Here is a 72,089-nt window from a genome sequence, read left to right as displayed (position 1 = left end):
CTGAGAAAGTTTTTGAGTTCCCTTAAATATATTTTTCAGTTGAGAAACAGTGATAGAAATAATGACAGCAGCACATAGAGTATGTACACTATGTGTATAATGTTTACTTAAATATATGATCTAGGAGTTGATGACTGTTGTGCATCCTTCCTTCTTGCTTCACTTCAATTTTCTTGGTTAGTTCCTTGGGGGTACCTAGTCTGAATGCATTTACCCAATTCATCTTTCCCTACCATTATAATGAAATAGAATAATTCTGATATGTATATATTAGTTCCCTACATTCTTTGAGGGTCTGGGACTGGAAGGCAACCCTGGAATGCTCTACCTTCCTCAGGTGCATAACTTAGTACCCAGAGAGATGATGGACTGCAAGAGGGTTATGAAGAGACTGAACAGGACCGAGAATTGCCAAACAATCTTTATCATTTTGGTTACTATTGGATAGAAATATATGAGTTTGACACAGTGATATGTGATCTAATTTTTATAATTTTTTCATGTGACTGATGGATGCAAATTATAAGTGTGTATATATTTATGTCTATACCTAGATATATGAGATGTGCTGTGCTATGCTTAGCTGCTCAGTCATGTCCAATTCTTCGTGATTGTAACCTGCCAGGCTCCTCTGTCCATGGGAACTCTCCAAGCAAGAATATCAGAGTGGGTTGCCATGCCCTCCACCAGGGGATCTTCCCAACCCAAGGACTGAACTCAGGTCTCCCACATTGCAGGTGGATTCTTTACCATCTGAGCTACCAGGGAAGCCCAAAAATACTGAAGTGGGTAGCCTATCTCTTCTCCAAGGTATCTTCCCGACCCAGGAATCCAACCAGGGTCTCCTGCATTGCAGGCAGATTCTTTATCAGCTGAGCTACCAGGGAAGCCCCAGATATATTAGATTTTATATATATTGGAGAAGGAGATATATATATATATATATATATATATATATATATATATATATATATAAAATCAGCTCCCCAAGTATCACCAACACAACTTGAAAAACAAAGCTTGAGTATATTACTTATCACAGCAAGGGAGAACATCTATTCCATAAAGATTTGGCAGTGTCTCAGAGGGAAAAAGGTAAGGATAGAATTGATTAAAATAGGGTGTTTGTTTTAAAAGTAGAGATTTCAGTGTGGAGACTTGACTAGGATTGAGTACATGATACATGTACTCATGATACAACAGTCCAAGAGTGGTGGAAGCAGCAAGGCAAGAATTGAGGTAAGAAATTTAGAGAATCTTAGGGTGCAAACATTGTCCATGCTTTCCATTGAAGAGTTCGTGGGTCTTTTGAGAAATTCTTATGAAGGGTATTCAGTATGTGCTCAGTCACTCAGTTGTGTCCAACTTTTGCAATGCTTTGGACTGTAGCCCACCAGGCTCCACTGCCCACGCAATTTTTCAGGCAAGAATACTGGAGTGGGTTGCCATTTCCTCCTTGAGGGGATCTTCCCAACTCAGGGATCGAACCCATGTCTCCTGCATTGCAGATTGATTCTTTACCACTGAGCCATCAGAGAAGCCCTATTGGGTCTGTGTCTACATTAATTTTTTTGCATGTGGATGACCAGTTGTTCCAGCACCATTTGTTGAAAAGATATCTTTTTTTTTTTTTTGAAAAGATATCTTTTCTCCTTTGTCAAAGATTATTTTTTGTTGGTCTGTACTAGGACTCTGTTATTCCACTGATCTATTTGTCTCTTCTTGTGCCAATACCACACTGTTTTGACTACTGTAGCTTTTATAGTAGGTTTTCAAGTTGGGTAGTGTCAGTCTTCTGACTTTGTTCTTCAAGATGTGTTGGCTATTCTGGGTCTTTTGACTTTCCATATAAACTTAGCATAAGTCCATCGATATCCACAAAATAATGTGTTGGGATTATGATTGGGATTGCACTGAATCTATAGAACATTGGGAGTGCTAATGTAAATAGTACTGTGTTTTTCATTTCAAACACCACTTGATCGTTGCAGGTATATAGGAAAGTGACACTTTTGAATATTAACCTTGTTTCCTGGGTAAGTTCTTGGGATGAGCAATCAACCTGTTTGCCTGGGCAGGATAGTCCTGAAAATAAAGAGATGCTCATGAAGACAGAGCAACAGCAAAGTTATACTAATATAGACAGTAAACATAGTTTTGTTTCTCAGAGTCCGGGCTGAGTGTGGGGATAGGCAGCTTGGGCTTTCAGCTTTTCCTTAAATACACTATTAATATCTAAGGTGTGACCATTCTGGATTTTCACTGTTGTTTGGGGTATCACAATCACATGTCAAGTTTCTGTCTATAGTTGTTCTGGTCCCCAAGTTTCCCACAGTGGTTGTTTATATCTCTGTATCAGGCTTTTCTGCTCTTCCTGCTATATAGCCATTTGCTAGATTGTCATAATAACAGCTGTGATAGAGATCATAGATCTGAAACTGAAAAATAATACTAAAAGAAGTATTATGATCAGAGTTTATATGTTTGATTATGATCAGAATTCGTGGTCCACTTCTCAGCTAGGAGCCATGAGTGCCTACATTAAACCAAGGGAATATATCCCATCCCTAATCTGAAGAGCCTGCCAAACCAGCTATGGGGTTGTTCTCCAAATTGCCCAAATTCAGATTTCTTGGTTTACTTCCTGGAGTTTTAGTAGTATCAAAGATCTCAGAGGACTTCCCTCATAGTCCATTGGTTAAGAATCCACCTGCCAATGCAGGGGACAGGGGTTCAATCCCTGGTCCAGGAAGATTCCTCATGCCACAGTGCAACTAAGCCCATGTGCCCTGAACTCTAGAGCCTGCAAGCCACAACTAGAGAAAGCCTACATGTGACAATCAAGACCCAATGCAGCCAAAAATAAATAAATAAATCTTGGAGAGGACTGTAGGGATGTAGGCACAATATCCTGCTGTTAAATTAGCTCATGTTCTCCCTCAAGAAGCCAGTCCTATATTTAAGGCAGTTCAATTCTGAACCATGGCCCATTCAATTGCATGAACTTCTGGGGCAATAAGTTTTAAGTGATTGTATTAGTTTCATAAGGCTGCTATGACAAATTGCCACAAACTTGGTGGCTTTATTCTTGCACAGTTCTGAAGCCTAGAAATCTGAAATGTAGCAGGACCACACTCACTCCAGAGGCCCTAGAGGAGAAGTGGTCCCTTGTTTTTTTCAGCTTCTTGTAGCTGTCCTTGCATTCATGGACTTGTAGACTCATTTCTTCAACATCTGCCTTCATCACACTGCCTCCTTTGGGTGTCTCTCAAATCTTCCTCTGCATCACTTTTTAAAAAATATTTATTTATTTATTTGGCTGTGCTGGGTCTTAGTTTCAGTATGCAGGATATTTAGTCGTGACATGTGGGATCTAGTTCCCTGACTAGAGATCTAACCCAGGCTCCCTGCATTGGGAGCTCGGAATCTTAGCTGCTGGATGACCAGGGAAGTCCCTGTCTCACTTTTTTAAGAACACTTTTCTTCGGACTTAGGGCCTACCCAGATAATCCAGGATAAGTTCTCCTCTCAAAATCTTTATGAATATTTTGGGCTTAATATATACTGCAATATTCACAGATTTCCGAGATTAGAAGGTGGAAATATCTTTCAGGGTCTACCATTCAGCCCACTGCAGTGGCATTGTCTAAATCGCTTGATATTCTCTGAACCACAGCATGTACAGTTTGCTCTACCTTCTGTGCCTTTAATAAAGCATGAAATGAAGAGGCCTGAGAAAAGGAAAAAGAAATCCAGAATTCCCAAAAAGCAGTTAGGGTTTCAGTCCTCTAATTGGAGACACCTCTTTTTTCTTTTTTGAATTATCTGTTTACCCCTTTTCCTAGAAGACAAACTAATGGGGCAGAATGTATATCAGAGCCAATTCTGATAATGCCAATTACCAAAGTTTTAGACAAAATATCTATAACAACTGAGTCTACTTTCATCAAAAACAGTAAATGTTACATCTGATTTACAAAAAAATAGAGACAATTTTTATAGAGGAAAAAACTGAAAGATAAATAATAATAGAGATATGACATACATTCTATACCATGAATATACTAAACATACAGGAAGAACATATATTTACAGAATATCAAGAATACCAACTAGTTCCTGATCTTAGAGGAAATGCTTTTAGGTTTTCACTGTTGAGAATGATATTACTTGAGTCAGTTGGAGTAAGGTTGATGAACCTAGATTCTGTTATACAAAGTGAAGAAGTCAGAAAGAGAAAAACAAATACCATATATTAATGCATGCATATGTAATCCAGAAAAATAGTACTGTTGAAACTATTTACAGAGAAGAAATGGAGACACAGACGTAGATAACATACTTGTGGGCACAGCGGGGGAAAGGGAGGTTAGGACAAATTGAGAAAGTAGCACTGACATATATACACTACCATGTGTAAAATACATAAGTAGTGGGAAGCTGCTGCATAACACAAGGAGCCAAGCCTGGTGCTCTGTGACAACCTAGAAGAGTAGAATTGGGGGGGGCGGGGTGGCGCTCAAGTGGGAAGGGATATATATCCTATATATATATATGACTGATTCACATTGTTGTATGGCAGAGACCAACACAACATTGTACAGAAATTATCCTCCAATAAAAAAATGAATACCAACTAAAGAAATTCAGTAAGTCTGGAGCAGGTACAACAAAACCTATATTTTAATGGAACTCCATAGGTTAAGTCTGAAACACATCCTCACTTAAAAGCCACAGGCTTTGAAGATGCTAGATTCAAATTAATAAGAAGTAAGGCTGTGGCCAAGAAAAGGTTTACAATAATAACTAAAATTATAACCAATAATGCTAAACTGCTTTTGCCTAATATTCTCAGGCAAAGTACCACCAGAACTCTGATAAATAGAAATATCATGGAGACCAAAAGCCTTGAGATATCTCTAGATACTTTCCATTTAGGATACAATTTCTGACATTTTTATGTTAGAAATATTTCGCCCATACAAATGTGACTTAGGGGAAACTGAGCATCTCTTCTAATTAGACAACTCTTCCTATACATCTCATCAATAGTAATACTACTGCTGCTGCTGCTGCTGCTGCTGCTAAGTTGCTTCAGTTGTGTCCGATTCTGTGCGACCCCACAGACGGCAGCCCACCAGGCTCCTCCATCCCTGGGATTCTCCAGGCAAGAACACTGGAGTGGGTTGCCATTTCCTTCTCCAATGCATGAAAGTGAAAAGTGAAAGTGAAGTTGCTCAGTGGTGTCCAACTTTTAGTGACCCCATGGACTGCAGCCCACCAGGCTCTTCCGTCCATGGGATCTTCCAGGCAAGAGTACTGGAGTGGGGTGCCATTGCCTTCTCCAAATAGTAACACTAAATAAACATAATAGTTTCTAGCACCTTTTTTCTAAGGTAAAAGAAAAAACAAATCTTTGACTGATTGAGGGCCTTTTGGAAAATATCAAATATACCTTTAGGTGCAAAATATATCCTGAAAGTTATTTTATTTCATTTTACATTTAGGATTCAACCTTAGGAAGAAAACAAAATCAAAAGTCAAGAAATTTGAATACTTAAAATAGGATAGTTGGTGAAAAGAAACAGTATTTGGCTATTCATATGAAGGGAACAATAAAGCATTTAAAAATAAACACAGAAGGTAACATGACTCTCAAGAACCTCAGCTCCTTCATAAGTGAGGAAGCTTTGTTTTCTTAAATAATCAAGGACATGATTAAAGTCAACACAAAGCACAGAAATTATTCTGGTAAAACATGAAATCTTTTTTATTTGGAAGATTACATAAAATAACCCTTCACATTGTAGGTGAAGAAAATAAACAATAAATAGTGTCATGTACTATGCTGCTACTGCTGCTGCTAAGTCGCTTCAGTCATGTCCGACTCTGTGCAACCCCATAGACGGCAGCCCACCAGGCTCCTCCGTCCCTGGGATTCTCCAGGCAAGAACACTGGAGTGGGTTGCCATTTCCTTCTCCAATGCATAAAAGTGAAAAGTGAAAGTGAAGTCGCTCAGTCGTGTCCGAGTCTAGCAACGCCATGGACTGCAGCCTACCAGGCTCCTCTGTCCATGGGATTTTCTTTTTTCTTTTTTTTTGTCCATGGGATTTTCTAGGCAAAAGTACTGGAGTGGGGTGCCATTGCTTTCTCCGAATGTACTATGCTAGGCCCTTGAAATACAAAATAAATGTGACATACTCTAAATCATCCAAGATTTTACAGCCTAGGTAAGGAAACAGGTTATGATTTTTTTTTAAGTGAAAGAATGTGACAGAGATTGCTAGTTGTTTATCCCTTTCTCCCCATTATTTCTAAGTGATAACACCTGATTTTCTTGGGTGGGGGGTGTGGCTATGTACCCAAAATGTGGCTTTGTAGGAAAAAATGTAATTTCTCACCCTTTCTTTCAAATAGGGGTGCTCATGTGACTAAACATAGGTCAATGGTATGTAGGTGGAAGTTGTTGGGTGGGGCCTCCTACAAAGTTTCAAAATTTTGTCTGTGTGTATGTGTATGTGCACATACATGCACTTGGGTGGGGGAGGAGGGGTGAGGTTGCTTATGAAGTTGTTAAGCTGGGAGGCCATTTTGCATTACCTTTTTACTCATTCTTGCCTAGGACATGGGTGTGATGGCTGGAGCTACAGCAACTATATTGTTACACCGAGGAAACTGAGCTAGGAAGGCAGAGCTTGAGCTTGAAAAATAAAGCATAAAGATGAAAGGAGAAGCTGTAACAATATTGAACTGCCTACTTTTGGATTTTTATATAATAGAAAAATAATGGGTTTCTTAATGACATGCAAAAACAATTGTTAACTTATGCAACATATAATTATAATACCATGAGATGCAAGGTCTAAAAGAGGTATGTATAAAGACCTATGAGTGCACATTTAAGAAAAGGATGAATTCTGCCTAGGAAAAAGGAGACTGGGAAGGTCTTCACAGAGGGAATGACATTTGGCTTGGGATTTTAGAATATGCATATCTGTCAACTAGGCCAGAAAAGATGGGCATTGTGTATCAACAGTGACACTGAAATTCCATATCATTTCTATGGTGAAACTGGTAAATGATGAAAGATAGATGAAGGACTTAGAAAATGTTTTTATTAGAAATGGATAATGTGATAATTAATCATTTACAATCTTAGAAACATTTAAGGGTTGATAGGCAGAAAATTTTTGAGAAATACCAACAGAGGGTACTGTTATAATAAACTTTACATATCTACCCTCATACAATTTTCTTATTATTTCTGAAAATAAGTTATATAATTCTCCTGTATAATTCTATCCATTCCAGTGCTTTAGTACTTCAAAAATTTTAATGAGTAATTCATCATTCTTTAATTGTTCTTACCAATACTTCACTTAACAATGATTACAGATAAGTTAGGAAAGTCATTTCTTCTCTTCAGTATACCTGTGTTAAGCAAGTTAACAGAGTATTCTTTCCTATGCTATACTGAAAATCTTGTACAGAACTAAAATATTGAATAAGCTCTATAAATACTGAATAAGCTCTATAAATACTGAGATTTATTTGAGTAATGTAGAAAGGACTTTTCAGAAACAACCAATAGTTTTCAGATCAGTATAAATTTTAAAATAATGATATTTTCCTCTTATGAAATAGGAAATGTTTATTTCAGTTACAAAATCAAAAACCACCACTTAAAAGACTTTCCAGAATCTGATTTTTTTCAAGGGAGGATAAAATCAATATATTTAGCAAAATAACAAGTACAAAGGAATTGAAAGGGATCGAACCCAGGTCTCCTGCATTGCAGGTGGATTCTTTACCAGCTGAGCCACAGGGAAACCCTAAATAATAAATAATAACATAAAATATACAAATAAATACATGTAAATAATAAATGAAAGGGAATTAATGATCAGAGGTCACACTAAAAGCAATATATTAAAATACACAGATAAATAAGTTTTCAGATATGTTTGGGTCTTAATTTAGATGGAAGTTAATTGAGGGGATAATCCCAGTGGAAAAAATCACCTTGGCTCTTTTAAGCCAGAAGAGTGGATTTAGCCAGCCTTTTGGTATGGTGGTTTTACAAAGGCTCTATAATAGGATTTATGTGTTGGAGGAAGAAACTGAATGTGATGCCAGAAGTTAAGGATTTTGTATGTCTGCAAATGTAAATTAAAAAATCTGATCATTTTTAATCTGAACAATTTTTCAACCTGAACCTTATTCAACCAATACCTACATGCTTCTACAATATTATGATCAAGGTTTATAATAATGATCCCAATATGTCTTCTGAATTATACCAGAATTATTTTAGGATATATTTTTATTATTTGCAAATTGGTAGTCTTGTCTGTTTTTTTTAACATTTCTAGATTAATCAGAGTATCCTTATCAGATACATAACCTTGGGCTTGTTCTTGGCCATCTTCAGTAACAGCTTACAGTCAACAGAAATGAAATAGCCAACAACTGATCAATTTAAGATTCATGCTATTACAGCAGGAATATCTATCACAAAATAATTATAATCTAACCAAAATTATAACAAGTCTCAAATAGCTTTTTCTAAAAATTATAAGTTTTTCCCCCATAATCTGTAGTGAAAAAGAACTACAATGAAGCATGAATGAATTTACTTTTTAATTTGAGAGAATGTGGTCTGTTGATATCAGCAAGACAAGAGAAGTTAGGAATAGGCTAGGCCTCATTTTCATTTGTTAGGTTGCAGGGGTGTGTGGGGAGCATGAATCTTATACCAGTACTGAAGCTTTTATTCTACAGAGTGCAATTATCCAGAAAAGGAAGCAGCTGTAGTTAGCTGCTAACACCCACAGCTGCTGGGGGAATCGGTCCATCTGTCTTGTAAAGGGAGCCTGAACTGGTCACCAGCAGTGTGTGTACCCTACAGTATAGGAATACTGTCATATGTGTATTAGGACCCCAGATGAGCCCTTAAAAACACATAACTGAAAAATACCACAGAAAGCACAGCAGAACTTGAACACAAACTACATATGACAGTTTCGAAAATTACGTTATGAGAACATCTGGGATGAGATACTGGGAACACATCTCCCTTTCTAAAATTGGGGTTAGGAATAAGGAATATCCTCTCCCCATACCTACTATTTTTGCAAAGCAATAGCAGCTGGTGGTGGCTTCTGTGATCAGGGCAAGTTGCCCAGAAGTCAAAAGAACCAAATTGGTACGAATTTGAGGCAGATGAAATCTCTGGAATGGGAATATGGGGTTTAGGATGAAAGGAGCTATAAGTGTAGGGTCTCTTGTTTATGTCTGAGATCTGCACCCAACCTCTCTGCTTTATTTCTACTGGCCCTAGAGACACCTCTGTCTGCTTGTTTTCCTCTGTTGACACTTATGCTTTGCGCCAGGGAAGATTTCCTGACTTCTGGAACTGGACTTCTCTCAGCTTTACCCCTATGCTGACAGTTTCTAATAGTCTGACACTAGAAATAATGGGGGAAATTAAGATAAAAGCTTTCTCATCCTCTCTTTCTCTTCTTTATCTTTTTAAACTTAGCCACTGGAAAAATTCCATGGACAGAGGAACCTGAAGGGCTACAGTCCATGGGGTCACATGACTGACTAACACACACACACACACACACACACACAAACTTTAAAAAAAAAAAATTATAGGAGCATATGCGGCGTGCTCAGTTGCTTAGTTGTGTCCAACTCTTTTCAACCACAAGGACTCTAGCCCACCAGGCTCCTCTGTCCATGGGATTTCCCAGGCAAGAATACTGGCATAGTTGACCCACAATGTTTTGTCAGCGTGATGGCCTATATGGGAGAAGAATCTAAACTTAGCCATTTTGAGTAGAAGACCAAGCCCAGGGACTTACCTGGCAGTCCAGTGGTTAAGACATTATCTTCCAATGCAGAGGGTGCAAGTTCGATTTCCAGTGGGGAGCTGAGATCCCACATGCCTCATGACCAAAAAAAAACAAAACTGAAGCAGGGACTTCCCTGGTGGTCCAATTGCTAAGGCTCCAGGCTCCCAATGCAGGGGGCCTGGGTTCAATTCCTGGTCAGGGAACTAGATCCTACATGCCATAGCTAAAAAAATCCTGTATGCCCAAGATTAAAGATTCTATGTGCCGAAACTAAGACTCAATACAGCCAAATAAATACATATTTCAAAGAAACCTGAAGCAATGCTGTAACAGAGTCAATAAAAACTTCTTAAAAATGGTCCACATTAAACACACACACACACACACACACACACACACACACACACAAGACTAGCCATCTGTGCTATTGTTGGGGGTTGTGAAGAAAAAAAAGACAAGTTGATTCTTTGGCAATTCAAGCCCAAAGGCTTTCCTGGGTGTGCAGGGTAATGAGTTCTGAAGTGCCAAAAGGGAGTAAAGAAGGTCAGGGAGCTACAAAATGGGTACAGGGGTAGGGACAAAGCAGTACTTGGGGACTTAATTCTTTTTCCTTACCAGTCTCTTTACCATCAGCAGCTTTTCTCCTGGAAAAAAAAAACACTGTGAACTGCCTGGGCATCAGTTGGGAAGTGGGAGTAGGTACGTGTGGAGCGAGAATAACAAAACCCTGGTACTGTTGGATCTGAGGGAAAAGAGGGGATTCCTTTTTTGTTTTTAACTAGGAAAGAGGAGAATTCCCTGTGCTATTGGGCTGAGATAGAAATACCTGATTCTACCTGCTGCTAATGTGGAAATTACTACCACTTTGGCTGGAGTCAGAATAGTATATTAAAGAGTCTCTTGGTGCCATCCTAAAACAAGCAAAATCTTTTATAATATCCAAGCTTTAGAGAATGATGAGGTGAGGTGGGGATCCTGGACCTTTTATCTGCAGTGGTCTTAGGCAGTATGGGCAGTAATAGGGCCTGTGTGGCACAGTGGGGTACAATAATTGAGTTCATTATGACTTGCTATTTTAGTCATCTTTGCAGCCAACCTTCAGGGGAGAGACCCTTGCTTTATTGTCTGCTGTCCTTCTGCCTCTGAAGAGAACTTAGCCTTCCTGACCTGCACGGATATTGAGGGAACTCTTATGGAAAAGAAGAGCACTCACAAAGAATTTATGGCAGTTTTCTCAGTGATACTTGAGAAGGGTCAAGTCATATCTAAAGTGCCTTCCCTGGTAGCTCAGATGGTAAAGAATCTGCCTGCAACGCAAGAGACCTGGGTTTGATCCTTGGGTAGGGAAGATCCCCTGGAGTAGGGGATGGCAACCCACTCCAGTATTCTTGCCTGGAGAATTCCATGGACAGAGGAGCCTTGTGGGCTATGGTCCACAGAATCAGAAAGAGTCAGACACGACTGAGCAACTAACGCACACAAGACAAATCAGAGTTTTAAGTCTAGGCTCTATTTGTTAGTAGCTCTGAGTTATCTGCAATCTCACAGTTCTGAATTTTCTTAGTTGCTTAGAAAAACAAAGGAGGGGAGAGAAGAATAATACAACTACTACCAATGATCATGAGGATTAAACAACAGAAATGGATGTAAAGCACTTAATATAGTACCTAGTTCACAGATAATCAAATGTTAACCATGATTATCATTTACTATTTATCAGCTAGAAGGTCTTAACTGAGAAAACATATCCACAAACGTCAATAATTGTAATTTCTATTCCAATATACCACTTAACTCTTTGCTAGGCAATGTTCTAGGTGCTTCTTGCATATAACTTTTAAAATTCTCACTACAACTCTAGAGGTAGATCTTAGTATTATACCCATTTTACAGATGAGGAAGTCAAGGAATAGCGTGCTTAAATCCTTTAACCAAGATTCCATGGTTGGATAAATGGTAGAGTGGAGATTCAAACCCAAAAAGCCTGGTTTACAAAATCGGTACCCTTAACCATTGAGGCATGCGGTTAAATAGTCAGACAAGAACTAAAAGGAGATGGGAAATGGAGGGTAGAAAAGGCACAGGATCAAGGTGAACAGTCAAAAACAGCAAATTTAGAGTGTCAGTTGGTTCAGAAACTTAAAAGGCATCATTGTGAACTGTTCATGTTGTCAACTTAACAAGTATATTAAGGTCTTATTTATAAATGAGTAGGTAAGCTTACAAGCCAATTTACAAGCAAGTTGCAAAAATGAGATAACTATAACTGAGGGACCTGCTTGCGTGCTAAATCGGGTCGGACTCTGTGCAACCCTATAGATTACAGCACGCCAGATTATGGGAGTGGGTTGCCATTCCTAGGGATCGAACCTGCGTTTCTTATGTTCCTGCATTAGCCGGCAGATTCTCTACCACTAGTGCCACCAGGGAAGCCTGTAACTAGAGGTCCCACCTTTCACGTCTTTTACCACGTAAGTGTCGGGGATCTCCCCATGATGCAATCTGCCTGCCAGGGGTTGTCCAACAAACATGGACGTGAAGGGGTTAATGCCGGGGTTCGGGGGTGGAACAAGCGGAAGCGAATAGGATTGTGGGAGCTCCTTTGTACGTCGCCCCAGGGCATCTGGGAAATATGCAGTGCTCTTCTCTATTATGACCGATCCTAAGTAAGGGCCACCGGCTAACTGAGTCTGGCCGCTCCGGCGCAGCTTCTCTCCGAGGCTGGAAAGCAGGGGCTGTCAGCCGGCACCAGGAGAGCAGAGGAGGCGGAAGTTTGTAACACTTGTTTTGGGCGGAAGGTGTAGGCACGTCCTGGCCTCCAGTCGCGCTGGAACAGGGGAACCGCAGTGAAAGGGGGTGAGGAGTCGGGGGAACTGACAGCCTGACGGACCCGGCGGCGAGAAGTGATGACAAGGGTGTCGGAAGAGGGTATGTAATTGTGTAGGTGATGAGTGTGTGAATCTTCTTTGTAGTGTTTGGGGATAGGGGAGGTGGCGAACAGATGAATGGAAGGTAAAATCAGCAGAGTGAAAAAACATTTTGTTGGCGGGGCACCGGCACATGCGAATTGTACCTATATGGGATGATTTTATTGGAGTGATTTTATTGAGCCCCTGGTTTCAGATTCTACTTTGGACGAGTTGACTCCCTTTTAACAAATTACCAAGCACTTGCGCTGTTTTGGGTACTGCACTGGAAGCTCTGTGTGAGGAAAGGAATTAACCTTTTTCCTCGACCATTACAGCCTGTCAGTTACAGTATGCATTTGGAGACAGGCAGTTACAATACAAGGAGATAAAGTGTTTTGAAAACCTGTCGGGGGCCACAAACGCTCCAGAGGGTGCCATCTGGGATGGTCTTTGATGTGATGATTTGACATATATTTTAAAGATAAAATACACAGGGGGGAACTATGTGCAGTTTTCTCCAAGCACATTCCCTTCCTGGTTAGCTCAGCTATCTGGAGTGTGACTGAGTATCACTTAAGGCCCAAACTCGTTTATACCTGGTGAGAGCATTTATCCATCACAGTGGTACTTCCAGGACCCCTGCTGGAGAGTCAGTCTTACCAGAGAGCAAGACCTCCCTTTACATGCATAGTCTGCAAGCTCTGCTGCTGCTGCTGCCAAGTCGCTTCAGTCGTGTCTGATTCTGTGCGATCCCATAGAGGGAAGCCAACCAGGTTCCCCTGTCCCTGGGATTCTCCAGGCAAGAACACTGGAGTGGGTTTCCATTTCCTGCTCTAATGCATGAAAGTGAAAAGTGAAAGGGAAGTCGCTCAGTCGTGTCCAACTCTTAGCGACCCCATGGACTGCATCCTACCAGGCTCCTCCGTCCATGGGATTTTCCAGGCAAGAGTACTGGAGTGGGTTGCCATTGCTTTCTCCGAGCTCTGGGTAGTACTAAAGTGGCAGAACTCAAGGGCTGTCTGGTCTAATCATTTGAAACGCTTCTGTGCCAGCTGTTTGGTTTTCTAGAAAACTCAGTTCACAGCTGGGAATTGTGGATTTACTTGAAATTCTAAGCAATTCTTTTAAAACTTTTGAATCATCATACCTGCTGCTTTGTTTGCCAGAGAAACAGCAGTATAGCAGGCAGTCCAAGTCAGTGGTTCTCAAACTTTCCTGTGCATCAGAATCAGCTGGAGGACTTGCTAGAGCTCAGATTGCTGAATTCCACCAAAGAGTTGCTAATTCAGTGGGTCTGGCATTTGCCCCCAAATTTATGTTTCCTACAAGTTCCCAGGAGATGCTGATACTGCTCATTCTGGGCGTTCTCGGAACACACTTAGAGAAGTACTAGTCTAAACAGAACTGAGATTAGTAACCAGAAAGGACATCTCTAGGGGAGAGTAAGCATATTCCTAAAGGTTAAACAAGTCTGAATTAAGCCATGTTAGATATGAAATAAAACAGATGTGTTTTGGTTGTTCATTTGTATGTTTTAAATGGATGAGCAAAGATGAATCTTCTTGAACTAAACAAAGTAAAATTTGCATCAGTTTTTTTTCACTCATGGGGATCAGAGTTTCTTAAATCATTTAAAAAACACAATAGTTGTTTTCTTTTCAGATCCCTTTCTGAGTTATATTCAAATAGGTAGTTATTTGTGCTCCTCAGATGGCTCTAGTGATAAAGAACTCGCCTGCCAATGCAGGAGACATAAGAGATATGGGTTCAAACACTGGGTCGGGAAGATTCTCTGGATGAGGGCGTGGCAATCCATTCCAGTATTCTTGCCTGGAGAATCCCATGGACAGAGGAGCCTGGTGGGCTACAGTCCATGGAGTCACAAAGAGGCAGACATTGACTGAAGCTACTTAGCACACGGGCACACACACAGCTAGTTATTTATAGAACTCACACTTGTGTCATCACCAAAAAAAAAATGATGTGTTCTAACTTCTGGTAATTATGTTTGAAGTTAAAAAGTGAAAGGACAGTTGGGACAATCTAATCAACACAGAAATAGTTGTATAAGGAGCCAGAACTGAGATAGTGTGATAAGTAGTTTATTTTTGATTTTTTCACCCTCAATGAAATCCCTCCCTCTTCAGAAGAAATAGTCAGTTTATTCACTCTAGAGCACAAAGGGAACAAGAAACCTTACTGTGCCAGAGATTAACATGAAACCTTATTTTATAGATTGACCTAAACAGCCTACTGGAGGGTTGCTGTTGTTGTTAGGCACTAAGTCATGTCCAATTCTTTTGTGACCCCATGGGCTGTAGCCCACCAGGCTCCTCTGTCCATGGGATTCCTCAGGCAAGAATACTGGAGTGGGTTGCCATTTCCTTCTCCAGGGGATCTTCCTCATTAGGGATGGAACGCAGGTCTCCTGCATTGGCAGGTAGATGCTTTACTACTGTGTCACCAGGGAATGGCAGTCCGTAGTTCTGCCTACCCTCCAAACTCTTCCATGGGCCTGAAAAAGATCAGGACACATTTTTCAGAAATGTCACTCATTCTAGACCTGTTAGTGTTGGCTCCCAAATCTCTCCCCAGGCCAGTTATGAAGCAAAACAAAACCTCAAGACCAATCATGAAGACATACATAAAATGCACATAAAAAAGTCCAAATAAACTGGCTTAGGTCTACTGTGAGCTTTTTCAGTGACCAGCAAGATGCTAGGATGACGAGTGACCTGGATGTTTCAGAAGTCTGAAGGTCTTCCAGTACAAGGGAATCAGCAGGACACTGTAAGGGTAGGAAAAAGTTTTCTTCTACTGTCTCAAGGTCCCTGGCTGGGTCTGAAAATTAAGCTGACAAAGACAGATTAACAATAGAGAAGCATACAAATGTATTTAATGTAAGTTTTACATGACATTGGAGCTGTCACAGGCAAATAAAGACCCAGAGAAACTGAGTTCAGTATTTTATGCTGACTTCCCAGGTGGCATGACTTAGTGGCTAAACAAACAACAAAATTTTATGCTAGGTTTGACAAAGAGTGGGAAATCATGGGGAAATAAGACAAATTAAGGAGTACAAGGGAAGTATAGTAAACTGGGGGAGACTTAGCAAGTCCTGTTTGTTAGGATTTTCTCTGCATCCTTTTGTATTTGGAGAGAAAAATTATCCTCTCCTCTGGATATAAGGAGGGAACCTCTCACATGAGGATTTTATGACTTGTTTCAGGAGAGAAGAGGGGCAAAGAGGTCAAGTGACCTTGTTTCTACTATTTACTCAAACTCCTTCAGCTTTAAAATATTCAGTATGCCATGGCACCATATTTTGGGGTAGCATGTTCTGAACCCTATCAGTAATCACACACATGACTCTTGAATATCAAATAAATTTCACATATGGTTGATGAGTTGTACACTGATTCCTCCCCTCCTCACCAGTCCTCATCTCTGCCTAATTTGCACTTAGTCTTATAGACAGTATAGTTTTCAATGGAATGTGAGGGGATAAAAAGAAATAAAAGAAACCTGTGTTAGTTTGAACTATGCATCACTGTGTCCTAAGTGATTCCTAAGTAGGAATGATTGAATTTTGTTGCTCAAGCACTCAGTAGCTTATGGATCCTGAGAGCAGACCGATGGATGCTAAAGGGAATTTGCGGCCAGGTGTGTCAGAGCAGCTGAATTCAGATTCAGACAAGATTTCTTCTAATCCAGACTTCCTGCTTGTTACGGCTGATTCCCTAAACAACTTTATTTTTTATTTTTGGCTGCGTTGGTTCTTCGTTGTGACACGTGGGCTTCTGTAGTTGCAGCAGGCAGGCTTAGTTGCCTTATGGCATGTGGGATCTTAGTTCCCCGACCAAGGATAAAACCCATGTCCCCTGCATTGGAAGGCAGATTCTTAACCACTGGACTGCCAGGAAGTCCCTAACTGTAAATCAGTATGTGTCTCTAACCTGAAGTGGAGTGAGGTTTTCAATCTGGCACTTAACCACAAGGTATGGATGTCATTGTTTTCTTTGGAATGTTTTTTCTGAGGATGAGAATTCTTACATCAAATGAATGAGAACTATAAAGGAGAGGGGAGATGGGTAGTTATCATAGTTAATGTCATGTTGTTTCTTTGAAAAATAAGATTAGAAAAAAAACAGGAGGAAGAGACACAAATATATTCTAGAATCTGGAATCTGCAACTGATGAGCCAGTTGCTAGGTGTATAACTTACTGCTTTTCCCACAGTAGAGGCCTAAACAACCATGTGCCTGCAGCCAGGTTGCCCTTAGATCCTGTGACCTGTTGGAGACAGGAGAGTTATTGCTACTACGTATCATGATGACTTTTCTGTACTTGGTAATATGATGAAGAAACCCTGATAACCTACTCATATATATATATGTATATATACACATACATATACACATACACACACACACATAAATATATGTAGTATCTATGGGAGCATTTTAATAGCTTTCAGAGATCCAAAGAACTCATATAATTGTCTTCCAAAACTGCATGTAAAAGTCTTACTGAAAGCTGGAGATCAGAAGATCAGAAATGGCCTTGCCAGAAATGTGTTTTCTAATTTCAAGGTTCTTAGAGGAGTCACCCGGAGAAGGCAATGACAACCCACTCCAGTACTCTTGCCTGGAAAATCCCATGGACAGAGGGGCCTGATAGGCTGCAGTCCATGGGGTCACTAGGAGTCAGACACGACTGAGCGACTTCACTTTCAATTTTCACTTTCATGCATTGAATAAGGAAATGGCAACCCACTCCAGTGTTCTTGCCTGGAGAATCCCAGGGATGGGGGAGCCTGGTGGGCTGCCGTCTATGGGGTCGCACAGAGTCTGACATGACTGAAGTGACTTAGCAGCAGCAGCAGCAGAGGAGTCACCAGTGCGCTGCAGCTGAAGACCACCAGGAACATACCTGTGGTTGAGCAAGTCGGTTGCTTACTTAGTGAGTCAAGGCAGAATGCACACCATGGGGAGCTGGTGGAATATCTCAGAGGGTGTTAGAAAGGACTTATCATAGGATTTGGACTTGTATTAGGTGATTTGGGGCAGAATTTAAAGAAGTGAGGCTTCATTCTGAATTGCATTGTTAGGAAGCAACAGACTATACATAGGGATAATTCCATGATTGGGTATCTTGATTAATCTTATCTAGCAGCAGCAGCAGCAGCAGCAGGAGAATAGACTAGAAAGAGGCTAATTGGTAAAGTAGCAGCTATTAGCCAGGATAGGAGGGTGTTTTGGCCATTTTGTGGTTTGATCAAAGTTGGCATTTTGTCTCTTTTCAGACATGGATGCAGTAGTCTTGATTTTGTCACAGAGTGGCCTTGTTTGATGTTTATGGTCTGTGAAATTGGTTATATTACACTCATCAGGAGAACACCAAGACCTAGCTGAGGGCCAGGACAGCTCCCATATGTCAGTGGCTGCTTTTCTCCTCAGAGTTAGTGCCTAGTCCAGCAGCCTATAGGAGACCAAATTTCCTCTCTGCCAGGAGCTGTATATAGCAGAGAAATGGTTAGATGTATTGAATAGGAAAGATTGAGGGCTGGGTGTAGATGAAAGCATCTAGTTACCCTCTATCAGAACTTAGGGGCCTCAATGAGAAATAACAGTCTTCTAAGGTGTTTTGCTAAAAAAAAGAAAAATCATCGGAGTATACTTCAGCAAGATAAATGGATGAGAGGGAAAACATTGTCTTTTTCAGAGATGGCCAGAACAGTATGTCTCATCCCATGCTTTCTTCTATAATGTGACCTTGCCACTCTTCCATTGAGAAGTAGGTTTAACGTCCCCTCTGCTTTAAATCTGGACAGACTTCTATTGTCTAAATCAACATAATAGGAAGAAATGAGACTCTGTGACTTCTGAGGCCATAAGAGGCAGCATGGCTTGTGACTTATCTTCAGGGACATTGATCTTTAGAGTCCTAAGCTGCCATGTAAGAAGTCTGACTTCCTTGAGGCTGCCTTGTTTTGAGGAAGCCTAAGCCTATGGTGAGGCTACCTACAGGTCCTCTGGTCAGCAGCCTCAGCTGACGTCCCAGCTAATAGCAAACATCAACCAGAAGACCAGAGAACGAAGACACCTCTAGATGATTAGAGTCCCCAAGCTGTTGTGTCTTCCCAGCTGAGACTCAATACCTCATGGAGTAGAAGCAAGACATCCCTGCCATATCCTGAGTTCCCAAACAGAATCTGAGAGCAAATTAAAATGGTCATTTTGCACCACTGAATTTTGGATTGGTTTATCACAAAGCAACAATAACCCAAACATGGGTAGAAATGTTGGTTAACACTCAAGGAATGGAGTGAAAGGAACAAGGAAGGCAAGTAATTGTAAGAGGGAAAACAGGCTAGTGACAAAACATTTTGCTTTGCATTTGCTGCTGCTACTGCTGGGCTCTTTGATTCCAGAGACCCCAGAGTGGACAGAAAGATGGAAGAGTTTCATTCTAAATGAAACTTCTGTAGACAATAGCATCTTCTTTTAAAATAAGATCTGGAATTATTTAGTTATTTCTTTAATTGAACATCTTGATTAAAACAAACAGAAGTATGTGGAGTTTTTTTTTCCCCCTAAGGAAACAAGTAACATTGATTACCAGTGCTTTTTAACCATGGGGCTTCCCTGGTGGCTCAGTCCCTAAAGAATCTGCCTGCAATGCAGAAGATGTGGATTCAATCCATGAGTTTGGAAGATCCCCTGGAGAAGGAAGTGGCAACCCACTCCAGTATATTTCCTGGGAAATCCCATGGACAGAGGAGCCTGGCGGGCTTCAGTCCATGGGGTCACACAGAGTCAGACACGACTGAGCAACTAAACCACCACCACTTAGTAACCAGAGGATGAGAGATGCTGGTGTCCTCTGTATCACTGCATGGGGCTGAAGGAAACCACAGTGTTATTTCCAATGACATGTATAGATGTTTTGTTCTTTTAATCTGACAGAATATGGTTCACTTTTAAAGCTTCTGTATTTGTCTATATGTTATACCCACTGCGTAAGTCATTTAATCTGTAAGTTAGAAGTCCTAGTATTTTTTGAAATTGTGTAATTGGTGAGCGCTCAATGATATTGGTTGTAAATGTTGAGTAAAACCATCAACTGACCTCGTGGTTATGGGTCAAGAGCAGAATGTCTCAATCTCTTGGTTCCTTGTAAAAATGCATGTGAATTTGGTGTTTGACTCTTTCAGTGTGTTCCAGCCACGCTGAACGCCCTTATTGGAACCTTGATCATCCATTTACTACTATTTGTTCTGCTTACTCCCTCTGTACATTCTTCCTTGAAAACTATCCCTATCTGTTCACACATACCCCAATCTTTTGTAATGCTAAAGGCCCAAGTCAGACAGTACCACTTGTTTGGAAACCTAGATCTCGTGTTCTCTTGGTCACCTTTCCCTGTTTTACTTTTCTGTCACCTTCAGTTTTGCATTGTAGTTATCTGGAACTGTTTCTGACCTTCCTACTAGTCTGTGAGCCCCTGGAAAACAGAATCTATATTAGATTGATTTAGGAGTTCCCCACAACTGCAAGATGGATGTTTTGTTCATCTTTAGGGACTGCAGAGAGGACACCTGAGCCTGGACATGCTAATGAAGATCATACATCTAATTTGTAGCAGAGCTAGGGCCAGAACCCAGGTTTCCTAATTTACAACTTGATGTTCTCTACTAGATGAAGAAGGAAAAGGGGGTAGAGGAAAAGAGGGACGAAGTAGTATGCTTCATGAGCACAAACCTTTGTATCTGTTTAATTCAGTGCTGCATCCCCACTGCGTAGAACAGTGCCTGGCACATAGTGCACACTCAAAAAATATTTACTGAAATAACTAGTGATTGGGGTAAATAGGCATTCAGGTACAGGGATGATGTACAATGACCTTAGGGGGCATAGGTATTGTTTACTTATCACAAGTTCTTATCTCATGTGTTGTCCTGATGCAGGAAAGAATAAACAGAAAGCCCCCCCCCCCAAAAAAAAATCCAGCTTTTCCTGCACTGGTATTTTCCCACTGCTCTCTTGTACCACTTATCTTTCCCTGGTAGCAATTCTAAGGACTGTCAGACAGCTCCCACTGAGCTCTTTCATCAGTGTTCTGATAAAAGAAAAATATGATGTACCGAACACAAAATGTCTTCATTTTATGTAAAAACCTTCTTGGGAAAGTTAGTATTTCTTTAAAAGATAAAAAAGGCTTAGCTCATTACTAATGGCTGCCTTTTAGTGGCCTTGCTGGGGACATCCCATTGGGACAATGTGGCTGGAATCTAGAGTTGCCAAGAGGGCCTGCTCTCTCAGTAGAGATGACCCCAGGTAATGGAGGCCATAGGTATGGCTGAAAGACAAGAAAGAGAATGGATAAAACCACATACCTTTTAGTCCCCTGTACTCGCTGGCCTGTGGTCATCATCCTGGTAACTCCTACCTCAAATCTCACTAAAGAAAATCACCTGCTGTCCCCTCTCAATCTGATTTCTTCCTCCTTGTCTTTGCTTATTGTGTTCTGAAAAAGGTATCTTTTCCTTAGCTCTATTCCAATCTTTCTTCTTCTTAATTCTTACCCCCAGGGTGAAAGTGATTTTGTACAAATTTATATAGGAAAATCATCTCCTTCTCTGTGATACCTGAAAGTACAGTTTCTAAGATTTAAAATCTAAGGCAGGGATTTCCCTGGTGGTCCAGTGGCTAAGACTCCATGCTCCCAATGCAGAGGGCCTGGGTTTGATCCCTGGTCAGGAAACTATTAATAGATACCACATGCCACAACCAAGAGTTCACATGCCACAACTAAAGATCCTGTGTGCCACAGCTAAGACCCAGCGCAGCCAAATAAATGAATTAATTAAAATAAAAGTTTAAAGTGACTAAAATCCAGGGTGAAGGGAGTGGGACTAGGAAACACACTTTGGCCTCAGTCTAGTCCAAAGCCACATGGTTTATAAGAACCCTCGATCTGAAGAGTTAAGGGTGCTCGCTCAGATGAATAGCACAGCCTCTGGGGGAAGACTGCCTGTTTTGCAGTTTGGGCTCCATGCTCTGTAGGCTTTGGTGACTTTGGGCAAGTTATTCAACCTGTCTGTGCTGTAGTTTTCTTATCTGTTAGATAGAGATGTGTTAGGGGGATTTGCAGAGTTAATATAGGTGAAGCACTTAGGATGGTGCCTGGCAAACAGTAAGTGCTATTTATTTATTTTTAAATATTAGAGTATAGTTGATTTGCAGTGTTGTGTTGGTTTTGGGTGTACAGCAAAGTGATTCAGTTATACATATACATATATCCACTCTTTTCAGATTATTTCCCCATATAGCTTACTACAGAATATTGAGTAGGGTTCCCTGTGCTATACAGGAGGTCCTTGTTGATTATCTGTTTTATATATAGCAGTGTGTATATGTTAATGTCAAACTCCTGATTTATCCCTCCCCCACCTTTCTCCTTTGGTAACCATAAGTATGTTTTTGAAGTCTGTGAATCAGTTTTGTTTTGAGTTGTTTGTTTGTTTTGTTTTGGCCACACTGCATGGCATGCAGGACCTTAGTTCCCTGATTCGGGATAAAACCTGTGCCCCCTGCAGTGGAAGCACAGAGTCCTCACCACTAGACCACCAGGGAATTCCCCTGTTTCTGTTCTGAAATAAGTTCATTTGTATCATTTTTTTTAGATTCCACCTATTAGTGATATCATATGGTATTTGTCTTTCTCTTTCTGATGTATTTCCCTTAGTATGATAATCTATAGATTCATCCATGTTTAAACAGTAAGTACTGTTTAAATGTTAGGTGTTATATCTGTCGTTATTATTATTATTAAAGTTATTAAAACAGACTTTTGTGTGTATGTGCCATCAGGAGCTTAAGGGAAGATGTAAGTGGCACCCCACATGTAATAAATAAGTGTTGAAAGTGAAAGTGTTGTGTAGCTCAGTTGTGTCCAACTCTTTGTGACCCCATGGACTGTAGCCCACAGGCTTCTCTGTCCATGGGATTTTCCAGGCAAGAATACTGGAGTGTGCTGCCATTTCCTTCTCCAAGAGATCTTCCCCACTCAGGGTTTGAACCCAGGTCTCCTGCATTGCAGGCAGATAGGTATTAGAGAAGCCAAAAATGCTGAACAGACCTAAAGAATTAAGAAATTCTAAGCGTGTTTTCAGGAGTTTTAATCTTTCACTAAAAACAAATCTCAGTTACAAGCCAGTGCTTGTAATTTTGGAGTTATTCAAGACACAGTTGCCTAATCTAAGATTAGGAAGATTGATACCTTTGTTTTCCTCTAGTTGTATAATTTAATCTCTTACATTTAGGCCTTTGATCAATTTGGAGTTACTTTTTACATACAACATGAAGTGGGAGTCCAACTTCATTCTTTTACATGTTAATATCTAGTTGTTCCAGCACCATCTGTTGAAAAGGCTATTCTTTCTTGAGTGGTCTTGGCACCCTTTGTTGAAAATCAATCGCTGTGAAAGTCTGAGTTTATTTCTGGACTGTCAGTTCTATTTCTCTGATCTCTCTGTTCTATTTCTCTGATCTCTCTGTTTAACCTCCCCCAGTACCAGTCTTAATTACTATAGCTTTGGGGTATTTTTTGAAATTATGAACTGTGAGTCATCTTCTTTTTATTTTTCCAAGATTGCTTTGGTTGTTCTGGACCCTTTGAATTTTCATGTGATTTTAGGATCATCTCATCTGTTTCAGCAAGACAGCTAGAATTTTGATAGGGATTGCAGTGAATCTGTAGAAAAATTTATGGAGTATTGCCATATTAACAATATTAAGTCTTCTGATCAATGGGCGCAGGATTCTTTATATTTGGGGTCACAAAGAGTCAGGCATGACTGAGCGACTTTCCCTTTCATACTTCCATACATATACAAGTCTTGCACATCTTTTGTTAAGTTGAAAGTGAAAGTCAGTCATGTCCAACTCTTTGTGACCCCATGGATGTTACAGTCCATGGACCAGCTGAGCCACCAGGGAAGCTCAAAAATAGTGAAGTGGGTAGTCTATCCCTTCTCCAGCAGGTCTTCATGACCCAGGAATCAAATTGGAGTCTCCTGCATTGCAGGCAGATTCTTTACCAGCTGAACTACCAGGGAAGCCCCTTTGTTAAATTAGTTCCTAAGTAATTTTTATGCTATTATAAATGGAATTGTTTCATTAATTTCCTGTTTGGAGTGTTCATTGCTAGTACAGTTGATTTTTGTATGTTGACCTGAAACCTTGCTGATTTTATTAGTTATAATTGTATTTTTATGATTCCTTTGGATTTTATGTGTAAAATATCATACCACCTATAAATACTTCTTTTCCAACATAGATGTTTTACATATCTTTTTCTCTTTTCATTGCCCTGGCTAGAACCCCCAACACAATGTGAAATACAAGTGGCAAGAATGGAAATCCGTGTCTTGTTTCTGGTTTTATGATGTGTCTAGGTGTGATTTTCTTTGAGTTTATCTTGGAATTTGTTGAGCTTCACAGATGTATAGATTCATGTTTTTCATCAATTTTGGAGAATATCAGGCATGTTTTCTTCAAATATACTTTCTGTCCCTTTCTCTTTCTCTCCTTCTGGGACTCATTATGTGTATGTTGGTATGCTCATAGGTCTCTGAAGCTCTGTGAATTTTTCTTCATTCTTTTTTCTTTCTGTTCCTCATTCTAGTCAATCTCAATTGACCTGTCTTCAATTTTGATGATTCTTTTTTCTGCCAGCTCAAATCTGCCGTTAAACTCCTCCAATAAATATTTATTATATATTTCAACTCCAGAATTTCTGTTTGGGTCTTTTAAAAATAATTTGTCTCTTTATTGGTATGACATAAATCAAATCCCTTATGATTATACAGTGGAAGTGACAAATAGATTTAAGGGACTAAATCTGATAGACAGAGTGCCTGGTGAATTATGGACGGAGGTTCATGACATTGTACAGGAGACAGGGATCAAGACCATCCCCAAGAAAAAGAAATGCAAAAAAGCAAAATGGCTGTCTGAGGAGGCCTTACAAATAGCTGTGAAAAGAAGAGAAGTGAAAAGCAAAGGAGAAAAGGAAAGATAGACCCATTTGAGTGCAGAGTTCCAAAGAACAGCAAGGAGAGATAAGAAAGCCTTCCTCAGTGATCAGTGCAAAGAAAGAGAGGAAGACAATAGAATGGGAAAGACTAGAGATCTCTTCAAGAAAGTTAGAGATACCAAGGGAACATTTCATGCAAAGATGGGCTCAATAAAGGACAGAAATGGTATGGACCTAACAGAAGCAGAAGATATTAAGAAGAGGTGGCAAGAATACACAGAAAAACTGTACAAAAAAGATCTTCATGACCCAGATAATCACAATGGTGATCACTCACCTAGAGCAAGACATCCTGGAATGTGAAGTCAAGTGGGCCTTAGGAAGCATCACTAGAACAAAGCTAGTGGAGGTGATGGAATTCCAATTGAGCTATTTCAAATCCTAAAAGATGATGCTGTAAAAGTGCTGCTCTCAATATGCCAGCAAATTGGGAAAATTCAGCAGTGGCCACAGAACTGGAAAAGGTCAGTTTTCATTCCAAACCCAAAGAAAGGGAATGCCAAAGAATGATGAAACTACCACACAATTGCACTCATCTCACACACTAGTAAAGTAATGCTCAAAATTCTCCAATCCAGGCTTCAGCAATACGTGAACTGTGAACTTCCAGATGTTCAAGCTGGTTTTAGAATAGGCAGAGGAACCGGAGATCAAATTGCCGACATCCACTGGATCATCGAAAAAGCAAGCGAGTTTCAGAAAAACATCTATTTCTGCTTTATTAACTATGCCAAAGCCTTTGACTGTGTGGATCACAATAAACTGTGGAAAATTCTGAAAGAGATGGGAATACCAGACCACCTGACCTGCCTCTTGAGAAATCTGTATGCAGGTCAGGGAGTAACAGTTAGAACTGGACATGGAACAACAGACTGGTTCCAAAGAGGAAAAGGAGTACGTCATGGCTCTGTATTGTCACCCTGCTTATTTAACTTATATGCAGAGTACATCATGAGAAACGCTGGACTGGATGAAGCACAAGCTGGAATCAAGATTGCCAGGAGAAATATCAGTAACCTCAGATATGCAGATGACACTATATTTATGGCAGAAAGTGAAGAAGAACTAAAGAGCCTCTTGATGAAGGTGAAAGAGGAAAGTGAAAAAGTTGGCTTAAAGCTCAACATTCAGAAAACTAAGATCATGGCATCTGGTCCCATTACTTCATGGCAAATAGATGGAGAAACAGTGTAAACAGTGGCTGACTTTATTTTCTTGGGCTCCAAAATCACTGCAGATGGTGACTGCAGCCATGAAATTAAAAGATGCTTGCTCCTTGGAAGAAAAGCTATGGTCAACCTAGACAGCATATTAAAAATCAGAGACATTACTTTGCCAACAAAGGTCCGTCTAGTCAAAGCTATGGTTTTTTCAGCAGTCATATATGGATGTGAGTTGGACTATAAAGAAAGCTAAGCACTGAAGAATTGATGCTTTTGAACTGTGGTGTTGGAGAAGACTCTTGAGAGTCCCTTGGACTGCAGAGAAATCCAACCAGTTTATCCCAAAGGAATTCAGTCCTGAGTATTCATTGGAATGACTGATGCTGAAGCTGAAACTCCAGTACTTTGGCCATCTGATGCGAAGAACTGATTCATTTGAAAAGACCTTGATGCTGGGAAAGATTGAAGGCAGGAGGAGAAGGGGATGGACAGAGGATGAGATGGTTGGATGGTATCATTGAGTCGATGGACAGGAGTTTGAGTAAGCTCCAGGAGTTGGTGATGGACAAGGAAGCCTGGTGTGCTTGGAGTCACAAAGAGTCGGACACGACTGAGCAACTGAACTGAACTGAATTCTGTAAATTCTGTTTTTCCTGTTGTGTGTTGCCACTGAAATCTTGCCCAGATACATCACTAAGCTTGTAGCTTAGCTGTCAGCTAAAAATTGGTGGGAGTTTTTCTATAGTGTCTTGAACCAATAAACCTCCCACTTACTACAGACCAGCTCTGTGTGTATTGTGGTACACTCTCAGTGCTCTGGTAAAGTGAAAGTGAAAGTGTTAATTACTCAGTCATGTCTGACTCTTTGGGACCCTGTGGACTATAGTCCACTAGGCTCCTCTGTCCATGGGACTCTCTAGGCAAGAGTACTGGAGTGGGTTGCTATTCCCTTCTCCAAGGGATCATCCCAACCCAGGGATTAAACACAGGTATCCTTTGCATGCAGATTATTTACCATCTGAGCCGCCAGGGAATCCCCCCAGTGCTCTGGTAAGCAGTTCACAATTCTGTCTTAGCTTTCACTTCATGTTTTCACAGACTCGAGGTTAGCCAGAGGTGAGAAATGGGAGCCTTATATGTCTTTCTTGGGCAGGTACACAGCCCTTGACATGTGTGACTTTTAGATCCTTAGGAATGTATTGTGGCTTTTCAAAGACATCTGTGGATATCTGATTCCCCAAATCTTAAGTTTTTTAATCAGTCTCTTATTTTCCCACCAGGTGGTGCTAGTGAAAAGAACACGCCTGCTAACACAGGAGGCATAAGAGATGTGGGTTCAATCCCTGGGTCAGGAAGATTCCCTGGAGGAGGGCATGGCAGCCCACTCCAGTGTTCTTGCCTGGATAATCCCCTGGACAGAGGAGTATGGTCCATAGTGTTGCAAAGAGTCGGACACAACTGAAGTGACTTAGCACATTTATCTCAACAGGTATCATGGTTTAGGCAGCTGTGATGTTAAACAATTGCCACTGAAACTTTTCGGCAAATGCCCCCATAGATGTGGCTTTTCCCACTATCTCATGTCCTGCTGAGTCATGTTAAATAACTGCTAGCCATGGGAAGGAGGCTTTTTCATTGGGAGCTGACAGATCTAATAGTGATAGTGCTCTGAGGATGAGAGTTTTTCAGGCTGTTTTGAAACAGTAAAGCATCTGCCTGCAATGCAGGAGACCTGGCTTCGATCCCTGGGTCGGGAAGATCCCCTGGAGAAGGAAATGGCAAACCACTCCAGTATTCTTGCCTGGAAAATCCCATGGATGGAGGAGCCTGTTAGGTTACAGTCCTTGGGTTCACAAAGAGTCTGACATGACTAAGCGACTTCACTTCAGTTCACTCACTCTGCCCCCACCAATGACTGTTAGGCTACTGGCTTTCATGGCCTTTTACCATGGGTGTGAGACTGCTGATTTTCAAGACTACACTGGTCAAGAGAGAGGGGGATTGAAATAGGGCAAGTTAAAAGGCCTCAAAGATCAGCGTTCTTAACAAGACTCAGTAGTTTTCTTGAATAAATGCTCCTCAGATTGGTGTCTGCATACTTTTGAATCACTTCCAGAGTTCCAAAAACATTTATTTTAACAGTTTTTGCAAGTGTTCTCATTGCTGTTTTGCAAAAGTGGATTTCCAGAGGTTCCTACCAAGCCATTCTGAAAGCTCCTACTCATAGATTTTTATTCTCTTTAGGGTATAATCGGATCTCCATCTAAGGAAGTGTTAGTCACTCAGTTATGTCTGACTCTTTGCAATCCCATGGACTGTAGCCCACCAGGCCCCTCTGTCCATGGGGTTTCCCAGGCAAGAATTCTGGAGTGGGTTAGCATTTCTTTCTCCAAGGGATCTTCCTGACCCAGGGATCGGACCCAGGGATTGAACCTGGGTCTCTTGCATTGCAGGCATATTCTTTACCATCTGAGTCACCAGGAAAGCCCTATCTCCATCTAAAATAACAATCTTATGTGGATGTTTGCGTCAGAACTTCTTAGCAGTAGACAAGATTTGGACGAACAATGACAATGCTGAAGATGGCCTCTTCCTGTGTCTTGACAACTCTAAAAGTCTGTTCTAGAATGAGGCTGGGCTGTGATCATGAGCAGGCCAGTGGGTGAAAACTATGGGTAGCCAGAGGAGCTAATGTTGTCTTTTCTCCAACTAAGTCGTTTCATTCTATGCTCATAGGCACATGAAAACCTGGAGGTATATTTGAGCCAAACTTCTCCACAGATGGGCCACCAATTCCTCTTTACTGTTCTCCATATTCTCCAGAAAGTTTATTGGACATGAACCATTCCTTTAGAAGGAATTTGGGAGAGAATGATGTTAAAGGGGGGGAAACAAATGCTTATTGAATGAACCAGTGAGTAGTGGGCTGGAGAAATCAGGGAAGGCTTCCTGCAGGAGGCATGGGTTTGATCTTATCCTGCAAGAATTGGTGCATGTTGGTTCAGTTCAGTTCAGTCGCTCAGTCGTGTCTGACTCTTTGCGACCCCATGAATCACAGCACGCCAGGCCTCCCTATCCGTCACCAACTCCCGGAGTTCACTCAAACTCACGTCCATCGAGTCAGTGATGCCATCCAGCCATCTCATCCTCCGTTGTCCCCTTCTCCTCCTGCCCCCAATCCCTCCCAGCATCAGTCTTTTCCAATGAGTCAGCTCTTCGCATGAGGTGGCCAAAGTACTGGAGTTTCAGCTTTAGCATCATTCCTTCCAAAGAAATCCCAGGGCTGATCTCCTTTAGAATGGACTGGTAGGATCTCCTTGCAGTCCAAGGGACTCTCGAGAGTCTTCTCCAACACCACAGTTCAAAAGCATCAATTCTTCGGCACTCAGCCTAGTTGAAAAAAAAATGTGTGGTGAGTAGCTGCTGCTGCTGCTACATTGCTTCAGTCATGTCCGACTCTGTGCGACCCCATAGATGGCAGCCCACCAGGCTTCCCGTCCCTGGGATTCTCCAGGCAAGAACACTGGAGTGGGTTGCCATTTCCTTCTCCAGTGCATGAAAGTGAAAAGTGAAAGTGAAGTCGCTCAGTCGTGTCCGACTCTAGCGACCCCATGGACTGCAGCCTACCAGGCTCCTCCAGCAATGGGATTTTCTAGGCAAAAGTACTGGAGTGGGGTGCCATTGCCTTCTCCAGTGGTGAGTAGGGAAGCAGTTAAATTTAATGCAACCAACTGAAATATCTAATTAATTCCACTCACTGAGCCACTGTAGGAATATACCTCAGGCTTACCCCTAGGGGAAAGCCAGAGACTAGGCAATGATTAAAAAAAAAAATAATAAGGAGGGAGGCAGTATGTCCTAGTGGTTAGGAATTCAGTTACTGATGTTAGACTGCTTAAGTTCAAGTCCCAGGCTTTCTGCTTATCTGCTTATTAGCTATGTGATCCTTGACAATTTAATCTCTCTGGCCCTATTATCTTTATCTGTGACATAGGAATACCTTCCTGCCTCACAGGTTTGGTGAGAAGATTAAATGGGATAATGTATCAATAATGTAAAATACAGTGCCTTGTGCAGAGTAACTGCTCAGCAAAGGGCAGCAATATATTTTTTCTTACAGTTTTGAGATATAATAAATTTTAAGGTATACAGTATGATATGATTTATGTATATCATGAAGTGATTATCACAATGTTTAGTGAACATCCATCATCTCATATAGGTACAGAATAAATTTTTCCTTGTGATGAGAAAACTTAGGATTTACCCTCTTAACTTTTATATGTAACATACAGCAGTATTAATTGTATTTATCATGTTGTACATATATCCCTAAGGCAGGCAGACTTTTAAAAATATTTATTTGGCTGTACTCGGTCTTATTAATAGTTGCAGCACTCAAGATCTTCAGTCTTTGTTGTGGCATGAAGGATCTTTTGATTGCAGCATGTGGGAGCTTTAGTTTCACAATGAGAACTCTTAGTTGTGGCATGTGGGATCTAGTTCCCTGACTAGGGATCGAACCCTGAATTGGGAGCATGGAGTCTTAGCCACTGGACCACCAGGGAAGCCTGGAAAGTGAGTTTTTAAATTCTGTTTACACATTTAACTGTTTAAATACTGAATTAGTTTTGTTCACTTTTCTATCTCCGATGTCTTAAACAAATTTGTTGGGTGAATGAATGCCCGCTGGTAAACGATGCTAATACAGCGAGAAGTGCTGTAACAGAGATTGAATACAAGGCACTTTTCAGTACATGAGGGATAGGGTATGTTATGCTTAACTCTGAGCAGTTCAGGGAACATTTGGTTGACAGGGACTGTTCCTTTCTAGAATTTTCAGTGCAGTCAGATCTATGAGAGTCAACTGCATCCCAAAACTAGGTAAAGCGATGCTATGGAGCCACCAGGTGGCACTACTACACAGGGATTCAACCAGCAGAGGAGCCCTTTCCAGCCAAGAGTTCATGTTTCTGTCTGACGCAGTTTTTCTCTCCTCTCCACAGAAACTCAAGCTATGGCTTTTTCCGTCTTGTTCTGCTGGTTTTGGAGCACTGCCATTCCTACCCAAGGCTCAGTGCAGTTCAGTCACTCAGTCGTGTCCGATTGTTTGCAACCCCATAGACTGCAGCGCACCAGGCTTCCCTGTCCATCACCAACTCCTGGAGCTTGCTTAAACTCATGTCCAAACCCAAGGCTACTTGGGAGCCATCTGATGCTTAAGCTACTCTGTCTTTATCAGGCGAGAGGAGAGAGAGAGACAATGCTGAGTATATTTCCAGTTCTTTGAGTTTTGGACTTCTGACTCCCACACCATTGCCTTGTTTCTCCTGCTCTGCCCTGGATGAAACTAAAAGAGTAAGGGGGAGAAGCAAAACTACCCTTTTTTGAAACAGCAGGCACTATATCAGAAATGTTATATAGTCACATTGTTGAATGGCAACAGAACCTTGAGAGATTAATTTTGTCATTTATTTTGTCCGTTATCTTGCTTCAGCAGTTATTAACATAGGCGCTGCCGGTCTTATTTCTGCGATACCCCCCACCCAACACCACTGAATTATTTTCAGGCAAATCCCAGATGATTTTTCATTGCATAATTTCATTTTAAAATGCTTCCTTACATTTCTCTAAAAAAAATTTAAACATCACAGTATCATTATAACACTTTTAAAACCCCCAAGAAATAATACCCTAATATTATCAAATAGATACCTTCTGTTCAAATTTACCTAGATGTCTAATTTTAAAAACTGCATTTGGTTAATTCAAATCAGGATTCCAACAGAGTTCATACATTTAATTCTTTTGATATGTGAGCTATGAGCCATTTTACGTAGAGGGGAACTGAGGATCAAGAGATAATCTGTTGAGTATTCAAAAACAATTCTCTATTGAATCAGACCTGGTACCAGTTGTTGGGGATGCAAAGATAAACACCCAAGTCTCTGCTTCAAGGAACTCAGTCTTATGCTCCTATGATGCTCTGTGAATATATCTGTTGCAAGACTTAGTATTTTATTAGTGTGTGGTTTTTTCTCTCATACCAGATAAGTGGCAGAAGGCAGGGACCAGTTTGTATTCTTAATACCAAGTATAGTCCTTGGTACATAGTAGGTGTTTAACAACTATGGGGAAAGGAATAATTTCGTCAGAGTGGGCAGGGGAAACCAGTGAAGAGTTTCAAGCAGGGCAGCAGCACGTTAAGACTATCACTGTAGGTTGGTGGCACATGTCATCATTTGGATTGAAGGCATGAGAGACTGGAGGCAGAGAAGGGACCTTTGCTGGAGAGCCAGACTAAAGCAATGGTGGTGAGTATGGAGAGGAGAAGACAGATTGGAGAGTTACTGGGGATATGAGTTTGGCAGTATTTGTTAATTTGTTAGATGTAGAGAATGAGTGTTTCTGGCTTTGATGATGGTGGTGCCACAAATAGATTCAGTGCAAAGAGGAGAAGCGAGTTTGGGGTGGAAGATGAGTTCCATTTTGGAGATGCTAAGTTGTGTCTGTGTGATCTTCAGGAGAATGTGGGAGACCAGAGCCCAGGTCGGAGGTCAGGAAAGGAGATCAGGGGAACACAGCATGAAGGTAGAGCTTGAAAGCCTGATGGTGGATGCCCTCACTGGCAAGAAGACATGCAGGGAGTGGACTCAGGAGGGAACTCTGACACTTACCAAGGGAGTGGAGAATGAGAAGCCCATGAGAAGGATGAAAAAGGAACAGCCAGGGAGATTGGAAGAAAATCAGGAGAGTGTGTGGTGCCACAGAAGCCAAAAGAGGAAAAAGTTCAGGAGAGAGGGAGTGGGAGTGGTTGACACTCTTGAGGTAGGTCAAGAGGTGGTGACAGAAGACAGCTCAGTGCTGTGGTCAGAGTGTGGTCAGTCGTGAAGGAGTGGCAGGTGGTGGGCATCAAAAGGCCAGTTGGTCCCTCATCCAAAAGGGCCTTGGTCACCCACCTATGGAGTTAAGCCTTCATTCTGTAGATAATGGAGAGTCATCAAGAGGTTTCAAAAAGGAGTGACCTGGTCAGATTGGAGTGTTCCAGAAAAATCAGGCTGAGGCAGGATGCTGCATAGGATGTTGTGGAGGAATAGGATCTTTAGCAGGTAAAATTGGCGGGCACTGAAAATGGTAGCTAACACTCAGTGAGCCCTTATTATGAGCCAGGCACTACTCTCAGTGCTTATATGAATTATCTCACATCATTCTCACAACCCATCTATGGGGTAGATAACGTTGTTGACCTCATTTTATGCCTGAGGAAGCTGAGGTACAGAGAGAGAAAACAATTTGCAGGTAGTCAGAGAGCTGGTAAATGACAGAGCCTAGATCAGAGCCTAGATTCAAGTCCAGGTGGTTGGTTCTAATCCACTCTAACCTGTTTCACTGCATGCCACTCTTCTAGATTTTGTTTTGCCTTGATTAGATGTGAGGAGTGAGGGGGTTAGGATTAGGTTCAGCTATGAGCTATCAGGCATCCAAAATAAGAACAGATTAAACAGGGTAGAGGGTTTCTGTGGTGGCTCAGTGGTAAAGAATCTGCCTGCCAAACAGGAGACATGAGTTTGACCCTTGGGTCAGGAAGATTCCCCTGGAGAAGGAAATATTCTTCCTTCAGCACATACTCCTCAATATTCTTGACTGGGAAATCTCATGGACAGAGGAGCCTGGTGGGCTACAGTCCATGGGGTTGCAAAGAGTTGGACACGACTGAGCAACTAAACAACAAACAGGATAGAAATTCATTTCTCTTTCATTAAAGAAAGAAATTAATCAAAACCTAAAAGGCTTAATGGCCAGTCATCTCCACAATATGGCACTTGACTCCATGGTACCCGATAGAGCTCCAGCCATCATGTTCATGCTGTAAGCAGCAAAATGCCGGGTGGAGGGAAAGAAAACAGATATTGGGGCCAACTGGCAGTCTGCTATAAGAGAAATTCCAGAACTCTGCCGTGGGTAATTGCAAGGAGGATGGGGTTACCAGCAGTGGAGGTAGAGAATACAGGAAACCTGTTAGGCCTTTATTATTTTTGTTTGCCCAAGGTCTTTCCCCTCCCTTGGAAGCAAAACCCTCTGTTTTAGGGGAGTACTGCTCCTCTCCTGACCAGCAATGCCTGTTTTAGTTTGGGCTTCCAATCCAAGTACCCTATCATCTCCCTAGTCACAGTTGATCTGATGGGTTAATATACAGGCATGTGATGTAAATCAGAACAATCTGAATCCTTCTCTTCACCAACTTAAATGGGGGAAAATACTGTGTCCCACTTTTGTGGGACAGCTTGTAGATGTGTGGCCAGAAACCATTGGCCCTTTTACAACTACAAGGAAGAAGCATGTCTTGAGAGAATGCAATCAGCATGTAGAATGAACTGTAAATTCCTATTGGTGTTCAAGCCTCTGGTCTTGTCCTTGAGACTCATCTACAATCTTGCCCTTAGAGACTTCTGATAAATTCCCTCTTGTGCTCAAGTTAAAGCTGTATTTCTGTCAACTTGCAATCAGTAAAATCCTGATTAAAGCTGTGTTCTAAAAGTTAACTCTCGAATCAGTGTGGATATGCTTAAGGTGTGTGTGTGTATTTGGGGGTGGTGGTCATAGTAAATAGCAACCAGAAGCAGGAAGATAATTTATGAGGCTGTTTTAATAGTCTACACGAGGAACAATGAAAATCTGAACTAAGGTGATATCAGTGGGTACTGTAGCTCCTGGCCGGGTTTACCATGTCTTTTCTAGACCTTGAATCAGTTGCGCGTATCTGCATATTGATCATCTCTACCCGGATGGATGGCATCACCAACCACTGGTTGGATGGCATCACTGACTCAATGGACATAAGTTTGAGCAAGCTCTGAGGGTTGGTGACGGACAGGGAAGCCTGGCGTGCTGTATGTAGTCCATGGGGTCGCAAAGAGACACAACTGAACTGAACTGAACCTGGATGGAATGTAAAATGTCCCTGTTCATTATGAGGATATTTTCCTCTATGTCTTTTGTTCTTCAGTTGCTGACTTGTGACCTACTCTTTGTGACACCATGGTCTGCAGCACCCCAGGATTCCCTGTACTTCACTATCTCCCAGAGTTTGTGCAAACTCATGTCCATTGAATCAGTGATGCTATCCAACCGTCTTATCCTCTGTCATTCCCTTCTCCTGCCCTCAATGTTTCCCAGCATCAGAGTCTTTTCTAATGAGTTAGCTCTTCACATCGGAGAAGTCAATGGCACCCCACTCCAGTACTCTTGCCTGGAAAATCCCACGGATGGAGGAGCCTGGTAGGCTGCAGTCCATGGGGTTGCTGGGAGTCGGACACGACTGAGCGACTTCCCTTTCACTTTTCACTTTCATGCATTGGAGAAGGAAATGGAAACCCACTCCAGTTTTCTTGCCTGGAGAATCCCAAGGACAGGGGAGCCTGGTGGGCTGCTGTCTCTGGGGTCGCACAGAGTTGGACATGACTGAAGTGACTTAGCAGCAGCAGTAGCAGCAGCTCTTCACATCAGGTGGCCAAAGTATTGGAGCTTCAGCTTCAGCATCAGTCCTTCCAATGAATATTCAGGGTTGATTTCTTTTAGGATTGACTGGTTTGATCTCCTTGTAGTCCCAGGGGTTCTCAAGAGTCCTCTAAAACCACAGTTCAAAAGGATAAATTCTTCAGCACTCAACCTTCTTTATGGTCCATCTCCATCCATACATGACTACTGGAAAAACCATAGCTTTGACAATACAGACCTTGTCGGCAAAGTCATGTCTCTACTTTTTAATATACTGTCTGTTTTTCATAGCTTTTCTTCCAAGGAGCAAATATCTTTTAATCTCATGGCTGTAGTCACCATCTGCAGTGATTTTGGACCCCAAGAAAATAGTCTGTCTCTGTTTCTATTTTTTCCCATCCATTTGCCATGAAATGAGGGAACCGGATGCCATAATCTTCATTTTTTGAATGTTGAGATTTAAGCCAACTTTTTGCTCTCCTCTTCCACCTTCATCAAGAGGCTCTTTAGTTCCTCTTCACTTTCTGCCATTAGGGTGGTGTCATCTGCATATCTGAGGTTATTGATGTTTCTCCCGACAATCTTGATTCCAGCTTGTGCTTCATCCAGCCCAGCATTTTGCATGATGTCCTCTGCATAGAAGTTAAATAAGCAGGGTGACAATATACAGCCGTGGCGTACTCCTTTCCCAATTTTAAACCAGTCTGTTGTTCCATGTCCAGTTCTAACTGTTGCTTCTTGACCTCCATACAGGTTTCTCAGAAGGTAGGTAAGGTGGTCTGGTATTCCCATCTCTTTAAGAATTTTCCATAGTTTGTTGTGATCCACAAAATCAAAGGGTTTAGCATAGCCAATGATGCAGAAGTAGATATTTTTATGGAATTCCCTTGCTTTTTATATGATCCAGTGGATGTTGGCAATTTGATCTCTGGTTCTTTTGCCTTTTCTAAATCTAGCTTGTACTCTGGAAGTTCTCAGTTCATGTACTGCTGAAGTGTAGCTTGAAGGATTTTGAGCATTACCTTGCTAGCATGTGAAATGAGTACAATTATGCAGTAGTTTGAGTATTCTTTGGCATTGCCCTTATTTGGGGTTGGAATGAAAACTGACCTTTTCCAGTCCTGTGGCCACTGCTGAGTTTTCCAAATTTGCTGGCATATCGAGTGCATCACTTTCAAAGCATCATCTTTAGGATTTGAAATAGCTCAGCTGGAATTATATCACTTCCACTAGCTTTGTTCATAGTAAAAGCATCCTAAGTCTTCACACTCCAGGATGTCTGGCTCTAGGTGAGTGATCAAACCATCGTGGTTATCTGGGTTACTAAGACCATTTTTGTAGTTCTTCTGTGTATTCCTGCTACCTCTTCTTAATATTTTCTGCTTCTTTTAGATCCATATGGTTTCTGTCCTTTATTGTGCCCATCTTTGCATGAATGTTCCCTTGGTATCTCTAATTTTCTTGAAGATATCTCTAGTCTTTCCCATTCTATTGTTTTCCTCTACTTCCTTGCATTGTTCATTTAAGGCTTTCTTATCTCTCCTTGCTATTCTCTGGAATTCTGCATTCAGATGCGTATATCTTTTCTTTTTGCCTTTGCCTTTCACTTCTTTTTTCAGCTATTTGAAAGGCCTCCTCTGACAACCATTTAGCCTTTTTGCATTTCTTTTTCTTGGGGATGGTTTTAATCACCACCTCCTATACAGTGTTACAAACCTCCATCCATAGTTCTTTAGGTACTCTGTCTATCAGATCTAATCCCTTGAGTCTGTTTGTCCTTGAACATATGTGTAATATCTGCTTAAAAACTCCTCTGCCTTAATTCTAACATCTAGATCTCTAGGGGCTGGTTTTCACTGATTATCTTTTTTTCTTCAGTATGGGTAACGTTTATCTGTTTACAATATGCTCAGTCATTTGAATTTCTTGGAGGACATGTTGTAGAGAATCTGGATTCCATTGTGTCCCTCGGAAGAGTATTGATTTTTTTGTTTTAGCAGGTAGTTAGCTTGACAGAACTCAGATTCTATACTCAATTTCCCCTGCAGTAAGTAGCAGCCAAAATTTCTATTTAGTTCTTTTAGTTTGAACTGTTTGGAAACTGCCCTGTGAGTACATGGCCAAGTTTGAGGAATCTGTGGGACATTCAGTCTGAGTACGTATAAGTCTGGATTAGTGGAGAGAGAGCTGGGATGGAGATGTATAATGCAGAATCTCTGGTGGCTAAATGATAGATGAGTCCATGGGTGTAGATGATATAACCAGATAACAGAGTAAGAAAATGATTGATAACAAGGCCCAGTAGTTAAAGGAAAACCATAAGAAATGAGTCACTTTAGGAGACTAAGAAATAGCCAGAAAAATTCAAGGCACACAAGGAGAGGTGGTATACAAAAAAACAGGGGAGGAGAATTTCATGAATGAGTTAGTGGTCAGTAGATTCCAGTTTAGCAGAAAAAGCAAGCAAAGCAAGTACTAAGCAGGCATTGGATTTAACAACTAAGAGGTCTTCACCTCAGGGATCACAGTTTCAGTGGCATGGGGCATTGCTACATGGCAGTTTGAGGAGTGTGAGTGTGTGGTAGACTTCATCCTATGTTCCCTGTTAACAGTTCCTGTCAGTAATCATACCTCTGTCTAGTCACCTGGTCTTGAATCTGGTGAGCTCTGTATATAAGTTTAACTGATAGAATGCAAGAAGTGATGCTGCTTGACTTACAAGGTTGGGTCATAAGAAACCTTACTACTTTCACTTTGGTCTTTTAGGGCTATGAGCAATCATTTAAGAACTTTCATCACCCTGTTAGAGAGACCACATGGAGAGATTTCAAGACAACATGGACAGAGCATGAAGCCTAGCTGCACCCAGCGTTCCAGAAATCTCTACCAAGGCACCAGCCATAAAGGAAACCATCCTGGCTCCACCAGATCAACTTAGCCACCAGTTGGACATCACTAGGTGACTCCAGTAAATGCCATATGGAGCAGGAAAATTGTCCAGTAAGACTTGCTCAAATTTCTCATCCACCCAATCATGACAATAATAGAATGCTTATTGTTTTCATTCCTGTGTTTGGGGGTGGTTTATTAAACAGCAGTGTATAACTGGAACATTGGACATTGAATCCCTGATAGCTCAGTTGGTAAAGGATCTGCCTGCAATGCAGGCGATCCTGGTTCGATTCCTGGGTCAGGAAGATCCACTGGAGGAGGAATAAGATACCCACTCCAGTATTCTTGGGCTTCCCTTGTGGCTCAGCTGGTAAAAAATCCACCTGCAATGGGGGATATCTGGGTTCTGTCCCTGGGTTGAGAAGATTCCCTGGAGAAGGAAATGGCTACCCACTCCAGTATTCTGGCCTGAAGAATTCCATGGACTGTATAGTCCATGGGGTCACAAAGAGTCAGACATGACTGAGCAACTTTCACTTCACTTCACTTGGGTATTGAAATAATAAAAGATTGTAAATGCATGTTATACTTCCAGTAAGCTTGGAGAGGGAAAGATCAGATGGCAGCTAGAAAGTCTCATAAGATTGTGGGCAGATTTTTTTTAAGGTGGTAGATACTTGAGAATGTTTGCATGTTTTGGTGGAGGGATCTAGGAGATGGAGGAAGCTGAAGATACAGAAGAGAGGGGCTATCTCACATTGATGTGTGAGATTTTGAGAAGGGCAGGGATGAGATCCAAAACTCAAGTAGAGGAGCTGATGTTAGGCATAAGGGAAGTGGGGCACTTTAGTCTCTAAAATAAGAGATGTCTGCCCTCTTCTGGATGTTTAAAAATGTCAGACTTTCTTATTACTGTAATTAAGAGAATATATGAAGGTTAGTTAGACAGTAATGGATCTCCCAAGCACTGATGACTGTGGCACTTTCTTTGGCTTATTCACTTAATCCGGACCAGGAAATGACTAGAATTTCCATCCTTAGTTTTATTTTTCCTGTTAACTAAGAGTTTGTTCTGTCTAATGAGAATGTTGTGAGTAGAAATAGGTATTGGGCTTGAGGATGGTAATGAAGATTTAGAAGAGTTGTTTTGAGAAGTGAGAGCAGAAACTGACTAAAATTTTGTGGATTTTGTGCCTGGTGGATTTCCATGCATTATTGGATTGAAAACCACAAAAATGAGAGAGCGCTGATCATTATACCTATGATATTTTCTTTAAGGATACACACACTGCATCCCACTAGGCTCCTTTGTCCATTGGATTCTCCAGGCAAGAATACTAGAGTGGATTGCCATGCCCTCCTCCATGGTATCTTCCCTACCCAGGAGTTGAACCTGAATCTCCTGTGTCTCCTGTGTTGGCAGGCAGTCTTTATCACTGAGCCACCTGGGAAGCCTGATATTTTAAAGTCATGGCATAAAGAGAAAAGACTATCCTTGCATGGAATCAGAGCTGATGTCTTAGGTCAAGGTTTGGTGAGAGTATTGGTCAGAGAGGTTAAAGTGATTAATTATAAGATATAAAGTAAAAAATAAGGAAATGATAAGCCATACTGGGAGAAAAATGAATGGATCAAGGAGGTCTTGATAAGGTTGAAGAATTAGTGCAGTGTGAATAAGAGAGAGAATGAGCTGGAGAGACAGAAGTAGACTAAACTGTTTCAAGGATAAAGAATTCTAGATGATCACAAAGTTCAGGGTATGAACATGGAAGAAAGTCGTTGGAGACAGACAAGAAAATCAAGAGAATGAGAGGCCAGGGTACTGCATGAGTGAAAACATGGAACTTGAAATTACTTTAGGTAATGGAAAAACTTGAGGATGGAAAAGAAAACATTAATTGGGATGCCATATGCCTCAGTGAAGGTAAGGGAGTGAACAGAGTTCAGAAGCTGACATAATAAGAAGACTGTGATGTGGTTTACAGAGAAAAATGCATGTATTAGATAAGTTTCCTTCAGGCATGAGTTATGGTGATGTTGGCTGTGAGTTCAATTTCTTGATTTAACAATAAGGTAAATCAAGACAAGGGAAGAGGAAATTTGCTGACCTATACGTGACACCATCCAGAAATCACTAAAACACTATCTGTTGTGTGCAATGAAACTATGGAAAAGATGGATAACTAGCTAAATTTGTGGATTCATAAGATGGCAGTCAAACTTTACAAAGCATTATAAACAACATTGTTTTGAGGCTGAGAGCCAAAGAAATTTAAGTTCTTGTTACTCAGGTCAGGAAAATGTTAGACCCTTCTCAGTATGATAAAGGAATAGTGCATATATAATTCATTATTTTAAGAACTATAAAATGAGATGTCTTTAAACAGAAACACAAATGTACCTATGGCTAATTCTTGTTCATGATTGACAGTAAACCACAAAATTCTGTAAAGCAATTATCCTTCAATTTAAATAAATAAAGTGGCAAAAAAAGATTATATGTTGATTGGTTGATGAGAATGTGACCAGGGGTTTGCAGGAACGTCACTCTGTATGTCCACTAGGAGCAGTGGCTCAGTATTTGCTAGTTCACTGCTCAAGGTAATTTTATTGGATATAACTACCCCATATAATGAGAATTGATGTGTGTGTGTGTGTTGAAGTATTTTAATGCAAATTTCAGACATCCTAACATTTCCTTTGTAAATATTTCAGTATGTGTCTCCAGCACAGTGATTCTCCAAGTGTGGTCTGAGGACCCTGGAGACACCTGACACCTGAAATCCATTCAAAGTGCCTGGGAACTCGTCCTTTTTCCCACTACATATCTCCATAAGGTTAAATTTTCTTCATATATGTCAAACAAAATAACCACAACGATACCACAGTGATGAAGCAAGTAAGAGTCTAGCTGTCTTATATTAAGGCAAACATTACAGAGCTTTTCAAAAAAGAAAACATTTCTAAATTTTTTTTTATTTTGGAAAATAGTTATTTTAATAAAATGTATTGTTTATGTTAACATGTAGTGGATTTATTGTTATTTTAATGAATTAATAAATATTTTTAGATATTTTCAGTTTTTATTTTGAATATAGTAAATATTAGTAGATCTGTAACCTACATAAATGAAAGGCTTATGGTCCAAGAAAATAGTAGTGATCTCTTTTTACTGTGTTCACATTTTAAACTATATTATAAAAAAGCTGTCAGAATTTTTAAAAAGAAGCACTAGTGTACTTCCTTTGAACACTTTTGTAAAACTTGCCAGAAGGAAGAGAAAGTTTTAAACTACTCCAGCTATGCATGAAAAGGAACTAGCACAGAATGATTCTAGTAATTAAAGTCACCAAGGCTACTTTCTGAAACTCTGGAAATCCCATAACAACTTTTTAAAAAACCTTTTTTGTTTTTAAATAATTATGACCTCACAGGAAGTTGCAAAAGCAGTGCTTAGAGATCCATGTGCTTGTCATCAGATTTCCCCAATGATGGTATCTTATGTAACTGTAAAATGTCAAGTCCAAGAAATTGATATTGGTACAGTATTGTTAATTAGATTATAGACCTTATTCGGTTGTTGTCACTTTTTACATACTTTAATTTTTGTGCATGCATGTAGCTCTATCCAGTTTTACCCCATGTATAGATTTGTATAACCACCACCACAGTCAATATATAAAACTGTTCAGTTATCTCAGTTATTCCCTGGTGGCACAGACAGTAAAGAATTTGCCTGCAATGTAGGAGACCCGGGTAAGATCCCTGGATCAGGAAGATATGCTGGAGAAGGGAATGACGACCCACTTCAGCCTGGAGAATTTCATGGCAGAGGAGCCTGGCAGGCTACAGTCATGGGGTCTCAAAGGGTCAAATAGGACTGAGTGACTAACACTTCCAGTTATCCCAAAAGTGCTCCCTTGTGCTACCCCTTTATATTCTCAGCCCCCAGCTCCATCTTTATACCCTGGCAACAGTTAATCTCTTCTCAATCTCTATAGTTTGGCATTTATATAAATGGAATCCTATAATATGTAACCTTTGGGGATTGACTTTTTTCACTGAGTGAAATGCCCTTGGAGGTCCATCCTAGTCACTATATTAATAGTTTGTTTCTTTTTATTGCTGAGTAGTATTCCACTGGATGGATATACCAGAGTTTATTTATCCAGTCGCTAATTGAAGGACATTTGGGTTGTTTCCTGCTTTTGCTATTATGAATAAAGCTGCTCTGATTATTCATATACAGGTTTTTTTAATCTTTTATTTTTAATTGGAGGGTAGTTACTTTACAATATTATGATGGTTTCTGCCATACATCAACATGAATCAGCCATAGCTATGTATATGTCCCCTCTGTCTTTCACCTCTCTCCCACCTCCCTCCCCACGCCACCCCTCTAGGTTGTCACAGAGCACCTGATTTAAGCTCCCTGCATCATACAGCAAAATCCCACTGGCTATCTATTTTACATATGGTAATGTATATGTTTCAATGCTACTTTCTCAAATCATCCCCCTTCTCTTTCCCTCACTGTGTCCAAAAGTCTATTCTCTATGTCTGCATCTCCATTGCTGCCCTGTAGATAGGTTTATCCATACCATATTTCTAGATTTCATATATATATGTATTAATACATGATATTTGTCTTTCTCTTCCTTACTTACTTCACTTTGCATAATAGGTTCTAGGTTTATCCACCTCATTAGAACTGACTCAAGTGCGTTCTTTTTTATAGCTGAGTAATATTGCATCGTGTATACGCACCACAGCTTCTTCTCATTTCTCTGGGATAGATGCTCAAGAGTTTACTTGTGGGGTCATATGGTAAATGCGTGTTTAGTTTTATAAGAAACTGCTAGGATGATTCCTAGAGCCTTACTATGTTACATTCCTAGCAGTATTGTATACAAGATCCTATTTTCCACAGCTTTGCCAACATTTGGTATTACTATTTTATATTTTACCCATTCTAATGAGTACATAATTGTAGCTTATTGTGGTTTTTATTTGCATTACTTTAATTAGGTAATGATATTGAACATCTTTTCATGTGCTACTTTGCCATCCATATGTCTTCTTTGGTGAGATTCTGTTCATGTCTTTTGCTCATTTTCTCATTGTATCATTTTTTTTATTAATTAATTTTATTTTATTTTTAAACTGTACATAATTGTATTAGTTTTGCCAAATATCAAAATGAATCCGCCACAGGTACACATGTGTTTTTTACTGTTGAGTTGTGAGAATTTGTTGTATATTCTAGAAACCAATTATTTGATGGGTATAAGGTTTGCAGATATTTTCTCCAAATCTGTTGCTTGTCTTTTCATCCTCTTAACAGGCTGTATTACAGCACAAGAATTCTTAATTTTGGTGAAATCCAATTAATAATTTTTTTTCCTTTGTTGTTCAGTAACTAAGTCATGTCCAGCTCTTTGCCACCCCGTGGACTGCAGCACTCCAGACTTCCCTGTACTTCACTGTCTCCCAGAGGTTGCTCAAACTCATATCCGTTGAGTCGATGATACATCCAACCATCTTATCCTCTGTCTTCCCCTTCTCCTCCTGTCCTCAATCATTCCCAGCATCAGGGTTCTTTTCCAGTGAGTCAGCCCTTTGCATCAGGTGGCCAAAGTGTTGGAGCTTCAGCTTTAACCTCAGTCCTTCCAATGGAATATTCAGGGTTGACTTCCTTTAGGATCAACTGGTTTGATCTCCTTGTAGTCCAGGGAACTCTCAAGAGTCTTCTCCAGCACCACAGTTCAAAAGCATCAATTCTTCGGTGCTCAGCCTTCTTTATGGTCCAACTCTCACATACATACATGACTACTGGAAAAACTATACCTTGCTGTTCAGACATTTGTCGGCAGAGTGACGTCTCTGCTTTTTAGAACACTGTCTAGGTTTTCATAGCTTTTCTTCTGAGGACCAAACATCTTTTAATTTCATGGCTGCAGTCACCATTGGCAGCGATTTTGGAGCCCAAGAAAGTAAATCTGCCACTGTTTCCATTTTTTCCCTATTTGCCATGAAGTGATGGGACCAGATGCCATGATCTTAGTTTTTTGAATGTTGACTTTTAAGCCAGCTTTTTCACTCTCCTCTTTGACCTTCATCAAGAGGCTCTTTAGTTCCACTTTGCTTTCTGCCGTTAAAGTGGTATCATCTGCATATCTGAGGTTATTGATATTTCTCCTGGCAGTCTTGATTCAAGCTTGTGCTTTGTCCAGCCTGGCATTTTGCATGATACACTCTGCATATAAGTTAAATAATCAGGGTGACAGGATACAGCTTTGATACACTCATTTCCCAATTTTGAATCAGTCCATTTTTCCATGTCCAGTTCTAACTGTTACTTCTTGACCTGCGTACAGGTTTCTTAGGAGACAGGCAAGGTGGTCTGGTATTCCCATCTCTTTAAGAATTTTTTACAGTTTGTTGTGATGTATGTTATGGTTTTTGGTATCTAGTTCTTAGATCTTTTCAGCAAGATCGAGGTCCCAAAGATTTTCCTCATGTTTTCTGACTAAAAGTTTTAAAGTTTTATATTTTATACCTAAGCCATGTTTCATTTTTTAGTTTATTTTTGTATCTTATGCAAGGTTCAGGTTGAAGGGTTTTTTTTTTCCCCATTGTTCAAGCACCATTTTTAAAAAAGGTATTCTAATATTGAAATTTTTTACACCTTTGTCAAAAATCAGTTGGGTATATTTGTGTTGGTCTGTTTCTGGGTTCTTTCTTTGTTTCCTCTGACCTGTGTCTCTCATTCCTCTAATATCACACTGTCTCAATTTGCTATATCTATATAATAAATCTTATCATTAGGTAGAGTGATTCTTCTCAGTTTATTTTTTTTTTTTCAGAATTGTTTTAGCTATCATAGTTACTTTGAATTTCCTCAAAAAGTTTAGAATAAGCTTCTCTGTATCTATGAAAATCTTCCTGGGTATATGTGTGTGTACTCAGTCATATCCAACTCTTTGTGACCCCATGGACTGTAGTCTGCTAAACTCCTCTATCCATGACAGGCAAGGATACTGGAGTGGGTTGTCATTTCCTATTCCAGGGGACCTTCCCAACTCAGGGATTGAACCCACGTCTCCTGAGACTCCTGCATTGGCAGGCAGATTCTTTACCACTCAGCCAACTAGGAAGCCCTGTAAATGCTTTACAGGTATTTAATATTCTAGTGAGTGCACTGTTGTTGTTGTTTATTGACTAAGTCGTGTCTGACTCTTTGTGACCCCATGGACTGTAGCCCGCCAGGCTCCTCTGTCCATGGGATTTCCCAGGCAAGAATGCTGCAGTGGGTTTCCATTTCCTTCTCTAGGGGATCTTCATGACCCAGGGATGGAACCCACATCTCCTGCATTTCCTGCATTAGCAGGCAGATTCTTTACCGCTAAGCTACTTGTACTAATTGTTTTAAACCTAGAGATCACTTTGGGGAGAACTGATGTCTTTACTGTATTAAGTCTTCCAGTCAGTGAATGCTGCATGTCTCTCTGAAAGGTTGCTGCTGAACCACGAAAGATGCCAGGATACTTGGCCTCTGGAGGAGAAGAATTCAATCTGGGGCCAGAGACAAGGCTTGATCACTCAGAGCTTTTGTATAATAAAGTTTTATTAAAGTATAAAGGAGATAGAGAAAGCTTCTGACATAGACATCAGAAGTGGGTAGAAAGAGTGCCCCGCTGCTAGCCTTTAGCTGGATATTATATAGCTACTAGCAGTCTGCTAATTAGAGAAAGGAAATGTCTCAAAACTCAGAGAATGTCACCAGGGCCCTCATCCACAACATGCATTGAGATAATATTGGCACCAGGTGAGTCATCCTGGACCATGAAACGATTGACATAAATCTTGAAGAAAGGCAGATTTCCAAACAAATATATAGTTTCGTTAACATAGATTAGGGGAACAATGTATGCGTATAACATACTGGTTTGTCAAGTCAGTTCTGAGCCTTTAGGTGGAACCAAACTGAATACAGAGTCTAGGATAAATGCATAGTACATTAACATAGCTTAAGACAAACATTTCCATAAGAAAAATGCATTGGTTAGCTCAAGGTTTGAGAAAAGTTCAGGTAGAACCAGGTGTCATGGCAACACAGAATTTTAAGAGAAACCTCTTTTAAAATTTGTATAAAGAAGGGGGGAAATATAACACTAGTTTGTTTCCTCCTGCCATTTAAGAGAGAGAGAAAAAATGTCTGACACTTGCAGCTTATTTCCTCTGTTTGGAGACCCCTGGCCTTCCTATCTGTTATCCTCTCATCTCCATTCATTTAAATCTTTGCTTTTTTGCTTGCTTGCTTTCATCAGTTCAGCAGGAAGGGATATAGTTATAAAACTGCTAGGTTCTCGGTGGCTTCAGCTCTGTAAACCCTGCAGCCTTAGTTGCCTCCTTTGTGGTGACAGCTCCCTCATAACATCATGACGAGGATTTAAAGAGACATTGCAGGTGTAAGTCCTGCCTCTGACATGTTTATTTTCCTTCTTATTGATCCTGTTTTTAGCTTTTGGGCCTCTCACATCCTGTCTGTGAACCCACATGGCAATAATAGTGGGACTGACTTCCAAAGGGTTGTTGTGAGAAAGTAATGTGAGAATTGAAGTAAAACACTGAAGGGACTGCCAGATACAGAGTAAGGGCACCATGAGCAGTGGCTGTATTAATATTATATGAATGTAGGGAGGTAAAACTGTAATTTCTCCCTGATAGTTTCACTGAAAGAAACTGTTGACAGAAATCAAATATCTTGTCCAAAGACCTGCCAGCACAAGGCAGGTTGCAGGATCTTGCTGATGGTTTGGGAGAGTGTAGGAAGTTCATCTCAACACAGCAGACAACATGAAAGAAAATCTCAGAGCCAAGTGCCTGCTATGACCTGATTTTTATATGTTTGTTTTTGTATAAAAGCAGATCTGGAAGAACATAGACCAGACTAGACTGTGGGGAATCAGATTAGCTTTCACTTTTACTTTGTTCCTTTCTGTATTTGAAAGCTGTTTTATTTTAATTGAACATATGCTACACTGAACAATGTTAAGACAAATTATTTATTTAAAGGCCAGCCAATAAATTAGCCAATCAGCAAATTACACAAATGAATCTCAGGGCAGTTTCACTCACACTTCTCTTCCATTCAGCTTCCTGCCTGGCTCTTGAGCTCCTGGCCTCCTTGGCTTAGCAGCTCCCATTTCCCAGAGTTCCTTCTGCAGAGAAGTAAAGCTGCTATCTTCGTCTAGATCCAGGCCATCTCAGCTGGGTCCTCACTCCCTTCCCCAGCTAAACAAGCATCCCTGCAGGTGTGTTCCTAAGCAAAGATAGTTCCTGTTCCAAGAGGAACTATTTGGTTAGCTCTTAAAGGATTTTTATTCTCACCCTTTTCTACATGGGTAAAGGAGCCTAAAGCTACTGAATTTAATAAAGTTCCCTGTGAAGAGGCTGAGAGGGAGGGCTTAGGTAATCCATCTACAAGACAGTTCAGAAAGTTTGGAGAGAAGTGTTTGATGCAGTTGTAATGGTATTCTGTGGCACAGTGCTTAAAATACACTGGGCACTCTTTCAGTTCAGTTCAGTTCAGTCGCTCAGTCATGTCCGACTCTTCGCAACCCCATGAATCGCAGCACGCCAGGCCTCCCTGTCCATCACCAACTCCCGGAGTTCACTCAGACTCACGTCCATCGAGTCGGTGATGCCATCCAGCCATCTCATCCTCTGTCGTCCCCTTCTCCTGCCCACAATCCCTCCCAGCATCAGAGTCTTTTCCAATGAGTCAGCTCTTCACATGAGGTGGCCAAAGTACTGGAGTTTCAGCTTCAGCATCATTCCCTCCAAAGAAATCCCAGGGCTGATCTCCTTCAGAATGGACTGGTTGGATCTCCTTGCAGTCCAAGGGACTCTCAAGAGTCTTCTCCAACACCACAGTTCAAAAGCATCAATTCTTCAGTGCTCAGCCTTCTTCACAGTCCAACTCTCACATGCATACATGACCACAGGAAAACCATAGCCTTGACTAGACGGACCTTTGTTGGCAAAGTAATGTCTCTGCTTTTGAATATGCTATCTAGGTTGGTCATAACTTTCCTTCCAAGGAGTAAGTGTCTTTTAATTTCATGGCTGCAGTCATCATCTGCAGTGATTTTGGAGCCCCCCAAAAATAAAGTCTGACACTGTTTCCACTGTTTCCCCATCTATTTTGCATGAAATGATGGGACCAGATGCCGTGGTTTTTGTTTTCTGAATGTTGAGCTTTAAGCCAACTTTTTCACTCTCCACTTTCACTTTCATCAAGAGGCTTTCTAGTTCCTCTTCACTTTCTGCCATAAGGGTGGTGTCATCTGCATATCTGAGGTTATTGATATTTCTCCCGGCAATCTTGATTCCAGCTTGTGTTTCTTCCAGTCCAGCGTTTCTCATGATGTACTCTGCACATAAGTTAAATAAGCAGGGTGACAATATACAGCCTTGATGTACTCCTTTTCCTGTTTGGAACCAGTCCGTTGTTACATGTCCAGTTCTAACTGTTGCTTCCTGACCTGCATACAGGTTTCTCAAGAGGCAGGTCAGGTGGTCTGGTATTCCCATCTCTTTCAGAATTTTCCACAGTTTATTGTGATCCACACAGTCAAAGGCTTTGGCATAGTCCATAAAGCAGAAATAGATGCTTTTCTGGAACTCTCTTGCTTTTTCCATGATCCAGTGGATGTTGGCAATTTGATCTCTGGTTCCTCTGCCTTTTCTAAAACCAGCTTGAACATCAGGCACTATTTAAAGCTTTGCAAATGCTCACACATTTAATTCTTACCACAACCCTTTGAGGGACTTCCTGTTATTTCTCCAGGTTACCAATGAGGAAGGTGAAGCACAGGGCACAAATTCATACAACTTATAACAAAAAGAGCCAGGGTTTCAAGACTGTGCAAATTATGTCCCTCCTCTCTTGATCAAACTGCCCAACCCCTCCATAGGGAACCTGACTGGCCATTTTTATACAAAGTGCAATATTCATATTGGAATCATGGTATCACTACTCAAAGAGCTCAGACAGTGCCCAATCACCCAGCCAGTACCCAACTCCCAAAAGCTATATTCAAGAATATGGTTTAGTCAGTACAGTGTAGCAACATGTCCTGCTTGAAACTAAATTTCTGATTATCTTCTTTTTCATCCATATGTTATTGAGGGTAGTTGCATTTTCACAAAAGGAGGATGTAGGATAGCCAAAAAAAAGCCAAAAAAATTTCTCATTCCAGAAAATGCAAGTGAGATCATCCTTTTTTTTAGTTGAGTACCTCAAGATGTGATATTTAGCTAAGATGATGGTAAAATGGTTGGAACTTGTGGATCTAGAAGTCTACAGAAACCTGTGATTGTCTTGAGGCTGCATTCTGCCATTGGTCTTCAGCCAGAGAAGTACCTGAAACTGCTGGAAATGAATAATTAAACATGTAGAACTGAATGATAATGAAAGATCTGAGTTTCAGCCAGGCTTGTAGAATACACCTCAACAATACTCAAAAGCATATTTAAAGCCAAAGAGTGTATATTTTAAATGAAGACTGCAAAAGAGACTGAAAATATATGCAGCATATGTCCAATATAATAATTTAGTTAAGGTATAAGGGAACATCTGGTAAAGATAAGAGTAGAAATCAATGAAGTGGAAAACAAACAATAGAAAAGTCAGCTAAACCAAATTTGTCCAAAAGACTAGTAAACTTTTGGAAAAATCTACTGAGAATAAAGAGAAAATTTTTTAAAAATGTATTCCAAATGCCACTAGATTGTATGCTTAAAATGGGAGATTTTATGTTATATGAATTTTACCCCAGTAAAAAATATTCAGAACGGAAAAAGGGGAAATATAAGTATGGATAGAGTACAGAAGAATCATACCATTTGATATGATATTTAGTAAGTGCTGTAAAAATAACCCATTAAAAATATGAAGGATTATAGATGAATCAAGAGGCAAAAATGTTGATAATTCTTGAAGCTGGGTGATGGGAAATGGGGGTTCATTATACCATTTGATACACCTTTGTGTGTATTTGAAAAGCTCCATTAAAGAAGTTTAGATACAACTCCCCAAACTATTTGAAAGTTTAGGTAATTTTGTGATTTCTTAGAAAGCTGAGTGCTGAAGAATTGATGCTTTTGAACTGTGGTGTTGGAGAAGACTCTTGAGAGTCCCTTGGACTGCAAGGAGATCGGTCCTGGGTGTTCTTTAGAAGGAATGATGTTAAAGCTGAAACTCCAGTACTTTGGCCACCTCATGCAAAGAGTTGAGTCATTGGAAAAGACTTTGATGCTGGGAGGGATTGGGGACAGGAGGAGAAGGGGACGACAGAGGATGAGATGGCTGGATGGCATCACTGACTTGATGGACGTGAGTTTGAGTGAACTCCGGGAGTTGGTGATGGACAGGGAGGCCTGGAGTGCTGCCATTCGTGGGGTCACAAAGAGTTGGACACGACTGAGCAACTGAACTGAACTGAGAGCTAATTGGCCTTTAAATATTACATGTTAAAGTCTATAGTAGCTCAAGGTTAAAGAGTCTTAGGGGCACATTAAGAAATGAGGAAGGTTGATGATTAAGATTCCCAAAACATCACACTATTACTTCACCACCAACTAGTTAAAAGCAAGTCATTGAGCTGGAGGCCTTACCCCAAGTGTTGCCTTTAACCATTCTCTGCAAGCCACTGGGAAGTTCAGTCTTTGAGCACGAGCTGCCCGTTTTCCTTGCATGGTGCCCGGCAATAAACACTGTACTTTTATCACAGCCAGTGTTGGTAAATTGGCCTTGCTGAGTAAGTGAAGGGCACAGAGACTTGAGTTTGGTATCATTAGTTCTGTTTAAGTAATGTTTAAAAAAACAGTGTTGGAGATTCATATTTGAGTTGTAAAGTACCGGGGTCCAGCCCCAGTTGGATCCAGGGATTCCCTCAGGATGACGGCGTCGGCGATTTAGAATAGCAATAGCTTAATTAAGTATTAATTAGAGATATAAAGAGTGGTTAAATAGGGATAGCTCAGTGAGAAAATTCAGTGGAAAAAAGAGGCTGAATAACTTGGTTTACGTGGAAAACCAGTAAAACTCCGAGACAATGAGTTTGTATCACCTACATAGGCCGCAGGCGTCCTTCCGTTCTCCCGAAGGAGAGAAGATACTAAGGCCTCCCCGGTCAGATCTTAGAAGCCCAGGCAAAATTAGTAGGCTTGACGAGCCTTCACGCTCCAGATGGGAATTCAGCCAGAAGGTGAGAGAAAGAACAACATGGGGAGACCAAGCTTCAGTGAGCAAGGCCTGTAGCTTTATTTTCAACAGGGGCTTTTATACCCTAAGTTGCACATAGAGGATAATAGGGGGTGTGAAATCACGCAAAGTCAGCAGTCTTTGATCCTTATCGAAACCAGGGTTTTTTTTTTTTTTTTTTTTTTTTTTTTCTGCAAACTTATCATATACAAATGGTTTAGATGATTTACATCATCTTCTGGCCAGAAGGCCTGTTAACATTTTATGACTCTGACAAAGGTTTGTCAACCATTAGACTTATTTTCTCTAAGAGTAAGTATTTTAAAGTTTGGCGCCATCCTCCGAAGGTGTTAGATAAAGTTGCATTCCTACAGGGCAAAGGTGCAGTGGGTTTACAACAAAGGAAAGAATTTATTACCTTAAGGGTCTAAAGTTGTTAACACCAAGGCCACTACTTATTTTTTCTACATACCAACTATATTAATTAATACACTTCCAAGGATACAATACAGGGGATGTGGAAACTTGGCAGCAAGCATTGGCTCAACAATGAAATCTTCTACTAGTTCTATTCTGACAATTTCTAACTCTCTGAGAGACTCTATACTATTTGAATATCTTAAGCGCCCCATGCCTCTCACGGTTGGGAGACTGTAAACAATCGTATGCATAGCTGTAGGAGTCCGGGTAAACCTGTCAGTCAAGTTAGAGAGCCATCTGAGGGGTTTGTGAACTAAAACACTTTTGTTACACCCAGGAACTTTATTAACTGGAGCTGTAAGTTAACTCTTTTTCAGAGAGAGAGATGGTGGCAGGGGACAGCACCCCCCATAAAGTCAGAGGTGTAGGTGAGAGCACAAAGCAGTAAAGTAGGCAGACTCTGGTTTTGGGGGTAGATGCTCGAGAATTTCCAGGGGGACTCCTGAGGCTCGATCCCGCCTTTGCGTATGTCAAGCCTCCTTCCTCATGACCTTTGCCATGGGCGGAGTTCCTCACGCTGGCTCCCAGCATCAAAGCTCTAAAGAAAAGCCATAAAATAATAATTAATCATAAGAGTAATAGCTATAACTATCATGAGAGTGGTTTCCTTTAGGGGAAAGTCAACAGGTTGCGATTTTACAGCGGCTCACAGGGATTTCAGGAGTTCCAGTAATGTTTTATTTCTTGATCTTTGTGGTGGTTTGCTGTACAGTAATTTATTAAGGTGTATATTTGCATTTTATGCTTTCTGTTTTTTTCCCTCTTAAATAAGAATGTTTTAGAACCTGGGGATAATATCGGATCTATTTATTTATTTATTTATTCAGGGTTTATTATAAGAATGAAATGAAACCATGTTGAGCTCTTAGAATATGCGTGGTACTGTGTAAGACCTTAATTAGTAAATGTTAGCTATCTACAATAAAAGTTTGCTATTATTATTGTCTTATTATTTGTTGATAATATTTCTCAGCTTTCTGTTAGTCTTTTATTTCTGCCAATGCTATCTTTTGTTATTGGCCTTTACTGTATAATTTCTTTCATCATTCCTAACCATAGAAAGTCTTCTGCAGTCCAGAGATTTAATAAATATTTATTTTCTTGCAGTTTTAAATGTTGCTTTTGAACATTTGATTCTGTTCATTCCCTTCATAACAACAATATATTATTAAAAATTAGTGTACACATGCATAAAATCTGCATTTATTTCTCAAATTTGTCTGGAATTCATATTTAATGTCATGGTAGAAAGTAAACAGATCTTTTTTCCAGTCAGGTCATTAAGTCCCCCCGGCACCACTAATTGAACAATTCATCTCTCCCCCACTGACTTCTGTGGCTTTCACCTCTTGCATATGTTAAATTTACAACCATTTGCACTTAAAACATAGAAATGGTATGTGACTACAACTGAAGGAGTGGGAGGGGATGTTGCCAGGCAGCTGCAACCTGGAGAGAAAGAGAAAGAAAGGTAGAAAAGTCTTTTTTTGTGTCAAAGAAAGGTTCCTTAAAGATTCCATCCCTGAGTGTGACACACAAGCCACTTACTCTTATGATGTTTGGCTAATCACTTCCTGTGTGTAGACCTCAGTCTCCTCATGTGTCATGCACAGATAGTGACAGCATCTACATCTCTCAGGCACTACAGGATGGTGCCTGAGAGTTAACCTGAGTAAGCTTTGGAGTCAGCCAGCCAGGAGTGTCATCCGTGGTTCATCATGAACTAGCTGCATGATCCTAGGTCATTTCCTACCTTTCCAGCTTGTTTCCTCATCTGAAATATGTGGTGTGCATGCATGCTCAGTTGCTCAGTTGTGTCCAACTCATTGTGACCCCATGGACTGTAGTCTGCCAGGTTCCTCGTTGCCATTTCTTTCTCCAGAAATATGTGGCAGTTAATAGTAATTAAATTAATATTAATAGTAAATTAGAAATAGTAATAGCTACCCTCTGAGGTTTCTATGAAGATTAAAGAGCTATATTCCATTAAAGGGCTTAGAACAGGAGTTCCTGACATATAATATGCTTTTAGTAAGTCACAGTTGTGGTGATTTTAATTTCTGTCACTATTATTATGGAACAGTCAGGAAGAGAAAGAAGTTGCAGCAAAGAAGACTGAGAGGCATCAAAAAGATCTTAGAAGGGGAAACTATGAGACTGGGGTGTCAGAGAAGATCATATCTAGAAGGAGGGAGATAATGCAAAAGAAGGTATTTCAAAGGCTAACATCTCCTGACAAAAGACTCATTTCATCTCGCAGCATGGGGAGGGTGGTGGGAGGGGGGTTCAGGATTGGGAACATGTGTACATCCGTGGCGGATTCATGTTGATGTATGGCAAAACCAATACAATATTGTAAAGTAATTAGCCTCTAATTAAAATAAATAAATTTAAATTAAAAAAAAAAGATTAGGGAGAAAGAAAGGAAGAAAACCCATAATCTTAATTGAAACCTATCAGACAAAAAATTATCTAAAAGCTTTCTTTTGGCTATTACCCTCAGTCTGATCTGAATGCCCATGTCTCCCATGTCTTCCAAACAGGGAAAATACATACTTCCTGCATAAAAGAAAAGCCAGTGTCATGTGAAATGAAATAAACTCACAGATTTGCATCGTTTTGTAGAAATAAAACCTAAGACAATTTCAGCTTTAAATGACATAGAAGAAGGTAAAGGCTGGAAGAAAAGGGGGATGAATTAGGGGTTATCAAAGAAGTGGTCTATACTGAATCCCCAAGCTAACTCCAGTGTAAAGGAGGGCACTGGTTGGTGTAGCATTTATTTATTTTTCTTTATACTCTGTCTGGTCCCAGAGAGAAATTATGACGGCATAAACTTAATTTGTGTAAATCAGTCAACAAGTGATTATGGAGTAAAATTGAGAAAAGGTGAGTAGAAAGAGGAGTGATATTTTAATCTTGGATAAATAGGGGGCAGATTCCTTCTAAGGGCCGGTTTAGAGGATAGGATGGAGACTATAAGCCTATAAGAGTCTGAGAATGTTGGGCTCCCCTGTGGCTTTGGGGGCCTGATTGGAGCTATATCCTGCCCTGTGGTGGGGGAGGGGTCCCCTGTATTTTCTCATGCCCTGGCATCCAGATTGTTTTTCATCTTTCCCCAGTGATTTCAATTTCTTGGGTCAGAGGGAGGTTTGCTGGGAGTTCTTGAGCTTCTGGTGTCCCCTAGCATGTAGCTAGGGTGAAGCCAGGGTCATCCCAAGTCTCCTGGTACTGAACTCTCATGCGCAGCTGCTTTCTCTGCAGTTGAGGGGGAGGCAGAGGGTAGTGTCAACCCAAAGGGTAGTCTTTTTGCCACGGGGTGTTGTTCAGAAGCATTAATAGTAGCAATTTAAGGAATCTGCTCAGGGAAGGGAACACCGCCCCTTCCCAAAGTGAACAGGAATGGAGCCCCTGAAATACCCATTTCCTATTATTGCCCCCTCCCCTGTCTGTCATCAGATTTCTCAAGATGTATTAGCTAAGAAAGCACTGGGGCATTGTTTTTAAAATATATGTATTTTTTTATTTGGTTGTGCAAGGTCTTAGTTGCAGCACACAGGATCTTTTAGTTGAGGCATGTGAACTCTTCGTTGTGGCATATGGGATATAGTTCCCTGACCAGGAATTGAAACCCAGGGCCCCTGCATTGGGAGCACAGAGTCTAAGCCACTGGACCACCAGGTAAGTCCATTGGACACAGATTTAGTTCAGTGTCATAGGTCAGTTGTGATAGGGGACTCTTTGGGAGATAGCTCCTTTCAGCTTCCATTTTCCTCATCTGTAAATGAGGTTGATAAAACTCCACAGTATGAGTTCCCCCCATTTAGAGCTTCTGTATTTAGTTTTCTTATTATTTTCCTTCTGTATTCCTAAAAGTAATCTCACACAGAGACAGCAAGCATACTTGATGCTTATGAATTGACATAAAAGTCCACAACATATATTGTTTGGTGAAAAAATACAGAGCATAGAATAACACTTATATTTGATCACTTTTATCTGTATATAATATCTATCTTGGTACACAGGAATAGGGAGATATCTAGAAGGCCATTCATCCAAGGACTGACAACGGTTATGCAAGGGTGGGGAGTTTCAGGTAATTTGCACTTCAGTTTTTGTAGTTTCCTTCGGTCTTTGAAAGTTTAACAATAACTTGTACTCCTTTCACAGAAGGAACACAATCATCAAGGAAATAGACACACACATAGACCCTTAGGCAGATGGAGGGAGAAGCAGGGACAGAGGTCAGGCTGTCTTCTTTTTGCTGGTATCTACAATCTCTTCTTCCCCAAAGAAAGCCACTTTGTGGATTAATTCATGCACATAGAAGCCTCCCCCAGCCTACCCTAGTTTTCCCCATCAGCAGTCTCTGAATACAGTTAAGGGTTCACTTAGGGCTGGGTCTAGCACATTACTGTGGCTCGGAGAGGTCACTGTGCTTGCCTGGGATCTCTTTTGATGTCTCCTCCTCTGTATGTGTCAGCTTTTGCAGGGTGATGATCAGATTCTCAAAACACCTGGGCCTTGTTGCTCTTACTGTCACTGGTTTCCTTTGAGTGGCCCTCCTCACCACAGTATGAACAGTGGATAGTATATTTTCTCTTCCTGGTTCTACATATATCCCCAGGACCATCATTGTTATATGCAGAACCACCACTGGTAGAAGGAGATTGAGCCTGAGAACTGTTTAGGGAATCAATGACCAGTATTTGATCCTGAAGTCTGGCCCTGACCCTGAGGGGAGGGGCACCTATGGATGTAAGTGGAGGGTTCTGAGACTCCACCAGGATCACATCCTCGTGTGAGTCATTAAGGGTATCATCTACTTCTATCACATTGCAATCAGCAGTGCTGATGGCTATTGCCTGGGGGCCCTGAAATGCCACAGGGCTTACTGCCGTCTCCATGATTAGCTCAGATCTTTTGGGCCGCTTCAAGTGTCATTACAATCCTCTTCCTCCCTTATCGTCCTGATTAACTCCAGGAAATTGGGGAGACACTCCTGCTCATTTGCATACATCCTGAGAAGATTCTTCAGCCTGAAGAACAGGTCCCCATTCAGCTCAGCCCCTAAAAGGAGCTGGTGCAGCTGTGTCTGATTTGCATCTTTCTCAGCTATGATCCCAGCCTGAATAGCGTTCTGGAGCTGCACCTCTAAACGGATCACACAAAGGGAGGCTTTCTCCCCTTGTGCCTGCAAGGTGTTAAAAAATTTGCCATGGGCAGTGACACTGCTTTCAGAATCCCCAACACCAACTTCATGGCACACAAGAAATTTGCCACACTGAGGTTGGGGTTGGCTGTCTGCAGTAAACGCATCACCTCCCGTGTGGGGCCCCTCAGGGTTTTCATCAAGTGCTTGAGCTTTTCCTATTCAGACATATTCCAATCTGGCAGGGCCCCATTGACTTGTATCAGCCAGTTTTCAAAGGTTTCCTCCTTCTGGGCTGGCACCACCCTCCCGGAGAACAATTTCATCTTTCCTTCTGCCATGTTGACCCTTGAAGGACCAAGACTCCCCTTCCCCCTCAGGGACCTCAACATGGAACGGGCCCAGGGTGGCAAGGCTGTATTCTGCTGCCAGTTGTTACCCACACGTGCAATGATGCTGGCCATGACTGACAATGATCGTCTATATGAATGTAACAAAATGCTCAGCCTTTCTAGAAAAGCCTGATCTGCAGGAGAAATCCCCAAAGCAACGTTCCTGGGCTCCATCTTCCTTGTATCTCAGTAGGGTCTGTAAAGAAAAGGAGGGGGGAAAAGGTTAGTAAGGTAGTAGACTGCATGAAGCAGTTTGCGGTCGCTTCCTTTACGTTCCTGAACACCCTGCGGGTACATTTTCCATTCGGCTACTGCCCTGAAAATATTCTGCAGGAAACTGGCAATTACAACCTTCAGGAGTTAATGGGTGCTCCCGTGCTGCAGGGTGCTTTTCAGATCTGCAACTATCCTCTCCCGAGAATCCTCCAGGAAGGAAGGCAACAGCGGCTTAGAATTCTAGGTGAAATAGTGCTTAGAGCCCATATTGGGCTCTCAAAATAGAGAGCAGTGGTCTAAGTCTCACAGATTTGTGGTAGCAAATAAGATCTCCATGAAACTGACGGTTTCAGGTCTCAACCACACCCCCTTCTCAAAGTTTCCCCGTTATTTCTCAGATTCCTATATGAGCTTGGAAACAAGTGCGCGCCTTTATTTCACAACAAGAGCTTGAGTTAGAAAGCTGGATTCCGAGGTAGGTTGACCTCTGTCCACGCGAGATTGAAGATCCCAGTCTTCAGGCCATGGCGGAGGGCAAAGCAGGGCAGGGAAGGGAAGGGTTAGAAGGAGTTTCATCCCTCATCTCGCTCCCTCGACCCCTCCCTCCACAGTAGCCAGACGGAGAATTCCCTCTCCCACCTTGTGAATACAAGCCAAAGTGACCCTCTATTACATACCCCTGAATCCACTCCGGGAAATCGTTGTCCTACCAGCTCCGCAATCAGCCGCACAGAAATCGAGTTCGAATTCGACTTTGGTGGTCTGCCACGGAGAGAGGGAATGGGAGTTGGACACACACGCCCACATATGCCTCACCAGGAAGGGATCAGGAGATGCAAAGGGGGTTCAAGGCAGACAGCCTGCGATCCCCGCTGCTTCCCGCCCCCTAACTATCCCCCTGAAAACGTTCTCCTGTCAATCTAGGCAAATCCTACCCATTTGGCATCATTCAGTAGAACCCACCTCCTGTCTCTGCGCAGCCGGGCCGCGGGAGTGCTCCTTCGGCTGCCTTTCAGCCCTCGCGATTTGGTAAACAGGAGAGCCGCCCAATCCTGATGGAGCTCTTCCCTCCTTTCTCCGGGACAGACAATCGCGCCCTTTTTCGTTACTGTGCTCGGCCGGTGGACAGCGAATGCTCCGGCGTGGACAGGTGTGGATGCCGCCTTCCGGTCGCCGTGGCCCTGCAGGGAAAAAGGATGACGCCTCCTCTGCTGCTGCTGCTGCCAAGTCGCTTCAGTCGTGTCCGACTCTGTGCGACCCCATAGATGGCAGCCCACCAGGCTCCGCCGTCCCTGGGATTCTCCAGGCAAGACACTGGAGTGGGTTGCCATTTCCTTCTCCAGTGCATGAAAGTGAAAAGTGAAAGTGAAGTCGCTCAGTCGTGTCCGACTCTTAGCGACTCCATGGACTGCAGCCCACCAGGCTCCTGCGTCCATGGGATTTTCCAGGCAAGAGTACTGGAGTGGGTTGCCATTGCCTTCTCCGGACGCCTCCTCTACCGCTAACCAACTCAGAGCCTCCAGACGGAGCCTCTTCACCCAGCTTTGGGTAGCTGGGTCGAAGCAGCTCGGTTCCCAAGGCAGCAGCGGCCGCCCCCGCCCACTCGCTGGTAGCTCCCAGCAGCCGCCGCTTCTTTTAACCTCTGCGGTTTGAGACAAAGAGAATGATGAGTCGGTTGGCGAGGCCAATCAGCGGGGCGAGGGGGCGGCCTCCCCGCGCAGCCTCCTGCTCAGGGCCATTGCTAGCAAAAAGGAGTAGCAGGCCGGCGGGGGCTGCGGCACACAGGCGCGGAAGCCGGTGCGGTGTCAAGTGCAGCTCGGACTCTCAGACCCTGCCGATTGGCATTTTACCGTGAGTTTGCTGCTTGCCCCTCGCTTTCTTTCTCTTTCACCTCTTCCACCTGTGTCCTCCACGCTTTGAGACCAGATGCCTTCAACACGAGGTGGGACAGACATCAAGCGAACAGTGAAAGTTCCTCACCTTTGTACAGAGGAAAGGGGCAAAAGCATTTACTGAGCGCTTTCTACGTGCAAATGGGCTTGCACGGACAACTCGTTTATTTTCAACAGCCTTGCGAAGGAGGTAGCAGTATGCCCACTTAACAGAGAGGGGACTTAAGCACCCAGTCACTATTCTTAGGAAGTGCAGAGGTAAGAGCTCACACTCAAGTCTACAAGTCTGATTTCAAAGGCTGCCCCCTACTCCTCTCTACTCTCAGACTGAGGGTTAGCTGAGAAAAGCCAAAGCCAAAGTGGAGATGGGAAGGCCTATTTGGAACTATATAGAATTAGTGAGCAACGACTATTATCTCCATTTTTCAGATGAGGAAACAGGCACAAGGTTAGGCGGCTTGCCCCACATCACACAGCAAATAAATATCAGCATCCGGTTTTACTCTGTTGTTTTCCAAATACCAACTTTTTGCCGATCTGAGCTGCCTAGAGGGCATTTTTTTTTACATGAGTGGTCTTAAACCAGCTCAGCTGCAGTCTTAGTGTGCTGAAGGAGGGCTTGGAGAGGCAACGCAAAGAGGGGTAGGGGAAGAGGTAGGAAACTTGTATGGTACCCATTGTACAGAATAAGAAAACTGAGACATTTTTCTTTCTCTGTTTTACACTACAACAGGCTGCTTGCTTTTTCTTTCAGTAAAACATTATTTTTACAGCTTATGACCTGAAAGGAGACAAGACTCAGAGAGGTAAAATGACTTGCCTGAAATTAAAAGGTGAAGCCAGAACTTGTATCATATCTCTCTGACACCAGAATCCATGCTATTAACCAAAGTATGGATATGAAGCTGGCTGCCTCAGAATCATTTTGAAAAGCTTGTTAGAAATACAGATTCCTAAGCTCTGCCTCTGGGGGATCCAGATTTACTAAGAACTAGGGCTAGGGAGGGTGATTTATATTTTTAATCAGTGCTGTAGTTAATTCTGAGATGTAGAGTGGTTTGTGAACCATTGCTAGAGACACTAAGTTATGCTTATGGCAATAAGTAAATGAAGATGTGGCCAATGTATCTCTCCATATGGTAGCTGTTGTGAAATGTAACTTGAGAGCAGAGGTTCCTACCTAGGGTCCTTCCTGAAATTGTTTGTGAAGAGTAGAATTTCAACTATGTATATTCTTCTGAGTCCACAGCTTTGTAGATGTTCAAATGAGTCTGTGGCCCAGAAATGGTTAAGAACCACTTCCCTACAATCTTTCTTCCTAACATTTTCTGTTTCAACTTGTACTTGAGGAAGAAGTATGAGAAACGGAACATAATTTGATCTAACCCCCTAAATACAGCTCTCTGCCGCTGATATAGCTCTTTCATTTCCTGGCTTGAGGACACGTTGCTAGGTTGCCCTTCTGTGAGCTCTTGAGGGGACCTCTCCTTTGCTGGATTTGGAATCACTGGCCGCAGAGAAGGAGCAATTCCATGGAAACAGCATGCAGGGCTGTCCAGAGTGAATGGGCCGTGAAGCCCGTGACAGAGAAATCTGCACCATTTTCCATGACTTCTGGTTCTTGAAGAGCAGGTCTTACTTCCCTTATGTAGATTGTGGTTAGGAGGCCCCCCTTCTGGGCTTGTTCTTGATTCCTGATGTTTGGACGCAAGCGAATAATCTGATGTCTTGTGATTGCTGTTGGGCTGTGTTCAACCTGCCAAGGAACTTTACCTGTTCCTTTCTGCCTTCTCATTGGCTACCTCAATACATAGAGTTCCTTGGAGTAAACAATGCAGATTTGGAGTTTAAGTACTTTCCATCTGAGGACTGTGGACTTTCTCATGGGTGGAACAGTAGCAAGGGGATGGAGGGTGGAGGGTGTAGGAAGTAGAGTGAAGCCTCACCTCACATAACCAGGGGTGATGCTGGCACAGCTCTTGGATTTCCTTCAGCCTCTTGCTCTGCTCCCCAATATCATGACACCTGACCCCAGGTCTCTTGCAGACTCTTATTCTGTGTTTAAATTGGCTTCACTGCCAAAGTAGGTGATCTACAGTTGGAGTTGGTGGGGGTGGGATCAAGTAGGACAAAGGATAGATCCTGTAGCTCTGACAAAAAATAGTGGAAAGAGAAAGATTGTATTCTGGTGCCTTGATTGGGCCCTTAGAACAAAGTAAAGGCCTCTTTGTGCAAGGCTGGGAGGAGGATTTGCTGAACTGGTTCCAGTTAGATAAAGGTATCCCTGATCTCTGGCATCAGTGTGTGGGAATACTTCCCAATTCATGGTTCTAATGACACCACATTTTCCAACTGTAACAAAGAAATCTTAAAAGACTGAAAGTTATGAAGGTAACGCTATTAGTTGAAACAATAATAGCTGTCCTTGGCTGCCTGCCTTCTTGGTGCCTGGGACTTTCCATTTGTTATCTTATTTAAGCTTCTCAGCAATGCTGAGACAGGCATTGTTATCCCATTTTGCAAATAGGAAAACTGAGTTTCAGGGAGGTTAAAACTCCTTGTAAGTGTAGGCACTGGGATTCCAGTCTGAGGCTGCATCAGACTCCAAAGCCCACGACAACTCTTCTCTGTTGTCTTCCAAACAAACAATTTAAACAAAAAATCCTTTCATTTTATTTTAAAATCAATTTTAATTGCTATAGAGTTTATTTACTATCTTGTGTTAATTTCTGCTGTACAGCAAAATGATTGTTTTATATATATATATATATATATATATATATATATCTCACATATATGTATAAAGCTTCCCAGGTGGCACTAGTAGTAAAGAACCCCCTGCCAATGCAGGAGACATAGGAGACACGGGTTCAATCCCTAGTTTGGGAAGATCCCATGAAGGAAATGGCTACCCATTCCAGTATTCTTGAATACCATGGACAGAGGAGCCTGGTGAGCTACAGTCCATAGGGTCACAAAGAGTTGGACACGACTGAAGCTAGTTAGCACACACATATGTTCAGTTCAGTCGCTCAGGTGCGTATGACTCTTTGTGACCCCATGGACTGCAGCACGCCAGGCTTCCCTGTCCATCACCATCTCCTGGAGTTTACTCAAACTCATGTCCAGCACATCGGTGATGCCATCCAACCATCTCATCCTCTGTCCATCCCCGTCTTCTCCTCCCTTCAGTCTTTCCCAGCATCAGGGTCTTTTCCATTTAGTCAGTTCTTCACATCAGGTGGCCAAAGTATTGGAGTTTCATTTTCAGTATCAGTCCTTCCAATGAATATTCAGGACTGATTTCCTTTTATGGACCACAGTCTTGTCTAACTCAATGAAACTATGAGCCATGCCATGTAGGGCCACCCAAGACGGACAGGTCATGGTGGAGAGTTCTGACAAAATGTGGTCCACTGGAGAAGGGAATGGCAAACCACTTCAGTATTCTTGCCTTGAGAACCCCATGAACGCACATATGTATATGCTGCTGCTGCTGCTAAGTCGCTTCAGTCATGTCCGACTCTTTGTGACTCCATGGTCTGCAACATGCCAGGCTTCCCTGTCCATCACCAGCTCCCAGAGCTTGCTCAAACTCATGTGCAGCAAGTCAGTGATGCCATCCAACCATCTCATCCTCTGTCCGTCCCCTTCTCCTCCTGCCTTCAATCTTTCTCAGCATCAGGGTCTTTTCCAGTGAGTCAGTTCTTCACATCATGTGGCCAAAGAATTGGAGTTTCAGCTTCAGCATCAGTCCTTCCAGTAAATATTCAGGATTGATTTTCTTTAGGATTGACTGGTTTGATCTCCTAGCAGTCCAAGGGACTCTCAAGAGTCTTCTCCAACACCACAGTTCAAAAGCATCAACTCTTCAGTGCTCATCTTTCTTTATGGTTAAACTCTCACATCCATACATGACTATTGGAAAAGCCATAGCTTTAGACTATATGGGCCTTTGTCAGCAAAGTGATGTCTCTGCTTTTTAATATGCTATCTAGCTTTGTCATAGCTTTTCTTCCAAGGAGAAAGCATCTTTTAATTTCATGGCTGCAGTCATCATCTGCAGTGATTTTGGAGCCCAAGAAAATAAAGTCTCTCACTGTTTCCCCATCTATTTGCCATGAAGTGTTGGGACCAAATGCCATGATCTTCATTTTTTGAATGTTGAATTTTAAGCCAGCTTTTTCACTCTCCTCTTTCACTTACATCAAGAGACTTCCCTGATAGTTCAGTTGATAAAGAATCTGCCTTCAATGCAGGAGACCCTGGTTTGATTGCTGGGTCGGGAGGATCCTCTGGAGAAGAAATAGGCTACCCACTCCAGTGTTCTTGGACTTCCCTTATTGCTCAGCTGGTAAAGAATCTGCCTGCAATGCGGGAGACCTGGGTTTGATCCCTGGGTTGGGAAGACGCTCTGGATATCTCCCTATGCTAGGTGAAATATATTGCTTTTATGTTCTGCTCTGTCCTTGATTAGTGTAAGCTTTGTTTTGCCTTCCAGTATAGTTTAGCTCATGGTTGACCTGTCTCCCCCACTAGATTCCCAAGACCTCCAGGGCTGGTACCAAGTCCTGTTCACCCCTGCTTCACAGTGACTTACCCACAGTGATTGATATGTGTTTGTGAGCAGACCAAAGGACTGGCAGAGGGATGCCTGGAATGAATGGATACATATAGGGCTGGGTCCTGGCATGATCATGCAGGCTGTGCATCTGGGCTAGACTATCCAGGGAGTCTGGAATCCTTTCCACCCACTTTACAAGGTTATAAACATAGGAGATACATCATAGGGCCCATGGGATAACTGCTCTAGGCTGACTCCAGGCTTGTTCTGAGGCCTCTACTTTGGAATTCTTGTGTAAGGGGCCAGGCTGTCCAGGATTGCTTTTATAACACCTTTGCATTCACAGAAGAAAGGTCTTCCTCATCTCCCATGTGGACACAGGATTTGTCCCATCATACCACTGTAAATGGTTCTGAGTGTGCTGCAGGAGCATGTGCAGCATCCGCATAGGTGGGGAAACATCTTAAAAAAAATACAGTTGACTGAGGCCACCATGCCATGGATGGTCAGCCACTTTATCTCATTTTATTTTGTTATTCTTTACAACAACCTTTTGAGGAAGGTCTCTTGTCCCTCGTCTGTAGCCAAAGAAACTGAGACTGAGTGAAGTGTCTTGCCTAAGGTCATACAACTAAGCAAATGGTGGAGGCAGAATTCATACTCAGGACTGTCTGCTCCCAAAGGCTGGCATTTTAACAGGAAAACACATAGGAGAAAAATGGACTCCCTTTCCCCCATAAAACAGGATGAGTTAGATTTATAAAATTATGACAGATATTTCAGGTAAGTTGTTTCTAAATTATTGTTCACTTTTAATCCCTGAAAAAGATTGGCCAAAACAGAAGGAACTAGGGATGGAAAAGCACAATTCCTCTATCAAATATTGGCCTGAATTCCTCTCCATCAACCCCCTGCCACATGCACAGTATGAGGATGCCTAGAGAACATCCCCCCTACCCTACCCCCCAGCGTCTGCTCATTTCATAATTGAGATGCTTAAGGCTCCAAGATGTTAATATATTTCTAAAGGTCACACAAGAAGTTGAAAAGAGAACTGGCACTGAGAATTCTGGTCTGCCAAATTCTAGCCCAGTTTTCTTTCTGCTAAATTGGCCTGCCTTACAGTCGATCAACACATGTTTACAGGTTACTCAGGAAAATGTGGGAAGGAAGTGGAACATTACTGCATTCTGAGATAGAAGAGGGGACAAATGCTTCCCTCACCACCCGTCCTTATGCAGGTGCAGATAAAACTTGGAGATAAATCCTTGGTAGGACGGTTGGGTAATTTGGGGGTCCCCTGTGGCTTCGGGGGCCTGATTGGAGCTCTCCTCCAAGGAGAGGGGTCCTCTTTGGTTCCTGGGATATGGAGGGGGCTGCCATGGGCCCAGGAGTGCCCTGGAAGGATGCAAGGAGTGGGCCTCTTGAGCCTGTGCTCCTGGCCAGTTCTCAGCTAAAGGGTCCAAAGCAGAGGAGCCTTCCCAGCCTCTTGGCCATGAGAGTTAAGGATGTGAGGCTTAAGGGCCTCCGAACTGCTGAGGGTAGGGGAGGGCTGGTGGAAGAGTACAGGAGGCTGAGCCTCTACTCCCTCCCTCTAGACAGACTGTGGCTTGAGAGGGGTAGGGTTGTAAGGTCAGGTACTGGACTGTGGATGGAGCAGGAGCAAGAAGCCAGGGAGAAGCTTATGGGGGTCATTCTGGAAGGAGAAGCACTTTAAGGCAAGTTCTTGAGTTCGGCAGCCCAGGGAAGGCTGCAGTGGGCTTCTTGCAGGGCCTGGCTTCTAGCCCACCCCCAGTTCCTCAGCCTGGTGACCCCTTTGTCCCTATTGGATGGGCTAGTGTAACTAGAGCCCCAATAGCCCTCATCTCTGGGGACTACACAGCCCAGGTTTCTGTGTGAAACCTCTGGGTCTGCAGTTTCTACTAGGCTTCCTGTCCATCTAGATGTGAGTCTGATGCCCAGTCATGGCACCCTGTGCCCTTGTCCCCCACCACACCACTTCCTGTTCCTCTCCACACACCATTCCCAAGCCCCACACCCTGTCCTCTTACCCCTAGTTCCTTCCTGACAACTCCCTCAGGTTCTCAGATCTGCACTGACCATTCATTTCTTCTTGATCCCAAAATTCTTTCATGGGCCCTGGCTCCCCAATTACCTTTCATACTACTCCATCTGCTCCCAGACTACTCCCAGGTAGGAGCAATAGCTTGGAATCTTTGCACAGCCTCTTCCCTCTAGTATAGTGGCTCTGAACCAGGGCAATTTTATCTTCTTTCCTCACCCTGTGGACATAAGGTAATGTCTTTAGATATTTTTGTTTGTTATAGCTGTGCTGTGCTTAGTCACTCAGTCATGTCCGACTCTTTGCCACCCCGTGGACTGTAGCTTGCCAGGCTCCTCTGTCCATGGGGATTCTCCAGGCAAGAATACTGGAGTGGGTTGCCATGCCCTCCTCTTGCCATAACTGGGTAGGTCACAACTTGTGCCACAGGATACCACAAAACATCGTATGATACACAGGGTGGGCACCTGTGATGAAGAATTATCTGGCCCCAAATGTCAATAGCCTGTACATTGAGAACACCTGTTATACAGCAACAGGTCTATAAGGTTAAGCTCAGAAACTGTCATGTATAGAGCCTTTTCTTGCTAAACTTCCAGGAATAGTTACTCTTTCTGTTCCTTAATTGGGAGAAGCAAGCAGGGTGTTGCCATGAAACAGCTAGCACATCATCAAGAATCTACAAAAAAAGAAGCAAGGAGCTTCCCTGCTCCCTAAATTTACTACCATCTTTTAGAGAAAGTACTGGACTACAACCTTTGAATGCCTTTCTGCCTGTAGAAGATAGTGCCACTTTTTGGAAAGGGAAGAGCAACTTATTATTTTAGCAGTTTATCAAATGCAAAGTTTCATATGGTGAATGCAGTAAGGATGGGGAGCCCTCCTTCACTAATTTTATTTTCTTCATTCTTCAACCTTCTTTGACTATGAGAATATTTGCTGGGTCAGAAAAACACCCTAGAGGTGACTCTGTTCAGCAAAACTAACTGCCTTTGTTTTAATTTAAGGTGGAGGAATTCTTTCTTAAGAGTGTACGTATTTCTCAGAAACTGGCCCAGAAAATTATTTGTTTCTTTAGAGTTGAGTTTCTTGAGCCTCTGTTTATAACTAAGCAATGAAAATGCTTGCCAAAAGATTTCATTGGTCAGTCTAACTTCTTTTTTTCCACTCTTGCCAGTTTCTTCCATCTGCACCCAGGTATCTTCAGCATGGGGGAACAAAACCACTCTCCCGGGAAGGAGCTTCAGCACTGGACACAAAAAGAGGCTCCAGGAAAGAGAAGCTGGCACTCCCATGCCTACGCCCTTGGTGCCATTTCCAACTTTATGTCCACTTTTCTGACCTTTCCTATCTATAAGGTTGTGTTCCGGCAACAGATCCATGCTGTGGCGGTGTCAGAGGCTTTGCGGCAGCTTTGGCATGAAGGCCCTCAATACTTCTACCGGGGAATCTACCCGCCTCTTCTCTCCAAGACATTGCAAGGGACTCTGCTGTTTGGGACTTACGATAGCATGCTGTGTTGTCTCTCCCCTGTTGGGCCACACTCCCTGGGGAACCGCTGGGCTGCGGGGCTTATGTCTGGTGTGGTGGAGGCTGTGGCACTTAGCCCCTTTGAGAGGGTGCAAAATGTGCTCCAGGATGGTCGCAAGCAAGCTCGCTTTCCCAGCACCATCAGCATTCTCAAGGAATTTCACTCTTATGGGCTTTGGGGCCGGCTGTCACAGGGTTACTATCGCGGTTTCTGGCCTATCCTTCTCAGGAACAGCCTGGGGAGTGCTCTGTATTTCTCCTTCAAGGATCCCATTCAGAATAGCTTGGCAGAGCAAGGCCTGCCCCACTGGGTTCCTGCCTTGGTGTCTGGGAGTGTCAATGGAACAATCACCTGCCTAGTTCTGTATCCTCTGATTGTGCTGGTTGCCAATATGCAGTCCCACATTGGCTGGCAGAGCATGCCAAGCTTATGGGCCTCTATCCAGGATGTGTGGGACACTCGGGGCCGAAAGGTATTTCTGATCTACCGGGGAGGTTCCCTGGTCATCCTAAGGTCCAGTGTAACCTGGGGCCTTACTACTGCTATCCATGACTTCCTGCAGAGGAGGTATCATTCCAGGAAAGAGCCGAAAGACTGACTGGCTGCAGGCAGTGTAGTGTGGCCATGGCAACTTGTTATTCTAAGCCTTCCTGGGGTGGCTTAAATAGCTTACTTCTTTGGCTTGGTCACCTAATACAACTATTCTTCAAAATCTTTCAACTGTCAGTGCACTCGAGAAGGTCACAACTACCAGCCTGTTCTGTAAAGCCAAAACCCAATAGGGTTCCTTGGTTAGAAAAAGAAATTCACCCCAGTTTATCCACAGCTTCATGCAGACCCAGGAAGGCTTTAAGTAACATGTCACCTGCATGAAATGTCATTCCTTTAAGGAATTTGCTGACATTAAGAGGAAACTCTAAAAGATGACCTTAATCAGGCACTGTGAATTCTGGGACCCCTCCAGTTGTCTTCTGGGCCAAACTGAGTGGAGGACCAGGAATTCCAATTTCAGAGAACTAAGCTTGACTCTTGGTATGGGGATTCCAGAGACTTTTTCAGATGGCTACGTTCACTACCCCTGCCACCACCACTCTCACTTTTCAAAGTTGTTGGTGCTAGTTTCAGGGTAGTGGTTGTGGCTAGAAATCCTGAATTAGACTTGCCTCAACTGATCAGATGCCACAAGAACTGGTGGGAATGGGAAGAAGTGTGGTCCTTGGATGGATGGAAAGAATAGACTTTGAGTGAAGAGGTTTAGTTACATGCAGAATAGAAAATTCTACTATTGATTGATTGGTGTTACATGCTGGGACATTTCTGATAGCAAGGCAATAACATTGCCTAGTAACCACTTGAGTTTCCCTAAGAAATCTGGAACTCAAATGACTATATCTCTTCGTCAATAATTGCATATTTTATTGCCATGGATAAATATAATTACTGTGACATAAGTTAAAGATCTGAAATTGTAGCCTGTCATTTAAAGCCATTCAAAATATGGCCCCCATAAAATTTGTAGCATATTATCACACCATTCCTACTTACATAGATCCAATACCCTAGCCAAACTGGAGTATTGTTCCCTCCTCAAACATGCCACTAACTTTCCCATAGCCATGCTCTATCTTCTCCACCTCCAACACCTGTTCTCTACATGTGACTCTACATAATTACTGTGACATAAGTTACTGTGACATAAGTTAAAGATCTGAAATTGTAGCCTGTCATTTAAAGCCATTCAAAATATGGCCCCCATAAAATTTGTAGCATATTATCACACCATTCCTACTTACATAGATCCCATACCCTAGCCAAACTGGAGTATTGTTCCCTCCTCAAACATGCCACTAACTTTCCCATAGCCATGCTCTATCTTCTCCACCTCCAACACCTGTTCTCTACATGCCAGTCCACCAAAATCCTTCCAGTTCCTCAAAGCCCAGCTCAGATGCCACCTTCTCTAAGGAGTCTCTTCTGATTGCCCCTACTGAATGTGATTGCCCCTAATTGAATGTGACGTTAGTCTCTTGTGATGTCTCTCTCCAATTACACTTCATACGTGGCACTGATTCCATTATGTCACTGAGCTCATGTGGTCCTCTGTTCTTGACGTTCTTCAATACCTCCTACTAGACTGTAAAACTCCTTGAAAGCAGGGATTCTTGTATATGTTTTTAAATCTCCCATTGTGCCTAGGTGCTCAATAATGTTGGCTGAATTATTGAATTGATTATCAAGCTGTGATATGGTCTTTATCCTCAGGGTGCTGTCCCTTGTACATGAAGATAATGTTATTGATTCATTGTCATGAAGACGTCTGCCTTTAGGGTGTGATTTTTGTTTTATTAGTGGATTTAGTTTTGTGCTAATGATAATGATGCTGATGATGATAATAATAATACCAACAATAAGTAAAAGTGACTTTCAACTGGGACATTTGATGAGTTTGTGTTATTGGTGGCATGTTTGTTACTGGCAACACTTTGGATCTGAAATTCACAGAGACATTGCCTAATGGTCTGATATTTATTTTTAACTCTGGAATTTTGAGGATTTCCAAGATGACATACATTGCAGTTTTTCCCTTATAAATGATATCATGTAATGATCTCCACATGCACCTCCTTCCTTACCAAACCAAAATTGTCATTTATAATGATCTGACTATAGATCCTGGCTGTTGGGATTCCTCACTGAATATCAGAGAAGTTAAAGACACGGCTGTAAGCATTATGAGATCAGAAAGCATTTGCCAGCAAGGTCAACAAAAAATGGCGGGTCCAGAATCGCTGCAGATGCATTCCCATGTCTGATCCCTCTGCAGACCTGGATGTGGTGGGTCAGTACTCTGCTTGTAGATTCAGTGACAGGGAGCACAGAGTCTGTACCAGGGAAGGAAAAGTAGAAGAGCAGTTAGTTCTACTTAAAGGCTAGCTCTCAGAATACAAAAAATCATTATTTAGATAATAACTTCAGTTTATAAGCTGAAAAGAAGGGGATAAACTATGGTACTCTCCCACTTTTTTATTCAAGATAAAATATGGTACCCCCCCCACATTTATTTCTAAGCACACTGTCCATTTTCACTTATGTCAGTATGTCAGTCCACGTCTGTTCCTTCATTTTAACTTATTTAGAAATAAGTTCAAACTTCTAGAAAAGCTGCCAACATAAATAGAGTTCAAAGAACACTCATATACCCTTTATCCCAAATCACCTACTATTAACATTTTACACCATTTGCTTTATTTCTTGAGCACTCATTCTCTCCACACACATGATATTTTTTGCTGAACTGAGTTGCAATTTTTAATATTTCTAGATTCAACATTTGTAGATTCAAATTCTTTTAAAAAGACTGAGGGCTTTATGACACTGGCACAGTTATAATTGAATAAATGAAAGCTCACAGCAGATTTTAAAGCTACATTAGTGGTAATTATTTAAATTTACTATATTTGTCTTTTTAAAAATTTTACATTTTCATTATGTATGTTAATACTTGAAGTTATGCAATTATAAATATGAATTTACAACTAAAGCATGTTATAATTGAAATAATTTATTTTTACAAATTGGTTCATGTAAAATTTTAAAATTACATAGGCTGGGCTTCCCTGGTGGCTCAGTGGTAAAGAATCTGCCTGCCAATGCAGGAGACGCCAGTCCAATCCCTGGTCCTGGAAGATCCCACATACCACGGAGCCACTAAGCCTGTGCGCCACAACTATTAAGCCAGTGCTCTGGAGCCTGGAAGCCACAGCTACCGAGCCCATGTACCCTAGAGCCCGTGCTCTGCAACAAGACAAGCCACTGCAGTGAGAAGCCTGTGCACTGCAACTAGGGAGTAGCCCCGACTCTCCAAAACTAAAGAAAAGCCCTTGCAGCAATGAAGACTCAGCACATCCAATAAATAAACTAATAAAATTATATTACAAAACACATAGGCTGATCAACTTTTCCCATTTAAATCTTCTGAGTAAAATTTGAGAGTGTAATAGTTTTCTAGTAGTTTTAAATATCAATATTTAGTTTTGTGGTGTTAATATTGTTTTCTGACATTTAAAAATTGCTTTTGGATTTAAGATCAATAAAATAA

General features: G+C 41.8%; 2 protein-coding genes across 5 annotated transcripts; one reads left to right on the top strand and one right to left on the bottom strand.

Moving 5' to 3' along the window:
- Positions 1-12,467: 12,467 nt before the first annotated feature.
- On the top strand, positions 12,468-70,424 carry SLC25A53 (solute carrier family 25 member 53). Of its 4 annotated transcripts, XM_070784532.1 has the most exons (4): positions 12,468-12,789; positions 38,300-38,533; positions 41,141-41,324; positions 67,637-70,424. In XM_070784532.1, exon 4 carries the CDS (start codon positions 67,668-67,670, stop codon positions 68,586-68,588), a length of 921 nt encoding a protein of 306 aa, XP_070640633.1. In that variant the 5' UTR covers positions 12,468-12,789; positions 38,300-38,533; positions 41,141-41,324; positions 67,637-67,667; the 3' UTR covers positions 68,589-70,424. The 4 variants fall into 4 exon arrangements, with proteins under 4 accessions (XP_070640633.1, XP_019811752.1, XP_019811751.1 ...); XM_019956193.2 differs by lacking the exon at positions 41,141-41,324; XM_019956192.2 differs by lacking the exons at positions 12,468-12,789; positions 38,300-38,533; positions 41,141-41,324 and adding an exon at positions 59,566-59,792.
- ZCCHC18 (zinc finger CCHC-type containing 18) lies at positions 56,078-57,899 on the bottom strand. The gene is given in 4 exon segments (XM_070784531.1): positions 56,078-56,694; positions 56,696-57,117; positions 57,120-57,431; positions 57,434-57,899. Coding segments are annotated over 4 exon segments (1,302 nt in total). The 3' UTR covers positions 56,078-56,592.
- Positions 70,425-72,089: the final 1,665 nt, after the last annotated feature.

This window comes from Bos indicus, chromosome X (assembly GCF_029378745.1).
Source record: "Bos indicus isolate NIAB-ARS_2022 breed Sahiwal x Tharparkar chromosome X, NIAB-ARS_B.indTharparkar_mat_pri_1.0, whole genome shotgun sequence".
Lineage (NCBI taxonomy): Eukaryota > Metazoa > Chordata > Mammalia > Artiodactyla > Bovidae > Bos > Bos indicus.
Note: the sequence above shows the minus strand (reverse complement) of the source record. Positions and strands in the feature narration are given on the sequence as shown.

What these genes read in the sequence shown, in the direction of transcription:
- SLC25A53 (XM_019956192.2), top strand. Translation starts at nt 59,605, where the DNA reads ATGATGAGTCGGTTGGCGAGGCCAATCAGCGGGGCGAGGGGGCGGCCT. An exon ending in CTGCCGATTGGCATTTTACC is followed by an intron (nt 59,793 to 67,636) that starts GTGAGTTTGCTG and finishes CACTCTTGCCAG; the next exon opens with TTTCTTCCATCTGCACCCAG.